The following is a 69,224-nucleotide window of genomic DNA, read 5'->3' as shown; positions in this document are numbered from 1 at the left end:
ATGAGGTGAGTTTTAGTGCTGTAGTACCCAAAGAAAGGCAAAAGATAAAAAAAATGAGGCAAATATACAAGTGCTTTTCCTTTTTCTGAGAGATTTTTTTGTCTTCCAGGAATAGAGATTGTATGACTGTGGGCTGTAAAATGAATCATTTTTCACAACTAGAGCTTAAAAATTGGTAATATTAACAGGGCTTTATAGATTAAGAACCATGCACTGAAATATATAGGGCCAAAATTATTCCTTGTGTTTTTTCAGTGAGTGCAACTGGTTGGCGTTGGCAGTGTTACTAAGAATTCTAGTAGCTGAAATTCTTTTTCTTTTTCCTAGTAATCCTTGGGGGTGTTACTTCAAAGTGGAATGACCACATACAATATTTAGGCTTTAGAAAAGGAAAGGGAAAGCAGAACTCCAGTGCTGACCATAGGATTATGACTTTCAGCCGTACATACTGCAAGGTTTAATGTCCTGTTCTCTATAAGAATTTACAATGAGAGAAGTTCAGCTATGGCCACAGCTACCAGATGTGTAAATTAGCAGTTTTCATACACATTTTCATTTTTCAGAAAAAAACTTTCAAGATTTTTTAATTTTTTATTTTTTTTTTAAATCTAATCTTGAGAACCAGACATAACTTTTTCAAATGACTGCTTCTGTATGACTGTAGTCTTAATGTCACAATAAATATGTAATTCTCTTGTTCTTAAGGAACATTTAAATAGTACTATTTTTTCAACAAAATGACATCAAAATGAGTCATATGTTTGTGTTTTATCTTTTCTTAAATGCAGCAGACCCTATGCTACCTAGTCTGTTACTTCAGTTGATTTCACTTTATACAGTTTCAAGGTTCTGTAGGCTTCTGTACCGAGAATACTTAACAGCTTTATTAAGCAGAGGCAGGATGAAGGTGACACAAGGTGAGAGACTATGATTTATGGGATGGGGAAAGAATGGTTTCCACTGAAATTCTGTGGGAATTGCCAACAGAACGTGTACAGGGCAGCTAACACAAGGGTAATTGTCACCCACTGCCTGACTGTGTAAGGAAAGGCTCACCTGACAAAGCTACTAATATTTCACTTACGGTCCTCATTAAGTCCTGGAAACTGTTTCTAGAGAACTCCTTTTCTGGTCTTTGCCTAACAAAGCAAAGCAGAGATTATCTTAACTAGGTCATGTGCTTCTGAAGAAAAACACTTGAACATTGTGTAGAGAAATTCAAGGAAAATACAGACCATAGGATCAACATTTTGGTTAGGGAGGGTTTATTTTAATTTCATGTTACAAGATAGCTGAACAAAGTGAGAGATCTTAGGCTACTGTTTTGACTGCATTTTGCTTTCTTATATGACACATTTCTCTAAAGAATTTTAATATAGCACAAGAGGGAACCAAAAGGTGTTTTAAAAAATCTGTACATCTGGAGAAAACTTATTACCTTAAGGTAGTTCAGAATGTACCTGGCAAAGGGCATAGGGATATTTATTGTAACAAAGATGTGTCAGTATAAAAATGTATTAAGACAATTGTGAGTCATACTTATTGTTGGTTTGAAAGTATGAATTTCCCAATAAAACCACTTTGTTAATGGCAGATTACAGGTATTTGGGTAGATGTAAGCTTCTCTTCACAAAAATTGGATTTGGATAGCAAAATGGAAATGGAGTCATATAGCTTATACTCCAAAAGAGGTTTTCCTCATCTTATTACAGAATATGGCTTTGTTAGAGCAGTGATGTATGACTGATTAGAGTGCTTTCACATACCATCAATAAATAATTTCCTCTCTTACCTTTAATTTTTAATTCTAGTGAAATGCTTGTATAGAGACTGAGCTGAATGCACATGGCCAACTCTTACTGACAATCTGTAGAATTATAAGCATTTGAAAAAAAAAAAAAAAGTTTGTTTGTTTTTTTGTAATTCCAGGAGAGTACTCAAATATCTCTGTGCCCCCAGCAAATCAGAATTATATTCCTAAGGGCTGCCAGGAGGATTTACTATATAATCCTCTTCTCACTGCTCCCCACTACTCAATTTAAGCAGTTCTTGCTCTTCAAGTTGAGTTTTATGTATCCTGTTCTCAGGCATATAGCTCTGCCTTTACTTTTATAAGGAGCTGTTACTCTGTGTAATAGCTATGAATTCTGCTAAGCATCCAAGCTCTTGAATTAGGCACTGGAACAACACCTGTTGCAACTTCGGTTCTTTCAGCCACTTAGCTTCAAGGATGAGCAATATTTGAATCAAGCATAATGGTTTCAAATGAAGCAAGAACTTAGATCTCTTACAGATATATCCATAAGATATATATATACAAAGATATATATATATATGGATATAGATATGCTTCTAAGTACATAAAAAGTTGGTAAATGCAGTTATAAGTAGAAGAGTTCCATGAAGTAGGACTTCAAAATGTGCTGCACCTTTGGAACTTAATCCAAACTTTTCCAAAATGATAGTCTCTTTGTATCCAAGATTTTGATTTGGATTATTACAGAGATAAGGATCCACTTATAAAAGCTTAGTGCAGTCCAAATTTTTATATCTAATGTTTTTATTATGGGCTTTTAAAAGTTTTTTTTCATAGACCGAGGACTTCGTCCTGCTTGCTTATGAAGTCTTACATAGCCAGGAGTAAGTGCTAGTCTCTATGAGAACATAGCAAGTGGTGGAAAAAATGTCTCGTTCTTCCTTGTCTATCACTCTCTGTGACTGACTTAATCACCTCCCATTCTTTACATTTCAGTGGTTAATTTGGAGTGTACCATGCTTACTTGCAACTGACAATTTCTTTGACAACTTTAAAAGTGAGAAAAGATATCAAAAATTTGCATAATAAAATGCAGCTAATGGGGATATTTAAGAGGTGTGTTTTTCAGTTATATAAATTGTGATCATTTAATTAGAACAATAATAGAATTATAATCTACAAATATTGAATTTAATTGCAATGTTAGTGACATGAAAAACTAACTACAGTTCCTGCTACTCCGTCTAAACCTAAGAGCGTGCTGTTTTTTAGAAGCTGACAGACATAAATACTTTTTAAGTTTAAAGCTCTGACATTTGAATCAATGACTTCATTAGCTTTTTATGCATCCACTGTATATAGCTGGTAGTTTTCCTTGACAAAAAAAGTTAAATGTCAGAATACAATTTTAATGTTCATACTTTTCATGTTAGTTTTCTTTCTGTGACTATTATGAACTTACTAAGAAGTCTTATCATTCAAATATCAATAAAATAGACATCTGAGAGGGCTCTTACTTACTAATGTAAATATTTGTGTGGGACATGTTGTTCTTACATACCTTTGGGACAAGAAGCAGGCAAAGTGAACTAATGCTCAGGCTTGTCTCTCCAGAGATCAGTAAAACTGAATGTACCAGCCTGAATCCTATTACATGGAAAGTACAGTTTGGCACAAATTAATCCCTCTTTACTGTTTGCTCATGAACTAAGACTGGTATAGCATATACGTTTCTGCCTGAGCTTGACAAACTGTGTCCAGGGGAGGGAGAGGTGGGGAGAAGGAGTCATATCCTGTCTGTAATTGTAACAGTGTTACACTCAATGGGGAAAATCTACTTTTTTCAACAATATTTTAGAAGCAAAGGTATGTCCTTCCGTATATTAAGTGCTGTAAAAGAATGAAAACTCAGTCTACACACAGCAGGCTGCACTGAATGAAAGAGCATAATTAGTCAGCATTCTTCATATTAGGATTCTAATCAAGGCATTCACTCCTCTCTTGCAAAATATACTTCAGATAGTTAAAGATGCTCAGAACTCAATTTGTTATAATGCTCTTTATTTTTTTTTATTTTTTTTTTTTTTTTTAAGCTATGTGGTTGAGTTCTAAACCCAGAGCCACCACAACTTAGCAGGCTTGGCCAGTCCTATTACTGGTAATGCACACTTGAAAGAACTATTAATTTCTTCAGCATATCAGTACCAGTTACTTGACGAAAAGGAAGCAAAACAAACAAACAAACAAACAAATATATATATATATATGTTTTTGGTTTTGTTTTTGTTTTTGCCAGCATAAGTGCCCTTCTTATGAGTAATAATTATGGAATAATAATAGTAAAATGTATATGGGACAGGGGACCTTATGTGAGAAAACATTTCCAATATAGGAATATCTAATAATGGGAACTGTGCAAACCTCACAGTGCTAGGAACAACTCCAGATGGAAGTAGGTCAGTGTATCTCCTGCTGCAAGGCAGCAATGAAGACTGCTTTGCTATATCCCTCTCTCCTTTAACCACACCACTAAAAGCAATTCTTGACTGCCAGATTTGAACCATATCTGATGCAGTGTTTGGAGATATTGAATGAAGACTATTTCAGTAGGAGATTTTCAGACTGTGGAGAAGTCGTGGATTTGTTTGTGATACAGGAATTTCATTCCCCCCTGGTAATGACCTAGTTTATTTTAAACTAGCATTGCTATCTACATAATATAATCTATCATTAAGGGTGTATATGATGTGTCAGGAGTCATGTCCCAAACACCAGGACATAATATGATGACTTTCTGATGTTACCCTTGTAGTGCAGTTAATTACCAGACTATGCTGTCAGTTATTGACAGCACTGCTAATTATATAAGATCTCACTAAATTTATTCCTAAAATTACTGCTGTTCATTTAGAACATTCTTTGGCTGTCTGCTGAATCTTTGCACCTAATTTTACATTAAATACTTTTTGAAGATAACAAATTTTAAACAGATGGAAATTACTCACTTAAAATGGGTTTTGACTTAATGAATAATTTCCATAGAAATTAGTATGTGTCATAATTTCTTCCATGAGTGAGAATGCAGTTCGGGTAACCAGTTTCATAGTTAACGGAAAAGAAATATTTATTTATTTATTTATTTAGAAGCAGAGGGTCTTTTGTTTTGTTTTGTTTTGTTTTGTTTTTTGTTTTTTTGTTTTTCCCTGCATATCCGTCTAGCATTTTCAGTTAAAAAAAAATGTAAGCAGTACTGCTTCTCTCTCTTCACCTCTTTTGTCTTACACACACACAAAACAAACAAACAAATAAATAAATAATCAAAACCAACAATAGAAGACATTTTCTTTGTCATCTACAGATAATTTGTAGAACAATTGAAATAATTTCTCTGTGGTGGCTGATACACACATGGGAATGCTGATGGGCATGTGAGGATGTACTGGATTCACCTGGCAAGATTTTGTCAGAGTGGGAGGGAGCTGCAAGGCCATCTTCTGTCAGGAGAGGCCACAACTCCTCCAAGTTTGGTGTTGTTGGCAAATTTGCTCAAAACACCTTCTAGTCCTACATCCAAATCATTTATAAAAACATTGAAGAGGACTGGTCCTAAAACGGAGCCTTGAGGGACCCCACTAGTGACCATCCGCCAGCCTGATATGGCCCCATTTACCACAACCCTTGGAGCCCCACCCGTCAGCCAATTGCTCACCCATCATACAATATTTTTGTTTAGTTGTATGCTGGACGTTTTGTCCAGTAGGATCCTATGGGAAACCGTGTCAAAAGCTTCGCTGAAGTCCAAAAATCAGCTGGTTTCCCTTAATCGACTAGATGGGTGATCTCATGATAAAAAGAAATCAAATTTGTTAGGCAGGACCTACCCCTCATGAACCCATGTTGGCTGGGACCAATGACTGCATTGTCCCCCAGGTGTGCTTCAATAACTTCAAGGATCATCTTCCCCATAATTTTACCAGGCACTGACATGAGACTGACAGGCCGGTAATTGCTAGGGTCTTCTTTCTTACCCTTCTTGAAAATTGGCACAGCATTTGCCCACTTCTGGGGGGGAAAACATTGCACAAGAGCAGGTGAGGGAGCGGAATGAGAAAATGTGAGAGAACCAGCCCTGCAGACCCCCAGGGCAGTGCAGCAGGAGGGCAGGAGGTGCTCCAGGCAGGCAGCAGCAGTTTCCCTGCAGCCTGTGGAGAGGCCCCTGCTGGAGCAGGCTGTCCCCCTGCAGCCCATGGGCCCCACATAGAGCAGATCCCCACGCTGCAGCCCATGGAGGAGCCCCCGGTGGAGCAGGTGGACGTGGCCTGGAGGAGGCTGTGGCCCATGGAGAGCCCCTGCCGGAGCAGGCCCCCGGCCGGAGCTGCAGCCCATGGAGAGGAGCCCACGCAGGAGCAGGGGGTCTGGGGGGAGCTGCCGCCCACCCGTGGGGGACCCGTGCTGGAGCAGTTTGCTCCTGGGGGATGGATGGACCCCGTGGTACGGAGCCGTGTGGGAGCAGTTCTTGAAGAGCTGCTGCCTGTGGGCAGTCCCTGCAGGCTCAGTTCGGGAAGGACAGCATCCCGTGGAAGGGACCCCACATGGAGCAGGGGAAGAGCACGAGGAGGAAGAAGCAGCAGAGACAAATCCTTATGAACTGACCACAACCCCCACTCCCCATCCTAGTGCACCGCTTGGTGTGGGGAGGAGGTTGAAGAATCATGAATAGGGGCAGTTTAGATGCTTCCTCATCTCTTGAAAAGCTTTATCCATCTGAGTTAGTGGAGGGAATAAAATTCAGGCTATGATCTCTGCCCTGGTCAGGCCTCACCTGGAGCACTGTGTCCAGTTCTGGGCTCCCCAGTACAAGAATGACGAGGATCTTCTGGAAAGAGTCCAGCGGAGGGCCACAAAGATGATACGGGGCCTGGAGCAACTTCCCTGTGAAGAAAGGCTGAGAGACCTGGGTCTGTTCAGCCTGGAGAAAAGAAGACTGAGAGGGGATCTCATCAATGTGTATAAATACCTGAGGTGTGGGAGACAGAGGGATTTGGCCAACCTCTTTTCAGTGGTTTGTGGGGACAGTACAAGGGGTAATGGCCACAAGATAGAGCACAGGAAGTTCTGCACCAACATGCGAAAAACTTCTTCACAGTGAGGGTGATGGAGCACTGGAACTGGCTGCCCAGGGAAGTTGTGGAGTCTCCTTCTCTGGAGATATTCAAGGCCTGTCTGGACGCCTACCTGGGCAGCCTGCTCTAGGGAACCTGCTTTGGCAGGGGGGTTGGACTTGATGATCTTTCGAGGTCCCTTCCAACCCCTTCAATTCTGTGATTCTGTGATTCTGTGATCTGCTTATAACTTTGTATTTTTTTTACCATTCTCTGAGGATTCTGAGAGAGACTTGTAAAACTAACCCAGACTGCAGCAGTATTAACGATACCAGGTCCTCTAGGACAAAGAGGGTGGGTAGTGTTGACCCTTAGCATTTTACAGTCCCTAAATAAGTATCCCAAATTCATCTTTAATTTTTTTAATAAATGCTTCTTTCACCACTGACCATCCCTACTTGCAAACAATACTCTAAAGCTCAAAAGTAATTACTTGTATTTATTTTAATCCCTCTTTTTTTTTTTTTTTCTTTCTTCTAATAAGTGACCTTAGCAGGGCAACTCTCCATCCACACCCCAGCCACCCTGCTGCTGCTTTACCCTCACCGCACAAAATGAAACTTCCCAGGCACAGTTTTGCAGCAACACTCAAGCCCCCAGCCCATTCCACATGTTGATCTGAGCATGAGGGCAGGAAATGAACAGGTTGGTCCAAATACCTCAGCTTTCTCATTCTGAAAGGAAGGGCTTTCCCAGTGTCTGACATAAACCTCATTATAATTCAGCCTAACATCAGTACCAGTTCAACAACTTACATTAACTGTGGGAAATATAACATTGTGCAGTAACATGCTTCAGTGCATGCTGGCACCTAACCTACTAGCTAAAAGAAAGCAAACAACAGCATGGCAAAAAATACACTGTTTTCCCCCTAGGAAATACAACACCTATGGTTATGTAGCTTTCCCTGTTTTTCATTCTTGATCTCATAACCATCACAGGGACAGAAGGGCTCTGTGGGAGTGTGGTCATGGGGTGTTTGCTGTTGCTGGGCAAAGTTGTTGACCAATGAATAGTTAGTGGAAAAGTACTGCTGTGGGGTGAATGATATAAGAAGGGAGCCTGTCCTCAACAAGGATGATGAAGTTATGCCCTCCGTAAGAGAGGGATGAAATTATGCCCTCAATAAGAGAGAGAGGAAGTTATGTCATCAATAAAGTAGTAACAGTTACTGATCCTGAAAGAACCCTGGTGTCCGTGTGGTCCATTATGCCACAGGGCTCTTTTGCAAGTCTTTGGAAACAATCAGATTGTCCAAGCTGGCATGATTACACAAATACAGGGGAGTTGCTGGAATTCTCTGTTCTCTAGTGGTCACAGCTGGGAAACCAATCTTTGTAAACTGTTCAAGCCAGCTGAGTTAGAAGAGTACTGCTACTGCTGTAAAGCACCTCAGAGCTCAGAGATACCATTGGCAGTACTGCTACATGAAAGTTAGACACCTGAATTTTCCCTTCTGTAATGCTGTTTCTGCCCTAACTTTCCCATGTAGAAACAGTTTCTACATTACAAAATAAGCCACCAAATGGTGACAGTCCCAAACTTTTTTTTTTTTTTTTTTTTTTTTTTGGTATGGAAAAGTATTTACTTGTCTGCCTGTATTTTCTTCATGTTTCTTTTTTTTCTCCTTTCTTTTGCTCTTAAGTGGTAGAACATTTCTTTTCACTAGTCATAAGCAGTATCAAACATTTTAAAGCAGAATAAATGAAAAGTGGTAAATCTAATAACAAAAATGAGTATTTGATTCCATTATATTAAGTTTTATTCTATTATAAGATTTAAGAAGTTACTGTAGATCTCAGGGTACAGGTTTTTTTTTTTTTTTTTTTTTTTTTTTTAATTATAAAAAATGTATTATTTGCCACGTTAGTGTTGCAATAAAAGAAAAGAGATCCTGAAGTGTAGTCAACACACACATATGGTGAGATGGACATAAGAGATAAAATAGTTTTGATTTCAACAACAACTTTGCTGAAAATTGTAACCTATTTTGCAAAGTTGGGTTTAACTCTATCGTAAATACTTGACTCTTAAATTTGCAGTCCATGATTAGAAAAGTGGAACTCTGTTCAGAACAGAACATTATTATTTGTATCTAACCAAAAAAGAAGCAAAAAAAAAAATCTCCCTGTTGTTGACAGCAATTTGGGGAACTACAAAAAGAAGCAGATATAAAAAGTGGGACTGCTCAGGAAGTGCTAGACCATAGCAACCCCTTCCACTCTTACCTAGCAGTTGTCTCCTTTCCCCTTTATGTGCTTAACCTTTTATAATAACATCTAACATGAAGCATGATGTTGGTGAAGTATTGTTTGGTTTTGCTTCCTTGTAAACTGCAAAACTACAAACTTGCTTATTTGTACTAGCAGTCCCATGAAGAATATAGCATTCAGAAACAAGCAAGTTAAGAGTCTTCATATAATTTTTATTGCATTCTTGTGTGCAGAATCAAAGGTCTGGGGTTCACAGTTGGCAAGAATCCACACAGTAGACAATAGATGCAATTCACTTTATTAATTCTCCAGACACAGACAGTACCGAACGCTGCAGTAGCCATAGGAGCCCTGCCAGGACAAGGAGATCACCAGGTGCTGAGGAACATCAACCCATGGTCGAGGCTTGCTCCTATTTAAGTGGGCAGCACTTTTCTAATACCGGTTCATGCTCATTAGTTGTCCTGGTTTCAGTTAGGACAGAGTTAATTTTCCTCCTAGTAGCTGGCAGGGTGCTATGTTTTGGATTAGGATGAGAAGAGCGCTGATAACATGCTGATGTTTTAATTGTTGTAGAGCAGTGCTTACACCAAGCCAAGGACTTTTCAGCCTCTCTCTGTCCTGCTAGCGAGCAGGCTAGGGATGCAGCAGAAGCTGGGAGGGGACAGACCCAGGACAGCTGACCCAAACTGGCCAAAGGGGTATTCCATACCATCTGACGTCATGCTGAACAATATATAGGGGTGGCTAGCCGGGGTGGAGGGGTGGCCGGCTGCTCGGGGATAGGCTGGGCATCGGTCAACGGGTGGTGAGCAATTGCATTGTGCATCACTTATTTCGTACACATTATTATTATTAATACTATTATTATTATTATTATTGTTGTTATTCTTTTCCCTGTCTAATAAACTGTCTTTATCTCAACTCACAGGCTTCACTTTCCCGTTTCTCTCCCCCATCCCGGAGAGGGAGGGGGGAGGGTGAGCGAACGGCTGTGTGGTGTTTGACTGCCAGCCGGGCTAAACCACAACATTAGTGTATTGGGTTCTGGTCACAGTGGAAGATCAAATGTGGTCAACCTTATGGCAGCCACCCCACATGATCAGGTTCCATGTCTGAGAAAGTTTGAAACATGAGGGGTGAGCTCCTATATAGAATATAGAATCAAGAGCATTGTGTGGGCTTGACCTTCAGCCAAGCAAGTTACAGCTGGCTACTTGAAATATGCATGAGATAGCAATAAGCAAGAACAGTCCTTAGCCAATCACCTAACTCCTTGCAGTATCTTATAAAATGGTTCATACACCTTGGTTTGGGATTTTAAGGAAAATCAATGAAAGTGATAATCAAAGAAACAGAAGTAGACACAATTTCTAATGCATTGTTTGATGAACAAAGTAGAAAGAAACAAAGAAAAACAGAACAGAATCACCCTTGCAGTGTTCCATGGTACTGGTATACTTCTGGCCGTTAAGGCCACTGATCGAAGCTGGCAAAACAATCCATTAGAGGAGGACATTGTCCCATTATTCGTACTGTGTAAGTAATGTATTGAAACAGGCTATTAAAAGTCTTTAAGCAACCAGACTTTAACTGAGACAGCACAAAATTTGTTTAAATAATCTTATATTTTATTTTAAAACTTTTGCAAAACAGTGCATCAGAATATATGATTAGGAATTTTTTAATTTCTGCTATTTTTATACCCATAAAATAACAATTTCTGGCAGCCATTAGTAAGAGTAAGGAGGCTATTTATTAGTCAGTATGTATGACATAAAGCCCTTTAAGAATTCTTTTTGTGTTATATGAGTGATTTGCTTCCTACTGTTGGTATGCTGCTAAACATTACACAAAAGTTTGGTCTGTCTCCATAACTTAATACTCCAAAGAGCCAGTTTAACAAATGAAAGAGCATGCATCATGACAAAAAGTCCCAGCAGTAATGTTAGTATTAACTTTCTAGTTTTGTGTTTGTTTGGAGTGTTTTCTTCTGTTTCATTCTCTTTCATCTTATGTTCCATCAGAAAAGTCCTCCACATAAAAGGTTTCTTCCAACCCCTTTCAAGTCTTATTTCCTAAAACATATATTTGTAAGTACATATGAAATGTAAATTACATTAAAAATATGTTACTGGCTTATTTTGTCTATCTAGAACTAATAACAGCTTCTGTCAGTACATTTTTACATGTTGGATCTTTTTTTACTATTTAGCATTCCCCATATCATTCATGTTAATATAGTACTAAGAAAAACTATCGCACTCTGCATCTATACTCCAAAATTAAGATAAAATAGATTTCAATGTTGTTTTACAGGTCATTTACTTGTAATTGATCTCAAGAGGTAGAAATGATTAATGAACAATTATCAAGTGAGGAAAGATACAAGACATATCTGAAAGTAAATATCAAGAACATAAAATACTATTCTGGTTAATAACATATAAATATTGGTAATTATTTTCACTGCTTCTAACACAGTAGTTCATGTAGAGACACAGACTGTCTCCTAATAGCCTATAAGCCTATATAGTTAATTAAAGTTTCATTTGCCCAGATAAGATCCTCTCATGTAGTTCTTTGGTTAACAAGACGTATGCTTGCTTAGAATTATCTAAAAAATAAAGAGGATCAGTAACTGTGGATGGATTAAAACCTTCATCCACTAATCGAAATTTTTGTTGTTTGAAAGTTCCGGTCACTTCCATTGTTTCCTGTAGAAGAGAGAAAAATATATTTATTATTCAGTAGAAGAGCTCCTTTTCTTTTGCTCACAACATTTGTTTTGAAAACAAATTTTTGTTTTTGAAAGTCTTACTTAATATAAGATCAATACTAGTTGGCCTTATTACTTTGTAAAACAATGTTGTTCCCAGAATTTTTGCGCTGGACCACCACTTGTTGACATGTGGATAAACACTGCAGCCTCTTGCTTTCTGAATTGTTGTGTAGTTATCAAATGTTATCAAAGTCTTTGGTGGAGCCCCATCATGCCTGAGACAATCTAGTATCTTCATTTGTACACATTACAGATCCACACATCGGAAAGAATCTCAACAAATAAAATATGTTATTAACAGGAACTACTTACTGAAAAAAATCAGGAAATTCTCTATGTCTGTGACTATTTTGGCATTAAGAATAGGCTGAAAGAATCACAAAATTATTGTGGTCCAAATAAAGCTGGATTTTTACTACACATTTTATAATGTTTTCAAGCTTCTCTTCAGTCACTGTGTCCCTTGGAAAAAGTAGTAGGAGACATGTAGAGACATGTAGTAGTGAGTTGTTTGGTTTTTTTTTGTATTTCTAATTTTTTTTTCTAAGCTTCATCTTGTTTTTCAGTCACTATGAACAATATAGAACTCTGCTCTTATTTCCGCTTTCCTTTATTGCAGCCATGCCTCATACACCTCCTTTTTCTTCTCTCACACCCAAAAGAAAATTTCCATCTGCCTTGTTTTTCAAGCACATCAATTTCTCCAGTAACTACACTCCATCTTCCTACTCTTTTGTTCTTAGTCCAGCACTAGCCATTTGCTTTCTACATTCAAAACAAGTAGGATTTTCTGTCTTCCATCTAAAACCCGTGTGACAGGCACCACTATCCTCTGCAGTGACTAACTTATTGAATTCTCATCTCCAGTAACCTCATGATTTACCACCAGTCTTGGATTCAACTCCTCCACTACCACTCTAGATCATTCCATTTAAATCTCTGGCTGTTGTGCTTCTTTATTGATTAAATAATTTTGACAAAGTTCCTAATGACCTTATACTTATGAAATTTTAGTGCAGTTATTGCTTATCCTCTTGATCTGTCAAAAACCCTTAATGCATTCATTAATTCTTCTATTCATACTTTCTCATACTCCATGGACTTGTGAGAGTATGTTTCTTCATTATGTCTATCCTACTTCTCTCTTCTGAGCTCCACTTATTGACCTCCTTTATCTTCTATTCTATCTTTACATTTATATACATGTATGCAAATCATATCTGATAGTAGAATTCTTTCTACACTTTCTTTTTTTTCTCATTTTCAAGGTTTTTCACAGTCTCTTCCTTTTTACCTCTTTATTCTAAGCAGTATTCAATCTCTGACTGACCCAGAGAACCAACTCCCATAACCTATGTTCTCTTTTCAATGATTTTTTTTTTTCAGCTTTCCTTTGGACATAAGAGACTTTCTTCATAACCATCTTCTGCTGTTTGCCTTTGTCATGATGTTCCCAAAACACTTACCACAAGTGAAGATGCTCACAAGCTTCACTAATCACAGCGATCCATACTGTGCATTTTCTATACTCTCCCTATCTTTTTTCCTAGCCATATGTAACCTATTGTAATTACTTTTAAATTTTTAACTCTTTGGCAAAGGGACGTTTTTTCTCCAAACTGGACAAGTTACCACAGCAAAGTACTAGTATACAATTAGGCATGATAGGCACTCTGATAGTTATGGTGGTGACAGTAATAATAAACATTTTTAATTTAGGCCCAGTAAATATGGCACATTTTCCAATGTTTTTGTCTTTTTCGTCATTATATTACACGGCAAATAACATCTCATTTGTCTGATTTGCACTATCAATGTGTCTCCTGCTCTACCTTTACTTTTCTACTCTTGTTTCCATCAAATAAAATGGATTTTAGATTATTTTCTCCAGATGCAACAGTTCACATTTTACTAATCTGAACCTTTTGTTTTCCCATGTTCTTGCTTCTAATCTCCCTAAATCCTTTTGTATGGTATCCATTCTCACTGGTTTATACAATTCCTCCCACTTTAAAATAATCTGCAAATTTTATTATCTTTTTTTGTAATTCCTCTCCCCAAAATACCATTAATGGAGACAACAAATAGGGCCATTTCTAAAATTAAATTAAGTGATATATTTGCAAGCACTTTCTGTTATTCATTCAGCTATCTCTGTGTTCAAATGACATAGATGTTTGCATGCACAGTACAGTAACGCAGCTTACCCGAACTCTTAAAAAAAGAGGACAGGCATAACTTGGTAGATAGGTCACCACTTGCTTATACATTTGCTCTAAGTCCAATGATTTATTCTGCTTTAAAATGAGAGAGGCCATTCCTGCTTTTCCTTCATGATCTGTGGGAAAGGAAGTAAAATGAGAATTTTCAAACATGAATAAAGTTAAAATTTTTGTGAAGAACCATACAAAAAAGAGCTACATGAATGAACTAACAATAATATATCATCTTCTGAGTTTCAGTAAAACAAAAAGATTACATGTAGATTTTATATAGTATGACTTACTTTTGGAGATTGTTCAAGTGATCAGTTAAACAATAATGCTGCAAATGAGTTGGGCAGGTAAGACTAAATGGAGTACTGTCATGGAGTACCATGCTCAATATTAATCAATATCTGAGGATAAATTACAAAAACCTCTCTCTCTCAAAAAGAGTGCTGAGGTGATTTCACGGATTAGCCAATTATATGTTCTCTTCACTTTCGGCCTTTCTCTCTTGCAAGTATGTTCCCTCAAAACTGTGGATATGAATGTTGACAACAGAGAGAGATTAAAAGTCCTAACTGGTTTGTGGGAAATGCAGGCATCACTGTTGGTCTATGGGAAAGAAAAACAAACGAACAAAAAACAACAACAACAACAAAAACCAGGTAGATAATAAAAACAATAAATTTCAGCAATCAAAAATAATCTCACATTTTAACCATCAGATATTAATAACAGCCAACCTTACTTTTTTCTCCTTTCTATCCTTTTTTTTTTTTTTTTTTGCTAATTGTCCTGGTTTCAGTTAGGACAGAGTTAATTTTCCTCCTAGTAGCTGGTAGGGTGCTATGTTTTGGATTAGGATGAGAAGAGCGCTGATAACATGCTGATGTTTTAAATGTTGTAGAGCAGTGCTTACACCAAGCCAAGGACTTTTCAGTTTCTCACTCTGTCCTGCTAGCGAGCAGGCTAGGGATGCAGCAGGAGCTGGGAGGGGACAGACTCAGGACAGCTGACCCAAACTGGCCAAAGGGGTATTCCATACCATCTGACGTCATGCTGAACAATATATAGGGGTGGCTAGCCGGGGTGGAGGGGGGGGCTGGCTGCTCGGGGATAGGCTGGGCATCGGTCAACGGGTGGTGAGCAATTGCATTGTGCATCACTTATTTCGTACACATTATTATTATTAATACTATTATTATTATTATTGTTATTATTATTTTCCTGTCTTAATAAACTGTCTTTATCTCAACTCACAGGCTTCACTTTCCCGTTTCTCTCCCCCATCCCAGAGAGGGAGGGGGGAGGGTGAGCGAATGGCTGTGTGGTGTTTGGCTGCCAGCCGGGCTAAAACACAACACTAATGCTATAGCTTCTGTGAGGAAATTGATTTGCATATGTTTTAAGTACAATTATCATGACAGTTCTATGAACTGGTTCAGCTATTTCTTCATACAGGTAAGAATTGGCAAGTAAATGTATACTGTCATATTTTTGATCCTGATTTTCAATAAGTCTTCTTCATTTTGATTTTTCTTGTTTTGTGGCTTTAAACTAGTGGCAAGTGACACCTTTTGCACATTTTAAACACTTATCATTATGTAGTGGGTTCACCCTGGCCAAGGGCTAAACATCCACCTAGCCTCTCACTCATTTCCTTCTCTCACAGAAGATGGAAAATAGAAAGAAGGTGAGAAGACTCATGGCAGTTTAAAAGGGAAAGCAAAAGGGGTACACTAGCAAAGCAAAAAGCAGAATTCATTCACTACTTTCCACTGGTAGGCAAATGTCCAGGCACTTACTGGAAAACAAGGGCTCAGCATGGGCAATGGTTGCTTGGGAAGGCAAGTGCCATAAACAGAAATGTACCCCCTCTTCTTCATTTCCCTAAACTTTTATTACTGAGCATGGCATCATATGGTATGGAATATCCTTTTGGTTAGTTTGGGTCAGCTGCCCTATCTACATCTCCTCCCAGCCTCTTGCCCAACACTGCATACACACAGTAGAGAGAAAATCTTGACACTGTGTAAGCTTTGTTCAGCAATAGCCAAGCATTGGTGTGTTATCAGCACTGTTTTAACCACAAATAAAAAGTACAGAACCTTAAAGGTTACTATGAAGGAAGTCATCTCCCTCCCATCCTCACCTAGAACACATTTTTAAAAGCCTTTAGCAATAACCAGAATCAGGCCCAAATAATCTCACGAAATTTAGCTAAAAATATTATTGAAAAAAATACATTATTTTCTTTATTAATCATTTATTTATTTTTCTATCCATTTGTTTCTTGCCCTGTCTTTAGTTTTATAATATTCCTGTTTTTAGATGGTTATGAGGCTAAGTTAAAAGTGAAATAAAATAGTAGCATTTATTCATATACTTTCAAGCAACTTTAATTCTTACCCCGTTGACGTGATTATTTTCTGACACATGAAAGTGTGGATTTTCCATGGCTGTTTATTTCATAAAGCTTGAAACTTTCATTTAGGTTTTGTAGCTATCACAAATTCATGAAAGATAGGTAATTTTTCAAAAGTACACATCATTGTGTGCACATAAAAATGCATGATTCACTGGCTCATTCATGAACAATTGGTATTTTCTTCATCTACGTACAGATTTTAGCTAGGTATTAAGCAGATGACTCAATCAGAAATGATTCATAGGCTTATAACATGAAATAAAAAACTTATGAGAGTTAACAAATAAACCTAGGGGAAGAAAAACATAAAACTGAAGCTTTCCTTACCTGGCACAGATACACCATACACATTTGCTTCTTGTATGAAATCCAACATTACAATGACATCAGAAACTTCTGTTGTTGCAACATTCTCCCCTTTCCATCTAAAACATGAAAAAAATAATTTAATCCCATGAAAACATATGGTCATCTACTCTTTAAAAAACATTAACTTTAGTAAGACTTCCATTCAGTTTAGACTATTAAAACCTCACATTTATTCCTGCTTGTCATCTCGGTATATTGGTCTGATAACCAGAAGACAGTGCTTGTAATTGAAATGTTACTGGATATTATCTATCACTATAAAGCACAATTAAAGTTTATCATAATCTGATTTAATGGTTTTCAAAATTTTGATGTATATCAAAATACATCAGATGTGGCCAGTCTTCAGTATTGATATATTTTTCTCTGTTTCAGTATCGAATTCTCCTTGCCTACAACAAAACGATCATTGGTTAGTATGATCACTGGAAGTATTGTTCAAAGACCTGGACTTCCTACAAAACCTTCTGGAAATGAGTTATCCAGCTCTGCAGGAGCACTTTTTACTAAATTAAGCTCCTATCATCCACTTCAAGATCATTATAGACTACTTCACAATGGTTATAAACTGAATACTTCCTGCTGAAAACAAATAGAACAAGTATTATTCTATCCTACATGTCTGTTTTTTAATGAAAAAAAAAAATGTAAAAGGAAACAATGATTATACCTGAAGGTATCTCCAATCCTGTCCCAAAAATACAGGAAGTTCTCATGGTCTTGAACCATTAGATCTCCAGTATTAAAATAAAGATCTCCCTTCTTAAATACTTCACTGAGTAATTTCTTTTCTGTGTGTCTCTTATTGCCAGCATAACCGAAGAAGGGGTTCTTCGCATTCACTTTGGAAATGAGAAGACCAGCCTCACCTACATGGAGAAGTTGAAATGAACGTATGATACACAGTTCCTGTACTGCACATTAGTGTTAGTTTGCTACATATGACTTTACAAGACCAGGAACCAAGTTTGGCAGGGTTCAGTACATAAGGCCAAATAATAAAAGCTTACCTGCTTTGCAATTCATATAGTTATCTCTATGTGCAAAGTGACCATAAAGACACAGTACAATATTCTCCACTCAAACTCCCAGTGTTTTGTACTTCTTCTTGATAACTAAACAGTTCTGATCCATCAACTGTGAGTTTAGTCACAGTAACTTTATCTTCTCAAAGCACTCACTCCAAGTGAATATTACGTCCCACTTCCCACACCTTACTGAATTTTTAGTGATGAGTCTCAACTTCAGCACTTTCCTACTGAATTAAAAAGCTAGTGTTTCTAAAGAAGCAGGTGTTCAACCAAGACAGTAAATCCTTATTTAATCTCAGAACTTCTGAAAACACTTCTGAGGAATTTTCATTAATGTGATAAAACATTGTTGCTTTCTTTGCAGAGTAAAATATCAATGTTTTAACATATTTTTTCCTATAAAAAAAAAAAAAAAAAACAGTGACATGGAAATAGGGTAATCCTGTCATGCATGTCCTACATCACAGTATTAGCTTCCTGAAAGTGTAATAGTATGAACTCCTAACAGTTTTGGAAGCACATTCTGAACAACAAAGCTTAAGAGTTGCATTACTTTATCAAAGTAAAGAATTACAGTGATGAAAATACATAAAATAAAAATATGTCTTAAGTTATGTCACTTACATCTTTTGGGAACCACATTTTCCTGGAACTGCCCGTGTTTGATTAAGATGTGCTACAGAGTCTCCAAACTCCTTTGAAAAATCCGCCTCAGCTCCCTGTTAAAGCAGTCTGTCTGACCTTTAAATATGAGTTTGTCTCACTTCAGCTTCCAGGCATTAATTACAGCTGTTATCTTCCCACAGTACAATAGGGGTGCTTTAGTATCTGATAAACACTTTGCAAATAGGTACAATAAAGAAAAACTAGATATCTAATAAGTATTTTGAAGACAGTTATAATCAAGCAACCTCTTATATATGTATATATTTGATAAACTAAGTACTGGAACACTATCAAGAGCAGTTAATCTCCAAAAAGCATTTGCTCTAATCCACCAGACTTTCTTGTAGATCTCTTAGGCAATCATCTCAGTATGTTAACTTCCCTTAAAAAATACGGATCACATTACTTACATATTCAGTGATAATACCACATTGTCGCTTTTATACATTGCTCTCTGTGAATATCCAAGGAACTCCTAAATTCTTTTGGTGTTCAGCACTGCTGTGCTTAATAATGTTCTGTCTTACATCAAAAATCATATTGCTTTTGTCAAAGCGAACAGTAATAGTTTATGTCGGCATAATACAGTAATACAATAGCAATTAAAAAAAAAATCTTTGAGGTATTTGTATTGCAATCAAAAGACAATTGTATCCTACTGTAATACGTACTTACCTTTCTTAACTTTTTCACACCAACCATGCTTATTTCTAACTGGTTCATCTTTTTGGAAATCATACTTGATTAAATCAAATGGAAAAAAAAAGCTAAAAAATGGAAAAAGTGTCATCAGTTATTCATCTACACAGTGACATCTGGTGGCAGTAAATATAAGTAAAGAAACCTTTAGTCTTGGTCATCTAAAAGTAGAGTGCATTTCATATAAACTTTCTATGTGTAAACTTCCAACATTTCCTGGAGGGAAGTGACATCAGAATATTTATGTAATCTTGTAACTTTCAAAAATACTTGGTGAAGACAGAATTGTGATATTGTTCATTTTCTTGTAAATTAGTTGTGGGATGCACATATCAGTGGAACAGCCTACATGAGTCAGGATAATAGAAGCATATCTGAAATTTGAACTGACATTTAACGGTAGCTGATATGAAAAGTCTTCTAGGGATATTCTGGTGCCTAAAACAAATGGGAAAGCACGGGACTACATATCCTTACAAACAGAAGCCTGCTTCCTACTGGGCTTTATTCTTGCATAACTAGCCTCAGTTCTTCCCTCTGAAAAGTCCTACCACGAGCATCAGCAGTAAGATATGTACTCCTATGTCGTTTTACAAAGTTATGTAGCCGTGGATGTGCCATAGTTATGTCAGGGTCAGTTCTGCATTTCTTGGAAATACTGTGAACCCTTGAGTCCTAACACTGCTGACCTAACTGATCTCCTAGTTTTATTTTACAACCAACCTTCCTCTCATATCAGTATCACAGAGAATATGACTCTGAGTAAGCTGAAGGAGAGGGCAAGATATTCTTATCAACACTACAAATCACAATATTTTTACTTGCTAGATATGCAGGGTCTGACTCTTACTTCATCTTATTTTTCTACTGTGATATAAATCTAAATTAGACCTAAAAGATAGCTATAGGCTTGATACCACATGGACCACTGTTGTTGTGATTATTATCCTAAGGCTTTGATTTGTTCAGCTTAGGAGTCTTCTAATTTCTGTTTTCCTAAAGAAGTATATCGGCAATTTATTTAACAATGTATTTAATCTATTTAATGTTAATCAAACCAAGGATATATAATATCTTTTCCCATAGAAATCCTGACAAGCAGAGAAAACAATTTTAAAAAACAGAACTTTTCACTATAAAGAAATGTAATGTAATGTAATGCAATAAATGTAATGTAAAGGATGTTATGAAAGTGACTGAAGTAATGGATAGGGTGCCAAAACATAAAACCCTTTGCTTTTCTGCACCTAGTTTGCATGAGTTGTACAACGACTTTATCCTAACCTGAAATGTCTTTGTAGTTATATAACATCATTTTGTTTTCAAGAAGTCCAAATAAATAGTGGCTTGAATCAAACATTAAGCACACAGTTTCCGCCTCCTTTGGAAAAAAATATTTCACTTTTCAAAACTGACCATTGTATTTTGCTTGTACCCAAAATCTGAAACAAAAGATATTTCAAAAAGTTGACGAACTGAACAAGGTTTAAGCGTACTGTGCAAAATCAATCCAAGAATTGGACACTTTTTCAATAAAGTCATAGGGAATTTTTCTTTATAACAATATTCTGTAGTGTTTATCAAAAACAAGAGTTTGAGAGCTAAAGGGTTTACCTTAATTAGAAAATAGCTGTTTTACTCTTGATAAGCCACATGACAGGTATTCATAATGAACAGTAAACAGAAGGGATTTTTGTTGTTGTTGTTTTTTGTTTGTTTTGTTTTGTTTTTCTTGGAGAAATTTCTTCGGATTTCTACATTTAATTGCTGTCCTTTTTTTTTTTTTTTTTTTTTTTTACAATGATATTTACTATTTTAATAGTATGACATGTTATTCTGATATTTTTGTATTTGATTAGAACAGCAGTTTTCCCTGCTCAGTTCCATTTTCATCCATTTACTCCTTCAGAGTTCAGTAGATATGCTTTGTCAACATATTAGTCTGCATGATGCATTATTTTAAGTTGTTTAAAATAGTCTAAAGCTTTAATTTAGTATTTGAGATCATCTAAAAGACTGATGAGACTTTTAGTATTTATGCCACTGCATACATCTTTTACTGTTTGCAGCTTTGACGTATTATCTATGCCTATTGCAGTTAAGTCTTTGAAATAAGTCATGCAAATGCTTAATTAAAAGGAGAAAACAACACATATTGCATTAGACATGCACAATGAAAGCATATGCCAATATACTTTCTGTTCAAACATATGCCTTTATGCAAACAGCTTTCTTTCCATATTAAATAATAGAAAATGAAAGCTCCAGAGCAAAGCATTTAGTCTGGGTACTGGTCTACATTTGTTTTATCCCATTTAAAATTTATTGGAAAAGAGAGCCTGAACTGCTGAAGCATTACCATATTATTTTCACACAGTAGTGCATGCAGCATTCATCATTTTAATGTGTATTTTACTCCCTAAAGCACTATGTAAACGCATAAAAACAAAAGCATCATTTACCTAGTTGAAGCTTAAAATGAGTTAAACTGCAATGTTATCGTCTATTACTGTGCAATTTGGATGTTATTTAACAACAGCATTGCAAAACGCTATATATTATTTAAAAAAAAAAAAAAAAAAAGGAAATTTGAGTTGTTAAATGTTATTTCAAAATTAGCTTTGATATTCCTAAAGTTTCAACTTATATGGAATGACAATATTAAAAAAAAAAAAAAAAAAAAAAAAAGTTAAAGCTAAGCTTGATATTAACAGAATCACCATATATTCCACCATAAGTAAGATAATTCGGAATACACTTAAAGTACCTTAGAGTATCTTAGATCAAAAATAGTCAAAAGAGCAGAATCAACACTAATTTTTAGTTAATCTGATATGCATTCCTGTCCATTGACCAATGAACTTGAGAGCGTCCATTGCTTGCACAAACACGTATCAATGTTTTGTCTGTGAGTACAGTTTCACAGGGTCTTAAGACTTGGTTAAACCTGACTGTTTGCTTTTAAGCTAAAAATTATCTCTTTTGCCATTTGCTTTTATGGCTATATGAAAAAAGTGCGTAGTACTAATTCTGTGTTGCTGTTTTACATAAGATGTTTTAAATGCTGAAATGACATATGGATATATTAGAACAAGTTCAGAGGAGGGCCACAAAGATGATCAAGGGGCTGGAGCACCTCTCCCATGAAGACAGATTGAGCAAGTTGGGGTTTTTCAGCCTGGAGTATAGAGGGCTCCAGGGAGACCTTATAGTGGTCTACCTGTACCTAAAGGGGGCCTACAGGAGAACTGGGGAGGGAGTCTTTGTCAGGGAGTGGAGTGATAGGACAAGGGGTAATGGCTTTAAACTAAAAAGAGAGAGATTTAAATTAGTTATAAGGAAGAAATTCTTCACTCAGAGGGTGGTGAGGCACTGGCACAGGTTGCCCAGAGAAGCTGTGGATGCCCCATCCCTGGAGATGTTCAAGGCCAGGCTGGATGGGGCTTCGGGCAACCTGGTCTCATGGGAGATGTCCCTGCCCATGACAGGGGGATTGGAAATAGGTGATCTTTAAGGTCCTTTCAAATCCAAGTCATTCTATTATTCTGTGGATGTTATCAACTTACATTTTCCATCAAATATGACTTAAATGTTTTTCAGCTCGCAGCTGATTTTGAGGCATATAATTTTGAGTAACAGAGGTTTAGATTCCTATAATTGTTGCAATACTTATGTTTAAAATAATGAAAAAATAAATTTATAAATAAAATTTTGAATACATTTTTTGTATGCTGTTCTTTCAGGTATTCTTCCCATGGATTATTTTTAGGCCTTATTATAAGCTTTCTTGTATCTCATCAGTTCAATTCCCCCATTGAATATTCTCTGTTGTCACACAGAATATATTTCAGTGCAAGACAGACATTTACATACATATTTGACAGATGTTACTGAGAGTCTTTTTCCAAAAAAAAAAAAACATATGTATGTACATAATTGATTTCATAATACATTTAATGTATTATGATAATGTCATGATAAAATTAAACATAAATGTTAGCATACAGATGTATGTCAGGTGTAAACTTCAGACAGCAATTTATTATATTACTATGCTAATTTACATAATCTTCTTTGTAAAATATTTCAACAGGTATCATCTAAAAAGCTAGCCAAATGATTCTACTATGCTGTTCACTGAGTCTATATGAACATTATGAATATCCATATTTAAGGGTTTATTCATATACCACAGTGATGCTTTCAAGCACATGAACCAATTCCTCTTATATAAAGAGTACTATGTGAAAATAAGTGCAAACAAGAGCAGTGCCTTGATTTAACATCTCACACACAGTCACTTCTTGGATGTCTGGCAACTGCTATACCATTCATCTGTTTCTTCCCATTAATTTGTGACTTCCAAATTATTTACAAAAATAAATGTGTAGAACCCTAATATTTATCAAAGCTATTTCTCCCCTGACCACTTGGCAGTTACTGACACAAAACATTCTTTCCTCATTCTGAGGGCTAAATTTATTTTTTTTTTACAGATGTAACCTCTGTCAGCGTTTCACCTTTAGAAACTGTGCCCTTATTGCCGTTAGGCACAACAGAAATGACATCATATTTCTATTAGTTTTTCCCCACTAAAAATATTATATCTTGAACCTACCTGCCATTATTCCAACTATACTTGTGATTTTTGTATGTATGGACTTTTATACCACATTTACTTCATTCTGACTGTGTAACTATGCCAATAGAAAGAGTATGTTTCTTCCTTTGCTGTTATCACATGTATGGTCACCCAAATCTCTTCTCCCCTTTTTCAATTTTCTTCCTTTCTGTTCCCAGATTAAGAAACAGGTGTGTAGGAAATTCCCAGGATATATGCCTAAGAATATCTTCTCATATCATCCTATTTGTCAAGAGAATAAGATTTCAAACATATGTATGATTTCTTTGCAGAAGCAAAATAATTTAGTAACCAGATAGATGTGCCTTGTTTGTGCCATTATCTGCTTTCCAGCATGAGAGTCTCCCTTTTCAACTTCAGGTCGTTCAAGGGTCAGAGAATCGGAAATAAAGCTGCTCTTGTTTATGTATTGCTAGATGTCCAGTGGATGTCATTCAGACTGAAGTAAAACAAACACAACAGCTACACTGCAGAATGCATTGTCTAATAACCTTAAACCTGTAAAACATATTTAAAAACAGCAAAAGCCTTAAATAAGTCAAAACTAACTTAGATATGGCATTAAAAAGCAGGGTGAGTTTGTGTCACAATACTCAATTGCAGAATAATCAAAAACACATATAAAAGGAGGTCCCCAAAATTTAGTATTAATTTTTTATATATATGAAAATCACAAAAAATGTCTCATGTTTCCACCACCCATTCTCTCTCTCTACCTCTTTTTGACTTTTCTTTTCTGCATCTCCTTACACAATCCATACAGATACATAAGGATTTGTTCATGTCAACACTACTTTGCTTCAGCATATGGGGGAGCTAGCTGCTCCTGCAAACTAGAAAGCGTCACAAAGCAGACTGGAGCTGTCATTCCAGAGTGACTGCACAGGTAAAAAGAGCAAAGTCCCATCAGTTTACAGACTGGAAAAAATTTAATTTGACACTTCTAAGTAGTGTAATACAAAAATATTAATGTCATTTTGTTCTGTTGACATAAATTATTTGAGAGAGAGATAAGGTACATCATGCAACCATAAATGTTCTGAATCAAAACAGAGTAATTATGAAAAAGTGCCTGATGTGGCCTTGGAAAAGTCTTTCAGAACACCTCAATTTGGAAGATATTTTTGCCAGATCTATTCCCACATAATGAGGGTCATATAATTCACCCAAAACCTAGCTAAGGATACCATGCCCACATAATCAAGGTGAGGTAATTTGTCTCCACACTGAAACTCATTTTCAGTGACAACCTTTATTCTTCTCTACAGACACAGAAGGCCAAATTCACATATGTTGGTGGAAGGGGTGTATACCTTAGGCCTGCATGGACAATGGTGGTAGCTAAATAGTGAGTCTGCTCACAAACAACGTGCTTTAGCTACGATTCTTATAACAGAAACTATAGAAATAACTGAAGACTTACTAACTGAAGACTTACTGTAGATGTATTTCTAAGGAAAACAGAGTATTAACAAAACGTAAATTGATTTCAAGCCAAGCCAAATGCTATGAATGGCTTTTTCCGGTTCATAAAATCCCTTATTGTCTTTCCATATTCATACTGAGTAAGCAAGGGGACAATCCATAATTATCTTAGCAGACTATACTGGTGTTTCCACAGAATACAGCAGTTTGAACTTGAAACAGCATTTAAATTATAGAAAAGATGTCTAGTGAAATCAAGTAGTTAGTTACAACTGCATTTATTGCAGTTTGCATGAGCTGTTTTTTCTCCTAATCTGCAGCAACTGTCTTAAATTGAAAATCCAGTCATTAAAGAGGAAAAAGTATCATGTTTCATGTGGAAAAAAAAAAAAAAAAAAGCCCCAAATACTAATCTGCCTTTTGGGAATGCATAAAGCAAATTTTATTGATATAGGACATGCCAACATTAATGCATGCAAAAAGCACAAACTACTACTTGACTAAAAGTAGAGAAAAGTAAGTCAATAATTAGGTAATTTCAAGTCTAATCCTTTTTCTGCTGTAACTTAGTCCAGAAGGTTAGTGATTTCTGACAAAAATCTGTCAAAAGTTCTAAAATTCTGAAAACATATTCAAGTTCTGAACAAATGTAAAATTTCCTGAGATAGAAGGAAAAAAATGGTTTACAAGTAGTTAGATCATTTGGCCCTCTAAAACAAAATGTAACATGAGCTCTAAGGCTCCTGATTCAGCTACTGCTCCCCTAAATTCCAGATTCCTTATTTCCTGTGGTGGATCTCTGTCTTTCTAGAGACAGCTACCGTCACCACATGTCCCTGCACATTACAAATTATCAATGACATAGAACACACAAAATCAGCAGAGTAAATCTGCTTTAATTCTTGAGCTCCCAACAGTTTCTGAAAAACATTGTAGCTCTTGTGGTCTCTCTCTGAATGTTTCCAAGTTGTTCCTTGCAAAGTCTGAAGGCAAAACATAGGCTGATTGGTTCCGATCCCTGCAGAGAAGATCTAGGAATTCCTCTGGGCCCTGAATTGTGAAGTAGTCTATGTGGTGATGATGTATTGAGATTGTGAACCCTGGGACATATGCTGTCTACAAACATATTTCCACTTCATCTGAAGTCACCTCACACAAATGTGCTTCAAAACAATATTTTTAGATCACGGTGAAAACAGATTGGTCTGGACATTTTACTGTTAGTTTTCCTTAGAAGCACAAATGCCACTTCAGTCAGGAGGATTTGTATACATAGATAGGTATCTGAGTTACTTTTGTAAATTCTAGGCAATGTGTGTAGTCCTATTTATTTCAAGTAGAGTAAAAATTGACATAAATAGCAACATAACATTAAATACCTAGTCTCCTTACTAGAAAGCATTGCTAAGTAATTTTACATGTTATTAGCTAAAGCTTGAGATTGAGACACACATTATTTACTGTTCTCTCTAGTCATTTAAGCGTGGTACTAATAGGACCCCACGGGCAAAATCTGTGAAGTTTTGGTGAAATACTTTTAGGTGGACATATCACTTGTAAGCTGACCCATCAAGCAATTCGTCTTCATTTAACCGGACAGGTGAAGGAGAAGAGAGCATGTATGATATAAATAACAAGTACTGCTCTTCCCCACAACATATAACTTCATCAAAGTTGCTGAAATACAAAATGAGACTTCAGCAGCTGAGGTTTCACAGGCAGTCAATTAAATTTCCAATAACTGAGTTAGAAAATTTACCTTATACTTATGACTGTAGTCCCACGTCCTATGGTCAAATTGAGAAACACATTGACTTTCAGCACTCCCTTTTACAAAGTAAAATATAAATAGTCACCTTATAAAAGAAATTGGTGCGTCCAACAGATCCAATTTTTCCTGTGTGGTTCATAAAACAAATGTTTCCTTCAGTAGCACCATAAAACTCACAGATCTTAACGGAACCAAATCTGTCTAAAAATTCTCTCCACACATCATTTCTTACTCCATTTCCAACTGCCAGTCGAACTTTATGATTTTTTTCTCCATCCTTCTGTTAAAAAAAAAAAAAAAAAAAAAAAAAAAGATAACTGCATTTGATGTTGCATATTTGGTGGGGAAAATGTACTTTCTTATATACATCAAGTATAAACAGGGGAGGGAAAGAAAAAGGGGAAGGGGAAAGGGAAGGGGAAAGGAAAATGAAAAGGAAAGGAGAAAAGGAAGAGGAAGGAAAAGGGGAAGAAAAAGGGGAAGGGCAAGGAAAAGGAAAAGGGCAAAGGCAAGGCAAAACAATAGGAAGTTAAAGAAAGCTGGCACAGCTAGCCTACAGCTACAAGGTAGCACACTGCAATCCAAAAGCTATCATCTTGTTGAATAAGCAAATTATTGCCTGAATAATGGCTACACTAATTTATAAAAGTATTTCTATATTTTAAAAGGTATATCATTTCAGCCTGTTTCCACTCAGAGCAATTAGAAAGCTGGGAAAAATGCAGAAAGGCAGGCATTGTTTCTGACAGGCAATTAAAGTCATCGGAGATTAATAATTACTTTCCCCGTGTCTTCAGATTGATTAAAAGAAACAGTAAGGTTACATGTGCTTGTAATTTGTGTTCCTTCCCACACATTGCATATGAGTCATATTGTGTATTGTTTTCAACATTAAGTCTTGCAAGGATTCGTTCATCGTTACTTAGAATACAGTATATCCCGGTGACCTTAAATCTTTTCTGTTGTCAACTCTCATGTTTTATTACAAGAAATACTATGTGTTCAGCCAGTTCAGTGAGACAGATTCTATGAATACTTTCCCAAACCCAGTGATTGCAAGGAGCACCTTAAAAATAAAATCAAATTTAAATTGAAGTGTCAGAAAGCAAAAGACCTAAAATGTATTTTTTTTATTTCACCTATTTTAAAACCAGAGTCAGTTCTTAATCATTGCAAATGGCAATACAGTACGCCATATGAATGATGTAGCACAAAATTAATACAGGTACCATTTATTACCGCATACCTTTAGAAGTGCACACCACTCTGGTACTCCAAGACTATCTGTATGTATCTCTATATACGTATACTTTTGCATATGTATGCAAATCTCTCTATACATACATACACATGCACATATACATGTATATGTACACATATATTACAGAAAGCTGAAGGTCCTTATTTTCTGATCCGTTTCAATCTTCTTTTCCTTTCAACTCTAGTCCAGTATAAATTAGAATCATAGAATCACAGAATCATATAGGTTGGAAATGACCTCTAAGATCATGAAGTTCAACCTTTAACCTAGCACTGCCAAGTTCACCATTAAATCATGTCACCAAGCTCTACACCTACACGTTTTTTGAATACCTCCTAGTTGACTCAACCACTTCCTTGGGCAGCTTGTTCCAATACTTCACAATTCTTTCAGTGAAGATTTTTTTTTCTAATATCCAATCTAACCCTCCCCTGGTGCAACTTGAGGCCATTTCCTCTAGTCTTATCACCTGTGAGAAGAGATGAATGCCCACCTCCCTATAGCCTCCTTTAGGGTAATTGTAGAGCACAATAAGGTCTCCCCTGAGCCTCCTTTTCTCTAGGCTAAATAAACGCACTTCCCTCAGCTGCTTCTCATCAGACTTGTTCTCTAGACCCTTCACCAACTTTGTTGCCCTTCTTTGGACATGCTCCAGCACCTCGATGTCCTTCTTGTAGTGAGGGACCCAAAATTGAATGCAGTACTCAAGGTGTGGCCTCACCAGCACCAAGTACGGGGTGGCAATCTTTTCCCTAGTCCTGCTGGCCACACTATTTCTGATAGAAGCCAGGATGCTTTTGGCATCTTGGCCACCTGAGCACACTGCTGGCTTATGTTCAGCCAGTTATCAACCAATACACCCAGGTCCCTTTCTGCCAGACATTATTCCATCTACTCTTCCCCAGCCTGTAGTGTTGCATGGAGCTGTTATGCCCCAAGTGCAGGACCTGACACTTAGCCTTGTAGAATCTCATACAGTTGGCCTTGGCCCATTGATCCATCCTATGCAGACCCCTCTGCAGAGCCCTGCTACCTTCAAGCAGATCAACAATCACACCTAACTTGGTGTTGTCTGCAAACTTACTGAGGCTGCCCTCAATCCCCTTATCCAGATCATTGATAAAGATTTTGAAGAGAACTATCTTCAATACTGAGTCCTGAGGATACAACTTGTGACTGGCCTCCAAGTGGATTTCACTCCATTCACCACAAATTTTTGGGCCCTGCCACCCAGCCGGCTTTCAACTCAATGAAGCATACGTTCATCCTTCCAGCCTTTCTTGAAGATGGGCGTCACATTTGCCAGCCAACAGTTAACTGAGACCTCCCCTGATAGTCAGGACTACTGATAAATGATGAAAAGCAGCTTGGTGAGATCTTCCACCAGCTCCCCCAGCACCCTTGGATGGATTCCATCTGGTCCCATAGACTTGTGTACATCTAAGTGCTTTAGCAGGTTGCTAACCATTTCCTCATGGATTATGAGGGCTTTGTTCTGCTCCCTGTCCTTACATACTGTCTCAGGCGACTGGGTACTCAGAGAACAACTAGTCTTGCTGCTAAAGACTGAGGCAGAGAAGGCATTAAGTACCTCAGCCTTTTCCTTATCTTTTGTCACTATGTTTTCCCCCATGTCCAATAAAGGATGGAGATTCTCCTTAGTCTTTTTCTTGTTTAGGTATTTATAAAAAGATTTTTTATTGTCTTTAACAGCAGTAGCCAGATTGAGCTCAATCTGGGCTTTGGCCCTTCTAATTTTCCCTCTCCACAGCCTCACAACATCTTTGTCCTCCTGGGCAGCTTGTCCCTTCTTCCAAAGGTCATAATTTTTTTATTTTTTATTTTTTACTTCCTGAGTCCTAGCCACAGATCTCTGCTCAGGCAGGCAGGTTTTCTTTTGGACCGGCTCATCTTTCAGCATGTGAGGACGGCTTGCTTCTGCACCTTTAAGATTTCCTTCTTGAAGAGTGCCCAGCCTTCCTGGACTCCTTTGCCCTTCAGCACTGCCTCCCAAGGGACTCCTCCAACCAGTGTCCTGAACAGGCCAAAATTCTACATCCAGTTTCAGAGTCTTTCTTCAGTGATTCAGCAAGGAATGCATACGTTTCACTAGATGCAGACAGCTCTTGGCAGATTACACACTGAAGCATTATCCTGATATATCATCCCAAAACTACATCACTCACAAGGCTCCCTCAGTTGCTAACCATTTGTTTTTTACATCAACTAAATTATTTTATTTTCCTTTCTCCTCTCCTACTTTACTGTAGATGCAAAAGTCATTTCTAAATACATAAGCACGTACTTCACTGACTTTCTGCTAAGTTGTTATTAACAATTGTATTGTGTCATATTACACAGTACAATGAAATCATCCATGGACATGACCTGTAATAAAGTGTCTAAAAATGACCTATGGATGTAATTTTTGGAGTGATTTGTTTTTTCCACTTAAGAAGCAGTATCACAAAGCAACTCTGTAGATTTTCATATATCTGAAATAATAAGGTCTGTTCCACATTCAAAGATCATTACACTGTCAAGGAAACAAAAATATATTCATTTTTTATAAGAAAGTGATTCAGTGCTACTTTGAAGTACAGCAGGAAAGCCTTTTTCTTCCAGGAAATTGTCTACCATCTTTGGAATGTTCTAGACAGCTCAACTTAAAACTTTTCAAAGTGGGATATTTTCTCTACAGTTTCGTTGATAAACTGAAATTAATGTACCAGTAACTGAACTGCAGTTACCCCTCACTGACACCACTGATTTATTCAAATGTTCTGCCTCTGCTAAGATATGAAATATAGCACAAGAGATCCTTTGTCCCAAAATGAACAAAAGAGACAAATATGTGTGTATATATACATACTAATTAAGCAGGTCATTCATCAGTCTGGGAACATTCTAATTCTCTAGAGTCCAAGTTAATAAACAGGTGAGTTTGCTTCTATATTTATACATCAGGTTAATAAAAATACTGATGACAGTTTGCTGAAAAGACACAGACTAGGATGAGCTAGAAAACAATTAACTGCTTATATTTTTTTTTTTTCAAATGGACGAATATAACATAGTATATAAGGTCGGTTAGTTCAAATCTTTCAGCTCCTCTTGTTGTTTTGGCTGTTTTAAGTTACTACAGCACAACTTTGTTTCTCCAGTGCAAGACACAAAATATAATCATAGAATACCCCGAGTTCTTGGAAGGGACCCACAAGGATCACTGAGTCCAACTCCTGGCTCCACAAAGAACTACCTAAAAATCAGACCATATATCTGAAAGCATTGTCTAAATGCTTCTTGAACTCTGGCAAACTTGGTGACATGACCACCTACCTGCAGAGTCTGCTCAAGTGCCCAACCACCCTCTCAGTGAAGAATCTTTTCCCAGCATCCAAGCTGAACCTCCCCCCATGCAGCTTCATGCTGTTCCCTCTGGTCCTGGTCAGCATTCTACTGCGCTTGCAACAACACAACATATGACTGCCTCACTTTAGGAAATATTCTCTTAAGGCACTGGGCCCTTTCACAAAAATACAGAGTAAGTATCTGAAGTCATCAAAAACTGATTGCAGAAGGAACGCTTTCTTAAAAGACATAGTAATAATACACTTGTCGTTCACAACTAAGGTAAATTTCCTATTAGACTGCATTGCTGCAACTGCAGTGTTTGTGATTGAGGCAGCTCCATCACAGTTGTACCCATCTGTTGATACTGTGATAAATTAGCGGGTGTTTGCTCATTGTCTCTAAAAGGAATGCAGAGAATATACCGAGAAGATAAGGTTTCACAATTTATGGCCTTGTTAAGGGGGAGGATTAAGAAAGTAGATAGTGGGGAAGGGGGTGCTGGGCAAACATCCTTGATGAAATAAAGACTCTGTGATCGCAAGGCATCGCTTCACTACCCCCTTTCCTGAGCACGAGCATAACGCATGAACACTGAGAGAGGAGCGATGACCCCCCAACAACGGACTGCGCAGCCTCAAGAGATTCAACAGGAACTTGGATGCTATAAAACAGCGATGCGAAAAAAGGAAAGTTGTGTGCCGTTGCGGAGCGGAGACTCCCTGGCCGCCCAGCGCTGTTTTGCTTGTGCCTGCTTACTTAATTAATAAAATATTTTTGATAGACCAGAAAATTGCGTGGTCTCACTTATGACAATTTTGGTGCCGTGACTCGGATGAAGGCGGATTGACTGGGGATCCTTTCGGGGGAGGCGCCCCGCTGGTTTCGGCGGCCCCTGGAATGGAAAGCCTCACTCGAGCCCTTCACTGACGAATCCTAAAATTAGGCACAAGCAAATAAAAACCGGTAACCCCAAGCAATCTTTGTGCACGAAGACCGAACGAAGACCCACGGGGTGGGTAAGTATAGGCCGGTGATCCATTCGGTTGGGGTTGGGAATCCCGGAGCACGACATATGAGACGTCCAATTGCGGACGAAGCGAGTGTGGACCCCTCGGTAGTGCGGTTCCCATATCCCGCGAGGGACTGGGCCACGAAAAGGGGGAAGTGTTTTGTGTGTGTGTGAGTGAAGGTGTTCCGGAAGATGGGGCAGAAGAAAAGTAAGCCTTCTGGCCTCATGGGAAGGGAATCTAGTGGTATAGGGATACCCTCTATTCCCTCTGATAGTCCGTTAGGAGTAATGATTAAACATTGGAGTGATTCCCCTTCTAGGCGGGGAAAGAGCAAAGTTAAAATGATTTATTATTGTATTGAAGTATGGGGCAATAAGTCCATAAAAGGGGACAGCGTTTTCTGGCCCCCATTTGGCTCTTTCGAGGATTGGATATGCCAAGCCTTAAATATTTACGTAAACTCCAAGGAGCCCTTTAGCCCAGAGGAAAGTGAGTATGCGCACCTCTGGATAAATTCAGATACAAGGACGCAATTATACCCTCTAAAAGAAAAAGGAGGGCGGGATAAAAAGAGGAAAGACTTAGAAGTTCCAGCACCACCCCCGCCCTATGTTCCACCGCCTGCACCGACGGTCCCCTTAATGGACCCTCTGAGTCAACAGTATCAGGAGAATCAGAATCAGATCATGAAGCACAAGGGCCAGTAACAAGAAGCAGGACAAGAAGTCAAAAATCTGACCTAAAGGAAGGATTATATCCCCTGCGGGAAATAGCAATGGGAGGACCCCAGCCAGGAATGGGGTACGTGGCTGTTCCCCTTAATTCAGGGGATGTCAGAGATTTTAAGAAAGGAGGATGAGAAGATGTTAAAGAGTGAATAGGGGTGTCAGGGGCTCTATTTGCTGGGGACCCGAGATAAAAGCGAGCCCTTGATAAAACTGAAAGTAGGTCCCCAGCGTGAGGAAGTAGAATTCCTCATAGATACAGGGGCTGAAAGATCAACAGTCCAAACCTTACCCACTGGATGTAGGGCCTCTGCAGAAAAAGTACAAGTGATTGGAGCAAAGGGGGAGCCTTTTGGGGTCCCTGTTATAAAAGAAGTAACCATCGAATCTGATTCTAAAGTGGGTAAGGGATCTCTGCTCCTAGTACCAGAGGCCGAATATAATTTGTTAGGTAGGGACTTAATAATAGAGTTAGGGATAGGGTTAGAAGTGATAGGTAGAAGGTTAGAAATTAAGCTGTGCCCGCTTCGAGTGGTAGATGAAGCAAATATTGATCCTGGGGTCTGGTATACCTCAGAGAGCGTGGGAAAATTAAATATTAGACCTTTCAAAGTGACCATAAACAAACCAGAAATACCAATTAGGGTGAAACAATACCCCCTTTCAGAAGAAGGTAGGAGAGGGTTAAAACCCGAAATCCAAAGGTTATTACAGCAAGGGCTATTGGAGCCCTGTATGTCCTCTTTCAACACTCCCATCTTACCAGTAAAGAACAAAGACGGTAAATATAGATTAGTACATGACTTAAGGGAAATTAATAAAAGAACCGTTACCAGGTTCCCAGTGGTGGCAAACCCACACACCCTGTTAAGCCAACTGCATCCAGACGACTGATGGTATAGCGTAATCGATCTGAAAGATGCATTTTGGGCATGCCCCCTGGACGAAAAATCTAGGGACTATTTTGCATTCGAATGGGAAGACCCAGATACACATAGAAAACAACAATTAAGGTGGACAGTTTTGCCTCAGGGTTTTACGGAATCTCCAAACCTGTTTGGGCAGGCCCTGGAGCAAATTTTACAAGAGTTTAACGGGACACCTGGCACAACAATGATTCAATATGTGGACGATCTGCTACTAGCAGGAAAAGATGAGGATGCTGTAAGACAAGCAAGTATCAGCTTGCTGAATTTTCTGGGGTCACAAGGATTAAAGGTTTCAAAGTCAAAGTTGCAGTTTGTAGAAGAGGAAGTAAAATACTTAGGTCATTCATTAAATAAAGGGACGAAGAAATTAGATCCTGAAAGGGTTAAAGGAATTCTAGGAATAAAAGCCCCAGCTACTAAAAGACAGGTACGACAATTGCTAAGGCTGACCGGATACTGTAGACAATGGATAGAAGATTATAGTGGGAAGGTTAAATTTTTGTACAATAAGCTGAATAAGGACGGATTACTCAAATGGACAAAAGATGATGAGGAGCAATTAGAGAAATTAAAGGAAGAACTTATGCATCCACCAGTTTTGAGTTTTCCAGAGTTAAAGAAACCATTTTTCCTGTTTGTGAATAGCACCGAAGGGACTGCCTACGGTGTGCTTGCCCAAGAGTGGGCAGACAGTAAAAAACCGGTAGCCTATTTATCCAAACTGCTAGACCCTGTTAGTAGAGGTTGGCCTAGCTGTTTGCAAGTTGTGGTGGCAGCTGCCCTATTAGTGGAGGAAGCTCAAAAGATTACGTTCGGGGAGAAATCAGGGTTATATCCCCCCACAATACACGTGGAGTGCTGCAACAAAAAGCTGAAAAGTGGATCACAGATGCAAGGCCGCTGAAATATGAAGGAATTTTGATATCTTCACCCAAATTAACACTAGAAACAACCTCAGTACAGAACCCTGCTCAATTTCTTTATGGTGAATCGAGAGAGAAGCTCGAACATGATTGTCTTAGAAATATAGAAGAACAGGTAAAATTAAGACCTGACTTAGAAAATGTGGAATTACCCTCAGGGGAGCAGATATACGTGGATGGATCCTCAAGGGTAATTGAAGGTAAAAGAAAATCGGGATACGCATTGGTTAATGGAAAAACATTCGAGGTAATAGAATCAGGCCCTTTGAGTCCGAGTTGGTCAGCACAGGCCTGCGAGTTGTATGCTATGTTAAGGGCTCTAAAGTTGTTAAAAAATAAAAGCGGAACAATATATACAGATTCAAAATATGCATATGGAATAATCCATACATTTGGAAAAATATGGGAAGAAAGGGGACTAATTAATTCTCAAGGAAAAGGACTGATTCACGAGGAACTAATTATCCAAGTTTTACAAGCTGTAAGGGAACCAAAAAACATTGCTGTGGTACATGTCAAGGGACATCACAAGGGAACAAACCCTCAAATTAGGGGAAATAATTTGGCAGACCAGGAGGCAAAACGAGCAGCACTCATGTGTGTATATGAAATAGCTAAGAGGGCGGACTGTCCGAGTTGCGGCAGGGGGAAGGATTTAAAGAAATTCCCCTGCTATGATTGCTGGAGTGAGTGGGGAGTCGAGGGAATAGAGTGCAACTGCTCTGAAAAAGAAACACCTCCTTATAAAAATTGTTACAAGTGTGGACCGGCTCAATCGCTGTGGTCGAATGGGCCTATTCCGCTCCCATTGCTCTGCTTTACTGCTGTAGAAAAGCAGAAAATGAAACAGATGGGAATAAGGGAAACTGAAAAAGGAGAATGGGTCCTTACCGATGGGCGTAAGGTAATACCGAAAGCAATGGCTCTGAGGGTGCTACGGAGACTACATGAGCGTACACACTGGGGTACTCAGGCGTTGGTAGATCAATTTGCTACAAATTACATGTGTATAGGGGTATATAACATAGCAAAAAGAATTGTGAATGACTGCGTAACTTGCCGGAGGGTAAATGCTCAGCACATGCGGAGAAGAGTTCCCGGTGGACGGGAATTGGCTCACCGACCTTTTGCAAAAATTCAATTGGACTTCACTGAACTTCCAAAAACAGGAAGATATAAATATTTATTGGTCATTATAGACCACTTCACTAATTTTGTTGAAGCATTTCCTGCGGTAAGAGCTACTGCGCAAACCGTGGTGAGAATATTGTTAGAAAATATAATTCCCCGATATGGGATTGTGGAAACAATTGACTCTGACAGGGGACCACATTTTGTATCTAAGATATCCCGTGATACTATGAAAGCTTTGGGAATCAATTGGGAATATCATACTCCCTGGCATCCTCAAAGTTCAGGAAAAGTAGAACGAATGAATGGGGAAATTAAAAGGCAACTGACTAAGCTGATGCTAGAAACAAAGGCTTCCTGGATAAAATGCTTGCCACTAGCTTTGCTAAATATACGCACCCAACCCAGGACCGATCTGGGAATCTCGCCCTTTGAAATGCTGCATGGCATGCCTTATGATTTGGAAGTATCCCCTGATCACCCCCATTTGCAAGATGCCCAATTAAAACCCTATCTAATACAATTAATGAATAGGCGCAAGGAACTGCAGAAAAAGGGCCTAGTTGCACAGCGTCCCCCGCTGGACATGACAATACATAAAATACGACCGGGAGATAAAGTCCTGGTAAAGACATGGAAAGAAGTTTCACTGACACCACAATGGGAAGGTCCCTATGTTGTTCTGCTCACTACAGAAACTGCTGTTCGAACTGCGGAAAAGAGATGGACACACGCCAGCCGCATTAAGGGACCCATCCGCGATGAAAAGTGGGAGGTTACTCCGGGAACTGATGATCTGAAGCTCACCTTGCGACGGACCCGATAAGTATTGTGGGTTAAGGCAAAGACCCTCCCCTGAAGAACACTACTGCTGCCGAGAAGAACTAAGACCTCGTAGTTGGTTGCAACCCAACTGACGAGCAAGGCAGAGGAGTGAATTAGTGGGGAAAAATGGGTCTCGGCCATTCCTATTGGTATTTAGGGGTCTTCGCAGTGATCACCTCCTGGATAGCGACTCAACACCACCCACACCAGCCTTTCCAGTGGAGTCTGATAAGAGGGGAAGACACCACTATGGTACAACAAATCATTACGGCTGGTGCCCCCAGTTTTAAGACAGACCTTTGCAAAATAACAACCGTAGAACCGTGCAATAATCGATCAGATTTCTATCTTTGTCCAGCCTCCCATCCAGGAAAAGGTTACTGTAATGCCCCAGCTCAGTATTTTTGCACTTCCTGGGGATGTGAGACTATTGCCTCAGCATGGAATCCAGGTGGGGAAAAAGACAAATATTTAGCTGTCCAATTTGGACCTAAGGGCTGTATAAACCGCAGAGTAGCAAGGGGGATTCGTGGGGCTCCCCTCGTTGGGGGAAATTGCACATTTTTATGGATAAATGTAACTAACCCTATGGATCAGGGATGGATTTTTGGAAGAACTTGGGGAATACGATATTATGAGCATGGGGGCGACAGAGGAGGATTTATTCTAATTAAGAAAAATAGGCTACCAGAGGCACCGCGACCCGTGGGGTCCAACCGAAGTTTGGGACCACTTTATACGGTGCCCCACCCCACACAATCTAGCAAAAGCATGAGTGTGACCGAAACAACATCCTGTCTGACCCAATTCCCTAGTGTTACAGAGGGAGATATGGTTGCCCCTATAAGTGGCATGTGGAAAGTCATAAATGCTAGTTTCCAAGTGCTTAATCAAACCAACCCGGACGTAACAAGAGGGTGTTGGCTATGTGTTATTATTAGGCCTCCGTACTACGAAGCAATAGGGGATATGGGGACCATTGAGTATTCGAATGAAACTAGTCCCTACAAATGTAGCTGGGGACAGGAGGTTGGGATAACGCTAACTCAGGTTACGGGAAAAGGTAGATGTGTAGGGACAATTCCAAAAGGGAAAAAGGATTTATGTAATATTACTGAAAATGGGTATCAGTCACATAACTGGTTAATTCCTGCAAAGAACACTAGATGGGTATGTTCGTCTTTAGGGGTAACACCATGTCTATCTTTACAATTGTTTAACTTTTCACATGATTTTTGTGTACAGGTAGTAATTATACCTAGGATTCTTTACCATTCTGAGGAGTATATGTACATCCAACATGCTATGGCAAAAAATCACTTAAGGAGGAGAGAGCCTATTACGGCTGTTACTTTAGCCACTCTGATGATTCTGGGGGCTGCAGGAGCCGGAACTGGAATTACCTCTCTGGTAAAACAAAGCCAAGAATTTACTTCTCTACGCATTGCTGTAGATGAGGATTTGGCCCGTATCGAGCAATCTATATCAGCTTTAGAGAAATCTGTGCGATCCTTATCTGAAGTAGTATTACAAAATCGTAGAGGATTAGATCTGATTTTCCTACAGCAAGGAGGATTGTGTGCAGCCCTACGAGAGGAGTGTTGTGTATATGCTGATCACACTGGAGTAGTGAGGGACACAATGACCAAATTGAGAGAAGGGTTGGAAAAACGAAAAAGGGAAAATGAAGCCCGCCAGAATTGGTACGAATCCTGGTTTAATTACTCACCTTGGCTTACCACACTACTATCGACTTTAACAGGACCTTTGCTGCTGCTTATATTAGCATTAACTTTTGGACCATGCATATTTAATCGAGTAATCGCGATTGTAAAAAGCCGATTAGAGGCAGCTCACCTTATGCTTATACGCATCAAATATGAATCTCTTGAACAAGAGGAAGATGACACAGAAACCTTAATGTTGAGCAAACTAGTGCTTCAGAAATTCAATGAACAAAATTTGTTAGAAAAAGAAAAAGGAGGGATTGTGATAAATTAGCGGGTGTTTGTTCATTGTCTCTAAAAGGAATGCAGAGAATATACCGAGAAGATAAGGTTTCACAATTTATGGCCTTGTTAAGGGGGAGGATTAAGAAAGTAGATAGTGGGGAAGGGGGTGCTGGGCAAACATCCTTGATGAAATAAAGACTCTGTGATCGCAAGGCATCGCTTCACTACCCCCTTTCCTGAGCACGAGCATAACGCATGAACACTGAGAGAGGAGCGATGACCCCCCAACAACGGACTGCGCAGCCTCAAGAGATTCAACAGGAACTTGGATGCTATAAAACAGCGATGCAAAAAAAGGAAAGTTGTGTGCCGTTGCGGAGCGGAGACTCCCTGGCCACCCAGCGCTGTTTTGCTTGTGCCTGCTTACTTAATTAATAAAATATTTTTGATAGACCAGAAAATTGCGTGGTCTCACTTATGACAGATACTACTTGAAGGGTATTGCAGGGCTTTCTGGGGAAAAATCATTAAAACTGGCATACCTTTTGATAGTCCTTCAACTGCAAGAATAAAAACTGTACGTAATTTATCTTCCCGTAGATGTTTAATAAGTATGAACATTATAAATGAGGGAAATTTTAAACAGTGTAATTCACTGTAGTTTTAAATGCAAGTAAATTCACAGAGTTAATTTTAACATTTTTACCTAGACTTTATGTATAACTACTATATGACATTAATCAGCTTTACATATAACTAACTTTCAACAGAAAGTGAGCCACAGTAAATGAAATGGATTTAGCTATATTGACACCATTTTCGTGATTCGATCTGTAAGTATTTATCATCTGTATTATTGTCCAGCTCATTGCCATGCTCCAAATCTGACAGGAACAGAGATACCCACTGGCACCATGGCAGATACCTATGCAGTAAATAAAATGTAATAAATAAGAGAAGGGAAGGAAAAGGGATGATAATTCCAACAAGTGTTAAAAGCACGGCTAAGCAATGCACAGTGTTCTATACATATGAAAATCTAAATAAACTAAATATGCAGGAACATATGCCAACAGCCTATAGCACCAAACAGTCATGTTTTGAATTTCTGCTGTATTCACATGGCATTTCATCAACTAGTTTCCCATCGCTACAGAACCTAGAGGTATAGGACTAGGAGGGATTTCAAAGAGTCACTTAGTACACATCTTTGCTGGAAGATAAACTGCTATCCCTGTCATCTGAAAAAGCTGCAGCAAGTCAGCTTGCTACTGTGCAGCTGCTGGTATGCTGTAGTTGTCTGCATCCATATTCATAGTCTACTGCAACAGTGGAGTACCTAGTTAACACCTCCTTCACTAAGACCTAAATTTCCTCACAATACCTGAGTTAGGAAGGGCTCAGCACCTTGCCCAGACTCGCAATCATAGATAGTTCAAACAATTTGTGTCCTCTGAAAATTTGTTCATGTTTTGTGTTTCTCAGTGTGATTAATAGTTCTGTCTGGATGATTCTGAAGACAGTATTTGTAAATGATTTTAGAATAACAATGTTAGAATACCTTTTCAAGTGTTTTAAAACTATTTATTTTCCTGCACTGTGATTTTCTTTCATTATTGAATGATTTTGAAACAAAATGGGGATTCAGTCTCTACCTACCTATTTATAACAGTAAAAGTGAATTTTTTTTTCAATGTCTTTCTAAAGCATTAATAAGAAAGCACTGTTCATACCTTATACCTGGACTTTTATTCAGTGCATTCAGCCAAAATCTTTGAACCATATAGGAAATACTTGCATACATTATGAATCAGTTTTTGACACACTATTCCTCCATTCTGTGTACTTGTTTCATTTGTACAGTAATTAATTGACAAGTCAAGATCTGCCTTATTATACTAAATACCACATAGCTGGGATTCTTAATCTGCCAGTCTTTCCTCTTTAAGTGTTCTTTGTAAACTATGTGGACTATTTGCGTGATTAAGTCACTGATAAAAAGAATAAAAGTCTTTTAAAGGGCCATCAACACTATATTAATCAGGTGTGGGATGAACTCATGACTGCAGCTATATAAAAACGTACTTAGCAGTTTCATTAAAGGAATCCAAGAAAAAAGGTTCATTGTCTTACTTTTACCATTTACACAGCAGGAAAAGCTAAGCGGAGAGAAGCAAAGGCAAATTCAAGTAAAGAAGGTGTGAAGTGTTCCTTTATTGTGGCATTGATGAACCTAAAAGCAGTATCAGGGCCTGAGACATGCAAAAATCTGTTAAATACAAAATATGGACAGGCCATACAGGATTTACATTCATGTATTTACAGGAATGTGGATGTCAGTACATTCAACGGTTATCTGTTGACCCATTAGCCCTGTAAAAAAGGGGGCATCAGGTAGATATTAGGAACACTATGAAATGAGAGATATCTTATTGCCATTAAATTGACAAATGCAATATTTTTTTTCAAGACATATGCTTCAATTCACCTTGCAGAAATACTTCATTACAAACTTCAGCTAGATTTTTTGAGTAACAAACATAGCCAAATTTAAAAACAAAAGTAAGTTTTACTTTTTTTACATCTGTCTTAAACAGATGCACTAAAAGAAGGGAACAGGAAAATTTAGCAACAGCGTACAACTTTCCAGCTCAGGAATCAGTTGTTTACTATTGCAGTATACCTCACTCTCACCACACTTTCATTAATAAATCTCCTGATGATCTAATAACATTAGATTCTAGTGGTATTGATTCTTTGTCTCTTCTAGTGGGGAATGTTTTCTTTAGCTGTACTTTTATTTCCTTAGAAAATATCTACCAATAAAAAAAGTCACTTTTGTCTGTGTTTCACCCAGTGATACAAAGTAGATCATTGTATTTTTAGTGATTGCCCTAGGAGCCCAAATGTCAAAACAAATTACACAAAACTTTCCAAAGGTCAGTTCAGAGAATTAAAGTATGCACAGAACTTTTTATTTATTTTTTTTTCACTCTGAAGTATTCTGTGAATATGAGCTTCCCTTTGCAAAACTATGAATGTGATTTCAAGGCTCTGCTATCAGGACATCAGAAATGGTGTGGCCAGCAGGACTAGCAAAGTCATTACTCCCTTGTACACTGCACTGATGAGACCCCACTTCACATACTGAACAATACTATTTCAATTTTGGGGCCCTCACCAGAAGAGGATACTGAGTTGCTGGAACACATTTAGAAAAGTGCAATGAAACTGGTGAAAGGACTAGAAAACAAGACATATGAGGAGCAGCTAAGGAAACTCCCTGTTCCCAGTGGAAACTCCTACTGGGGCTGTTTCCTCTGTAGAAAAAAATGGGGCTGAAACAAGACCTCATTGCCCTCTACAATTACCTGAGCAAAGGCTGTAAGAATGAGGGTGTACACTCCACATGTTAATGACAAGACAAAACACAATTTGTAGTACTGAACGTAAATTGAACAAAACTGTGCCTGCTGACTCATTTTTCATTCTCTACCTTACTCAATCAAATTTTCTTCCTTCAGAGAAACCTGTTTCCAGGTGGGACACACTGTTATCCAACATACCTGCCCTTATACCCCTTCCCACAGCACCTGAGTCAACAGCAGGGAAATGTGTTCACTCTGTTTGCTGATACCAGCAGTGTGAACTTCCTTGTTTTCTCCTTTTAAATTACTATTGTTCTAATACAGAAGAGTTTTAATAAAATAAATCCTTAAGCATCTTTGCTAAAGTCACTTCAGAGCTTAATCCTATCCAAAGAAAACCTTGGCCAAACTGGTTCTAGTAAAGAGATTGGCTCGCTTCAGCTTAACAAAATTAAGTCTGAAAGCTGATATACACAATCTTACATGTTTGAGGTAACTCCAAGGAAACAGGAAATGTTACTGGTGCCAAAGAATAATACCAGCTCCATACCAAATGGAGATAAAACAGGATTGATACTTAAGAAGATTTTGAAGCAATGGTTTATTGAACTGTGAAACAGACTTTGAATACAAGTAGAGGTGAACTCCACCTTTAATAGAGAGCTTACCAAGTTCATGCAAAGGATTGTATATCAAATAATTAATGTCATAATATCTGACAGGTTGTGACAGTTGGAAACAGGACATAATGATCAAGAAGACTGATTTCTAACCTATATTTGTAAACCATTGCAGGATTCCAGACACCCTTATAGAAAAGCATGAAAGAGATGCTACATTTCCACTCCTATCTTTCCAAAAGCTTCATGACCTGTTATATGTAACTCCTCACTTCAAATTAGAAACAAATTTTGTTGAAACCCCCTAGTGAAAATACATCCACGGATTAGTAGGATCCAAGGCCTTTGTCTAAAGAGGAAATAGGGAGCTACACTGAGCTGTACTTCTCATATTTTTAGAGCACTGTAACTAGAGACTTTGAGCAATGTCAGCCAGCAAGACTAAGTTATTAATTTGCTGAATACCTTTACTAGCCATTTTAGAGCAGGATCCATTTTCTAGCTACTGATAGCTAGTAATCATTGGTACTGGCTGTTGTACCTTCACTACGATCAAAAGAGAGCAGACATTTAGAGGTGGGCAGGCACAAGGATTACTCACTTATTTAGGAGCCCAGAAAAAACTAAAAGCATCGCACAGTGCATGACCTTGTGCTTGTACTTAGAGGAAAAAAAGGACTTACTTTTCTAATAAGTGGTCTTTCCAGTCAACAAGTTACTAAAACAAACTTGATGCAGAACAGGTTTCAGAAGAATTCCACTGCAAGAAGTTTTCAAGAGCTGTTGCAGATGTGAGTGAGAGGCAGAAAGATCAAACAAGACAGAACCCATAAGGAAAGCTAACCTAAAAGTCTTGATGCTACCACAAAGACTTGACAAATGTTCATTTCAAAATCTATGAAATAAGAAGCATCAGAGAACTGTGGCCTCCAACTGTAGAAACACACCATTTATTTCAAATTTAGTATTAAAGAAAAAAAAAGAAGCAGTTAGTAGAATTGTTATGGTTTTAATACATGCTTATTATAAGGGCTTTAGAGTATTTGAACCTTGAGAACACTGTCTACATAGTAACTTCACAGAAGTTTAGAACTTGTATTAGCCAGACCTTTTTCGTGCTGCCAGTATATATACCACTTTTAAGCTGATGAAACTTAATGAGAGAAAGTAACTTGGCAAATTATTTCACTAGCTTGAAAAATAATGACGGATTGCACAACATACTTAGAATCCTTCCACTTACATGTGTGAACACGTTTCTCTTCCGGTTCAAACATGAGAAATAGTTACTACTGTTCAAATACAATCTAACTAGATATCAAATTCATTCATTTTATATATATATATATATATATATTTTTTTTTTTTTTCTTGAGAAGGACTATTGGATTTCTCTTTAGTCAGAAAAGAAAAACAAAAAGTAGCCTCACAGAGAAAAGAGTTTAGATATGCCAGCTCTTGGAAAGTACTCACATAAATTAACAAATAGAATGACTATTTAATGATGGTATAACTGTCTTTATTTGCAAAACTCCTTTAACTTTTTGATGGCTTTGGAAGGATTTACAGAATCACAGAATCATCTAGGTTGGAAGAGACCTCCAAGATCACCGAGTCCAACCTCTGACCTAACACTAACAAGTCCTCCGCTAAACCATATCACTAAGCTCTACATCTAAATGTCTTTTAAAGACCTCCAGGGATGGTGACACAACCACTTCCCTGGGCAGCCCATTCCAATGCCGAACAACCCTTTAGGTAAAGAAGTTCTTCCTAATATCCAACCTAAACCTCCCCTGGCACAACTTTAGCCCATTCCCCCCCGTCCTGTCACCAGGCACGTGGGAGAATAGACCAACCCCCACCTTGCTACAGCCTCCTTTAAGGTACCTATAGAGAGCGATAAGGTCGCCCCTGAGCCTCCTCTTCTCCAGGCTGAACAATCCCAGCTCCCTCAGCCGCTCCTCATAAGACTTGTTCTCCAGACCCCTCACCAGCTTCGTTGCCCTTTCTCTGGACTCGCTCGAGCACTGACTTTGTTTAGAAATGAAGTACATTAATCTATCATTGTTGCTCTAAGACACTGAACCAGATAAAATTAATAACACAAAATTCCATGCTCAACTGTACGGAGAACAGTTTCTAAAGGACAGAAAAGAGGAACAATTAATATCTGAGTCTGCAAACACAGCAAAAGTTAGAAAGTATTAAAGAGAAGGGGGATGTCTTTGGGGAAATCACGTTGGCATACAACGAAGAAAGAAATCCTATTTAAAAAGCTGGGCCTTTCAAATGTTCTGATTTTCTTCGTAGTCTTTAACTTTTCTCTGTCCACGGCCACTGGTGATTACTGGGACCTCAGCCATGCCGTCTTTAATACAATTATATTTTCTTTGCTGAGGCATGCATGGATAGGGATGTAGGACATATGAGCCTAACTCTACATTAGTTAAATATACTCCTGAAAATTTTCAGGAGGAAAAAAAAATCCATCATCTTCTTTGCACTCTCCTAATCATTTTGTTAAATTAAAAGAAGATATTACTCTTTATGCTTAATACAATATAGGTACTCTCCAGCAGTTATTTATTTTTATGTATTATTCAAAATAAAAGCTGTTTATGATCATAATTAACTGTTTGAAAACATTTATTAACATGTTTTACTGGTAAGGTAATCTACAATGAAAGATTTAACATGTATTATTGAAACACAATAGGATAACCTGCAGCTTATAAATGGATGGAACAGTTACCAGCATTAGCAAGATGAATTTTAGTTTATACGGGACTATGAATGCTTGTTTCATATTCATTTTGACACATTGAGAACAAACACTTGAAGATAGAAAGTCAATTGGGCTTGCTATGCAACAGGTTATATGCTTGATCCATTCTGTCTATATTATTCTATATTACATTTTGAATTAATTCCAACAAATTTTAGGCATTTAATTTAGCCTAAATATTTTGGATTCTCTTAACCAACGGGTAGCTCTAGGAACATACCACAGAAAAAGCCAGACCAAGAGTTAATTCAATTAATCTGAGTCAGCTGTACGTGGTTTTTATAACAGGTTCAGCACGCTTAGTATTTGATACCCTGTAGATAGAACATCACACTGCTGACTGCCAAGGGAAAAGAAGTATGCTCAAGTTAGGGCTTACACAGTTTCAGGGAAGAATGTCATTTTAACAAAACTTGCTTTGTTGTCTGGAATAGCTTTCTAACTGGAACAAAGGCATCTTTCCTAACCAAATCACTTAAAAATTATAAAATATGGTCCATATGGTCTAAATATAAGCAAATCCCACAAGTCAAAGCAGTGTTAAAACATAACCTACAAGACTTTAGACTTCTCATACACTTATATTCCAAGAAACAAAGTTTTGAAAATTCTAAAAGGACATTTAACAGTAATAATGGTTTTCTGACATTAGTTAGTGAAACTTTAACAATATTTCTTCACCAAATGACTTTGATTCACTTGATATCTGAATCTTTTCTCTAACACTTTAATTTTTTACAATTTACTTTATTTTTTTTATAATTTATTTTTTTTTACAATTCAAATCTTTTTTAATTTTTTTTTATTTTTTTATTTTTTTACAGTCTACAGACCACCAAATACTTGAGGAACCTCACATAAGATGAAGGGCAGAGAAACAGGCTCGCTATAGTACAATACAGTACTTCTCTCTTAACATAACCACAGTAAGAACAACAAATGTACAGGTAACTTACAGATAGCCATCATCTTGGTTCTACTTACCACTGGTTGGCTGCAAAGGTAACGGCAAAGTTCTCCAATGTACTGGATGACAGTGACATTGTACTTTTTGCAGTCATTCCAGAACTGACTAGCTGAGAACTTCTTTCTTAAGACACAGGTTGCCCCTTTATGGAAACAGTAAAATGGGAAAAGAAGCATTTCTCTATGTGGCAGCTTAGCTAGCTGTATTTGTATTTAGCAGTCTTTTTAAGTTCACCAAAATACATTTAATTCTATACCAGAGTACGATACTTAGTCTGTACACACACTAACGTGCTATACACACTGTCAAAATATACATCCCTAAGTTCCTTTTTACCCAAATAAAAAAGTAAGAACACCTTTTACACAAGTAACTGTAATAATTCTTCTCCAATACAACAACAACAGTAAAAAAAAAGAAAGTAAAAGAGATCCTTTGCTATTACAACACTCTTCCACATCCCCCAAAATTCAGAAACATAAAGCTATTCAGAAAAGAATATTCGTTAATTTGCAGTTTCCCTAATGGCAGAGAGCCTAAATGTGTTTTAATACATTTTTATAATAATTAATATTCTGTTAAAAATACAATTAAATGAAATGAGTCCTACCTAATTCGATGCATCCACCGATGCCAAGGAGAGACGCTGCACTGTGATAAAGAGGCAGGGTGATATAAATGATGTCTTCTGCAGTAGCACCAAAAGCCCACAGTCCAGCAGCTCCTTTAAGAACCTGCATGTGACTGATGACTGCGGCCTTTGGAAGACCTGTAATAAAAACAAAAAATTTGCATAAAGCCCCCCTTCATGAGAAGCCTTTTTTTCTTTTCTTTTTTTTCCCACAGTCTCTATAATTGTAACATAATCAATACCAAATATAGATAATTTTTTCAGACAACTATTTAGTTAAATAGACAACTGAATGTTTAATACAGTATTGTATGTTTGTTTCTGTACACATAGACATGCAAGAGCCAGTTTGTAATCTCTTGTGTTATTATTCTGATGTAAATCTGTTCAAATAGGAAGAAACATGAAGAAACTCCACAGCTAACACACTATCAAATTACACAGAACCAAAAAAGGGTTAAAAACATTCATTATCCATATGTACTTCTTTTAACATATAGCAACATCATTCAAGCAGGAGCCAAAGTGACTGCAACATAGTTAAGAGCTAAGTACAGGATCTGTACCAGGCAGACCAAGCAGTGGATGCTTATCTAAAAACATGTTCATCTAAGTCTATCTAGTCTTTTAGAACACTATGAAGACTATGTAGAATTTAACATAATCCAGCAAAAGATGTTAAGAGTCCATTCAAGTTATATTCTTCTGTATGAGATTCTTCAGGTTCAGCACAGAATTTCTGTTCAGGAACACGAAGACTCACACAGGAGTTCATTGGGCTTCTACCCTGGTACTTACTATTTTGAGTGTGTATTTTAATGCGTTCTTGTTTGATATGTGTTCTTAAATTCATTCAAAAGCTTCAGATTTAGTCCTGCTGATGAACAGTAAGAACTATTAAAATTTCAAAAAGTGTAATGGAGCAGGAAGTTTTGTCACCTATTCTAATAAAGCTACTGTTACTCTGAAGATTAACTGAAGCTGTTAACTGGAAGTGTAATCTCTGGAGATTCTAGCTATACTTCAAACCAATTCCAAAACTCACGCTGAAGAGAAACACTGAAGAGAAAATGCATTAAGCCTATGTTGTCAAGGAACAACTTCAAGCAAGAAGGAATTCCACTGGAATAGGTTGCTCAGAGCGGCTCTGGTGTCTCCCTCCATGGAGATCTTCAAAAGCTGCCTGGACATGGTCCTGGACAACCTGCTCTGGGTGTCCCTGCTTGAGCAGGGGGGAGCAGGAGGTTCGAACCTCCAAAGATCTCTTCCAACCTCAGCTATTCCATGATTTTGTGATGCTGGAGAGTCTTCGGTTTTTTAATTCTGCCCTATATTTTCCCTAGCGGGTTTCAACACAAAGAGCTGACTACAGACCATGCAAGGTAATACTTTCTTTCAAATAAGTTTATCCATCATTAATTTTATACTAAACACTATGCTCTTGCATTATCAAAAATGTGAAAATGCTGAATTACTTTAGACCAGAACTAGTCTTCCCACACTTCTCAAGCTGAGTGAATCTTATTCTTCTAATTACATAGTATGAAAAAAAAAAAAAAAGAGATGTAAACAAATGCAATATATATAAGCATTCAGTTATATTAGTAGTATTTCAAACACACCTGACATCTGGACAATATTAATAGCTTTATATATATGTATATGTGTGTGTGTGTGTGTGTGTGTATATATATATATATATATTATTCTAGACTATAACTTTTAGTTTCTAAATTTTCCCCAAGAATTAGAAGCAAATAATTTTAATAATTATTTATATTGAGGAAACAAGCCATAACATGAATCTTCATTTTAATCCTTCCTGTGGCTGAACAAGAAAGCCAATCTGCTTATCTTACCAACATCATGCTGCTTTTCATGTCACTGATCAGTTGTATTTTTTTTTTTTTTTTTTTAAGTCTTAGCTCCTTAGCTGCTAGAGGACTGGTACCATCTGCTTCTAAACTTAAAGGCTAGTAACTTAATCCTATTTTCTGTCACTACAGTGACCTGCATAGAACTTAACTCAATGAAGAAAAAGTAAATGTCAATTCGCTAGTTTTAAGATTGTTTTTTAAAGTTATGGTTAAAATGTTAGCTATGTTAGCTGTACTTTGGCATGTTATCACAAAACAGCACTTATTACTGTTGTAAACCCATAGAATAAGCAAAACATTTTATAAACACCTCAACAGTTAAGTAGTAAGAGGTGGTAAAGCTCATCTCATAGTATTTGTACAACCTGACAAGAAAAAAAAAAAAAAAAAGCACATAAAATATTGAATATAAACAGTCAACTATAAGGTGTGCTTATTTCCTACCAAAATGATATGAAATATGATATTCAATTATGAAAAGATTAACAAACAGACTAGAGTGTCAGAAAATCAGGTTTCTAGATGAATGCTTTAGGAAAATATTGCCTCTTTAGCTGACCAGTACCTGTTGTTCCTGAAGTAAATATGTATAAAACAGAAGACTTGAGGTTATTGGCAGAACGTCGATTAACCGGAACAGGGTCTTCAGAAACAGCCTCCATTTTGTCTAAAAGTGTATACACACTTGGAAAAGTGGAGTCTTTGGTCATTATCCAAACACTAATGTCCTTTTGCAGATTAGGAAGAATTTCTTCTAATGTCCCAAGCAAATCTTAAAAATTAACACAAAATAATGTTACTTACATTATATCTTCACAAAACTAAACGCAAGTAAGGCATGTTTCTTCCAAAAATTTTAATTTCTGTAATAGAAAGAGGAATTGCATTTACCTCTATGAATGTAAATACATAATACAGTAAAATAATGATGAGCTGGAATGGATATTCACTGAAAACTGGATATAAGGTGGTAAAAGTACTGCTGACTCTCTGACTCCACAAGGTATAATTGTCACCTTGTCCTCAAGGCAAAACGCTGAGCCTTGTTTACTAGTTCCTGATTCCCACTGCATTTTGGGTAACCCTTTGTTATTGCTAAAATCAGAATGAAGTGTTGTTAAGCTTCAAATTAAAGATGAAGAAATCTGTTAAAGATGCAGGGTAAATATATACACATCTAGCAATATAATTCAGGTTTCCTTGGATGCCATCAACAGCAATTGTTCATCAAGCACTGTTTTTTCATTAGCACAGAAATGACTGACTTGAAAAAAAAAAAGTATCATATATCATGTGTACCAGTACATGATTCAGGTGTCCGTACACCTGTATCATGTGTATGGACACCTGAATTTCAGTGAATAGAAATATGAAACAGACCTGTGGCTTATTCATACACTTCTGAAAAATCATGTGGCTCTTTCTGTGATTGTTTCAGATATCAGCATTTTTATCTGAATGGGATTTTAGGTATATCAAATGATTTTTTTTTTCTTATAACCAAACATTCATTCACTAAAAGGAATTCATTCCATTAGCTTTTACCTGAATATAAATACAAACTCACTGTTATAAAAGAAGAACAGTAGTGTAAATAAGATCTATTTTGTTCATTTAAGCAGAATAGTAACAGAGAGAGAGACCTAGGTTAAACAAAAAGAAGAAAAAAATACATAAATATAGGCCGGTTCGTAAGTAATACATTTGGTATTTATCTTTTTAAGTATTTTTACAATCTGTCACTTTCACAGAACACTGGACAGGCATTAAAGTACTAATCCAGCAAAATTCTCAAGAATAGGAATAGTCATATTGCTTTCAATAGAATCATTCATATACTTAAAGAAACGTTTACACTTAAGTGCTTTGCTGGATCTCAGCCTAAGCAATTAATCTTGTAAATACCCCTGTGGGTATAAATGTATGTTATTATCTCATTTTTTATAAATGAGTAAACAAACAAAGTTGAAATGACTCACCCAGAACCTCATAATGAGGCTCTGCAAGAGCCAGCATTTGAACTCCTAATGTCAAACCCAAGCTCATTTTGAAAATACTAAATATGGGTATTGTTAATAGAACTCACTTGCATATACTGTGCACCATATTAATGCAAGATTTTTAATCCTTCAAAAAAATTTTTGCTAGTGACAGACTGCTGTATATGTTTTAGTGAATGACATACTAATCTCTGTTACCATAACAGAGACATAGTCTACTGTCCCTGACTGTGTGTATGTCTTACAAACCTGAAGCCAGAGGACAAGTTCTGTATATTTTGTGAATGTTTAGAAAACGTTCTGATGGAGTGTGACACAAAAATTTTGGTGTCCTAACTTGCTTACCCTGCAGAATGATTTCAGGAAGAAATGACCTATAATAATAATTATGAAAATCTAAAAGCCTCTTGTTTGAACCACCAGAGTATAGTCCCCTTTCACTTACTACACATAGCAATAGAACAAATAAAGTCATGTTAAGGACAATAATGTCAACTGCAGGAAACCTGATGCACTGAAAATCCAGGTTCACTCATCAGTAATTCTGCTTTGCTGTCACATTGTACAATTAGGGCACGTTTTTCTAGTCATAAGTATTACAATATAACAGTAATATTTCTCATGAAAAACAGCTGTTAATAAACCAAGTGTGCCAGAATAACTATATACTAAGTAGCTTCCAATTGTGATTTTTGTCTTCCTCTTAAATGTCTTGTAAATATACTAATAGTTTGTGTAGGTACAAGTTAGGCTGAGAATCTAGCAAGAGAAATGTGTGTTTGAAGTTGCTGGAGCTCAATTTCTCTTCTCAAAAATAGTAAAAGTATATCACGTCCTCTGCCCCTGTTTGTTAATGCATTGGCACTAACCACAGTGCCAGCAAAGATGTTAAGGATTGTTAAGGATTGTTAATTATTAATGCCAAGGATTTTGTGGTTTCTCTAACTTACAGCAATCCTGCATGCCAGACTCAGATGGCTGTCCTGTGTAGAGACCTTACTAAATAATCAGCATGATGTACAAATATCGAGAAAAAAGGTGCAATAAAAGTTATCAAGCAAAATTTTCCTGTGTAACTGAACTGTAATTGTAAATGAAAGTTTACATATTGTTGAATTACAAACTATCCTCTTGCAAAAGTCCTGAAAACAAACAAACAAAAAACAACCAACCAAACAAACAAAAAAACCCACAACAATATCACCTTTAAAGTACTGCAGATACCAAAGAAGCCATTACTGAATTTCCTTATTTTCCAGAGCTAGATTCTTTACTCCTTGCATTGCCTTAAATTGTTTTGCCTTCCATGTTTTTTAAAGTGATAAAGATGAAGGTGTAATACTGGCCAGCTGTTGTTTTCTCTACAGAAGACGTTTTTGTTCAGAACTGCACAACAGAAATATTTGTGAATTTCTTCATACTTCTTTAGTATTCATAAATGCTAGGTAAGATGTGCACCCACTTCTCTAAGTGTTTGAGTAACATGAACTGCAAGTTTATCAAAAAGAAGAAGATTTCTCTCTTCTATTTCATTTTTTCCTCTCTTCATTTGTTTCTTTGAAGGAAGGAAAATAGCAACTACTGATTTCAACTGTACAGGCATAATCAGTTAAGATTCAAGAATGACAGGAGGACATAACTCCCTTTTAGTAGATTGAAACATTTTTACGGTAAATAATTAAGATCAATCTTCAAATTAAGCATGCATACTGTTTACTGTTTCTCTAAACACACACTCATATAACCTAAGGCTTTTTTTGTTGTATAAGGCCTTACTATTTTTTTTTCTAACCACTATTGAACACTCGTTCTATGAGTAAAATATACAATACATTTTTCTTTTGTGCTAAGGAATCTAGTACTCGGAACAATATGTGAACAGTTTGTAATGATATGTTATCTTGAAAGAAGTTTCTAGCTAGATAGCAGAGAACAATAAGTCATTTCCCAAAGAAGAAAAAGTAATTTAAAACAGCTGTTCTCAAAGTGCCAGAAACTTAAAATTACTTCTGGAACAGGCATGAGCATGGAGCGTTTGCAGATAACTCTCAGTTGTACTAATATATTTCCAAAGAATAATTCTGATGATAGTCAACTAATGTTTTGTTCCGTGAACAAAAAACTTCTGTGCCAGATGTTGTGTAGAGCTCATTGGTCTTTACAAATAATCTTGTCCATGTGTCAGGAATAAATAGCCCTCTTGGAGGAACTACAGTTCAATTATTTTTAGAGGTACCTGGTATGTGTACTCAACCATATAGTAAAGCAATAATAGTAAATCATAAATAGTAAATAATAGCAAAAAATAGTAAATAGTAAAGCTATTTAAACTTGTGGTTTCTCTCAAGTACTTGTTGACTCTTTAAACTATGAAATTATACTCAGGTTTTGGTTTATTTGTTTTGGAGGACATGAATATTTATCTAACGTTTATCAATGTAGTCAGAAGTTCTGTGTGTGCTGTTTACATATTTTATACGTGAATATTCCCCATTTGCTAACTATTTGGCTTCCACTGAAAAAAAATCTATTATTTTGTCAAAATTAATATGCTTCTCCAAACATTTTTTTCTCTTGCTTCTATAGAAACTTATTGTTTAAAAGAAAGTTTTTGAATCTGTGTTACATTAAATTCACATGAATACACAAGTAAGTTACATCTTTTGAGAAAACAAGTAAAATAGGTTTTGGTTTTAACCTAGTGTCCTAGGCTTCAAGTTGCACAAAGGGTTTGTTATATTAATTTCTAGCATAGAAACAATGTGACCTATTGGCAAACAGACAAGTCCTACACTGATGAAAGGAATAAACCAGGTTATGAGATCTAGTTGGACTGAACAAAAAAGTTACTCAGAGAGCAAGCTGTATGAAATGGTTCTTACACAAATTTGATGTGCACCCTGGATGATATGCTCCATAAGCCATGGCAAGTCCAAACTGTTTCCCACACTGCCTGGCATCAGAAACATTAGTTACCTGTGCCTAATCCCTAAATGACTCCTTACACTCAGGGTCTATTCTCAGTAAGCAATAATAACAGAAATCTCATTTCAGCTGCGGATCAGCATCAGTGCTGGAATCTCAAACTGTCACCGAAGGCAGTAAAAGCAGTACAGCAGAAACCAGTTTGGGAATCACAGCGGGCACTGTTTTCTCATCAAACACTGTCTTAGAGACACAGACTGAAAGAAAACAAGTGATCAAACATACAGTGTCAAATGGAGTAGGTAAGAGTGTCTTCTGCAGGTCTATGATTTCCTTTATCTGGATGTTTAGGTTTTCCAAACTTAAGAAAAGATGAAGGTTTTGACAAAATCTATTCCTTTTTTACCCGACGACTAACATCCGAGAGATGACGCTGCTATTTGTATATACCACATGATCGTAATTCACAAATACCAAGAATATTTTCCTAAATCCCTTTCTCCAGGATGTAGACACACATCTGTCTGAACTTTACACCTGTCAGCAATAAACCCTGTTTCTGAGCTCAAACGACAAAAAGTTCAGATTACACTCACCAGCAGCAGAAAGCACTGCTGATGCCTAAAGAGTACAGAACCCTGGCCAAGAAAATGCTATACCTTGCACAGCTGTGAGAATGGCAGAATCACAGAATGGATGAGGTTGGAAAGGAACAACTGTTGGAGGTCATCTTGGTCCAAAACAGTCACGGTTTTGCCTCAGCACAGTCACCAAAAGCAGGCTGCCCATGCGTATCCACACAGCATGTACTCTGAATGTACTCTGAACAACTTTTGCTATCAGGACTGTTGTAAACCAATCTCCTGGAGCTTCCTAATGCAATCCTTTCACAGCTGAATCCTTGAATCAGAAGTCATGATGGCAATCAGGGATGTCCTACTAAGATCTGAACTCTTCTGTTTATAACACACTTTAAATGCACTAACAAATTCCATTTGTACCTTTATACTGAGTCACTAGATTATGAATGTATTACTTCTACACAGCTTTTGTCCTAAAGGTAAAATGTAGTTCCTTGGTCAACTACGCCTCTAATGAATAGAGATAGTCCCTAAAAAGGCCATAGGGCCTTAAAAGGTAACACAAAACAGTATCTTACTCCTCTGTTTATCCCAGCATTTTTTTAAAGGAATAACGGCAGCAGAATCTGGTAATAAATGTAGTACAGATAAGCACCTTATAAGCAGGTCAGATTCCTGCTAAACTAATACTAGCAGTTTTACAAAGAGAAGGCATACAGCTTCCTTTTTCTCCTTCACAAGTTCCTTATTTGCTTGCACATTAGAAAACTGTTTTATTAAAAAGGCAGTTTCAAACTCCAACTTTTGAATCTCTTACAAAAAACATTCCCCAGAATGGGAGTGGTGATAGAGAGTTTCTGGGGATGGAATACTGAGAGTGTTACACAAGAAATTAAAGTAAAAGCTAAAAATCCCAAAGCAACTGAAATGCTCTGAAATCACAGCGGACAAGTGAAAGTAGTTAAAGCAAAAACTCATTATTTACTACAAAGACAAATGGAAATTCTAGGAAGGAAAACAGGGTGTAAATATTGGCAAACCAGAGAATCTCTCTTTCTTTTACAGCCGGTGTTTGAATGAGAAGGAAGGAACCAAGATACTAGATTATGCTAAATGAACTACAAGAACATTGTTATCATATTAAAAATTCAGCCTTTTAGAGATAATCATTTCATACAAGAAACCAACAAAAGGAGAAATTCTGGAGCTTGTATAACATATCAGAGGCTGAAGAATCAAAGTTTCAGTTGCAGAGAGGTTGTAGAATACCTAAGTCAAAACCAAATCCCAAAATTTAAGTATTACTAGAATACTCCAATCTGCAGTTAGAAAAAGCATTCAAAATATCAGAGAATTGTCAGAACTGAACAAGACCTGACTGCAAGTGCTGAAGGAAAGACAATACTATACTAATTGAACTGTGTTACCAAATCACATCCTCTGAAAAATATGCAGACAAAAAAGACAGCTGAAGAGTACAAAGTCCACAAAATGGGATAGATTTTGCAAGCATGGAAGGTATGGAAGAAAATGTAACATAAACAGTATCCAGCCTGTTTGGATAGGGGTATCACATTCATAAAAATCTAAAACATTTTTGAAAAAAGTACACAATGCACTAAAAAAAAGAATTCAAATGCAATTGTTGCACACAGAGACACCAACATATTCTGAACAGAGAAGATTTAGCAATAAACAATTATCTGTGGGAACTGTTCCAGATATCAGCAGAAGGTGGAAGGTCCCCTTCAACACAAATTAAATCTTAAGTGGATTTAAATGCATGTTCCAGACTTAATGTGCCATTACAGACAAGAATTTCAAGAGCAAATTTGGTCTTGCTGAGCACAGACAGTTAATGACCAAATTGTAAGGGGACGATTTCTGCTGCGCTGCAGTATACAAACTAGATTAAAGGTCATCTGAAGTCTTGAAAAGATAGCTTTGTAACTGTTTCAATGGAGTTGCTGAGTCAAGCCTAGATTTGTTTGTGGAAGGTGCAAAGCATGCATACAGCTGAAAATCAGAATTTTCTCTATCCAGAAATAATACCTTTGTAAACTAATGCCTAATAATAAAATAAATAAAAAAAATCCTTATTTGCCAAACATGACCCTAACTATGACAATGATAGATATTGGACCACTGGTTAAATGTTTTTAGTGTATATTCTTTGCTAAAGAATGTCCAATTTAGTGGAAAAAAGTGCTACAACAGCAAAACACACAAGGAAAGCTCAGGTCATGCCTACAGTTAAGGCAGAAACCCTTGAAACACAAACACCAGGTGAAAAAATGTTAATACACCTCTGATAATGTATCTAATTGACTGTGTAACCTCAGTGTGAAATACTGCCCTGCAATTTTTATAAACATTGGGGGGAAATGTTATGTGCAATAAAGATGTATAATACCGTGCTTCTGTTTCAAGTGATGTGAGTTAGTCCTCACAGCCACTAAACAGCACATGAGCCTTCAACTGCAAAACTTAGACCCCTTTGGAGAGGCTCCTTTATTATATGACATGGCCAACGAACAAGGACAAAACAGAATTATCAGTTCTTTCACAGAGACGGACAAATAGAGCCTCCAAATCCTGAAGAATACTGTGATGCCTTGTAGGCTCGAGGAACTGAGGATCTTAATGCACAGACTGAAACCCATGAATAAAGTTCACCAACACGTAAAAGACCAACTCAGAGACTAGCGTGTTGGTACTACATGTTCACATGAAGCTTTTCCCCTGTGAGCTGAGATGGCCAGACTCTTAAAACAAGTTAGTTCAACATAGTCACTACAACTAGAAGCTGCTGATATTAGATTAAGAGTGGAGCAACACAGATCCTGTTCCTGATTTCCATATGCTTTTCTCATTCATTATTTAACCTCTCATTTTAATAAGATGACCTCTATATACAAGTTTTGATCCAAAGTTCTCTTCAACCACAGTTGATGATCAAGAAATGCCTTAACATTAATTTGATTCCTCAATTGCACTCAAAAGCACATATTCAAAGACGGTGTGTTAAATGATTTTTATTTTTTTTTTAATTAAGACGGCAAAATTAAAAACTGCCAGTTCAGAAACATTTTCATCATTTGCTCTGGGATTATATTTAAATTGGCTCATTTTAATTACCAAGCACTCTATTATTCTTAAACTACCACGGCATAAACAACTGGAATTAGACAATTTGAATTGAAAAATATGCAAGGGAAAAATATTAAACAAAATTGTTAAAGCATATTTTTTGCAGCAGCTGCACAGAGCAGACAGAAGGAAATCCCACCAGTTAGGTGTCACTGATGCAAAAATCCACAAACTTCGTGACAGGAAAAGAAGCTGTGAACTAGAAATAAGGCATACTACACTTGAAATAATAATTTTAGAGAGAGAGGACAACACTCACATTTTGAAATATCTTCCTCTAACCAAAAAGTCAAGGTACTGTGTGATTTTTTTTTAGCAATTGTAGGTTCACTTGCAGTTGATCACAAATGCTGAGGTGCTAAGCAGACCAAGTTTAGGTTTTATATCTCTGGCTTTGGATTATACATCTATATAACTGAAGCTCAATTGCAATATAAAATGCACAATATATCTACGTAAAGATTTTAAATTCTTTTGAAGCTGGTAATAAATAACGTAGTACATTGGAAACTTACATAAAACATTGTTATCACCTATTCAAACACGGCAGTTTCTTCTACAGTCTGATGCCAACACTAAGTTGGTTATTGCAAATCTATCTTCTGCATCTATAAAATAAAACTCCCAATTTTAATCCCTGGAAAACAATTACACCTCTGTGTATAGTGGTACAGCAGAATACGTATAGTGTGTAGCTTTGACCTTCTAGATCATAGTGGATTTGATCACTACAACTATGGAACAGAAAAAGAAAGTTCATGACTTGGATAAGATAAAAATTGACTATTTAAAAAGGAATTGAAAATTATTCTTAATAGCTCATTTTAACCTTTTCTGACACACATTTGGCAACTCTTGAAGTAATTAAACACTTGGACAGGCTACGCTTAGACGTTGCAAACTTCCCTGCAATGTATACTTTTAAGAGCAGGTTAAAACAATGTTCCCAAAGCATGGATATACTTGACTCTGTCTAACTGGCTTAAGCTTTATACTCTCTTGAAGTCCCTTCTAGTCCTAGATCTCTTTCTTTCTGTGAACATCTGAAAATTTGGTTTTCAGTGTAGGAGCTGAAGACACATACGCAGGGGAGATGTGACATTTAAAGCTTTGGATGTGCAAAGCAACTGTATACTCTACCTGCTCCCACAATCAGTATCTTGGGCTCACAGCTACTGAGACAGTGCAGGAGAGATCTGGAGCGGACATTGAAGTTGAGGAAAGCCACCACGCAGCCCAGCTTGGCCAGTCCAAACCACACATGGATGAAGTCGGGCTCGTTGCCCATCAGCAAGGCCACTGTGTCACCCTTTTTCAGAGCACCATGGTGAAGGAAGACCTGCGCTACCCTGTTACTCCGCCTGTCCACATCCCAGTAGGTGTGCACCTTCCCTTCATAGATGAGGAACGGCTTGTGGGGATGCTCCTCAGCCAGCTTCACAAACTTGTCCAGGACTGTGACAATCTTCCCTCGCAGCCTGTAAATCTCCACTTTCAGCCCATACATCAGTACTTTCAGCAAGTATCTCAGGTCAGCCCAGAAGTAGGGGAAGAGGAGTTTCTGGATGAGGTGCAAGGAGGCAATCCCAGCGGCAATGCCCGGAACCCAGGAGGGCAGCATTGGGAATGGAGAAAGGCTGTCCCAGACACGCATTTCCCCACAACGGCTCGACGCACGGAGTCGGCACGCAGGGAGCCGCCTGGCAGGGAGCGGAGCCTGACAGGAGACCCCGAAAGGGGTCGAGGCTTTCCCCTGACTCTCTTCCTACAGAGAGGGGCGCCTGCAGCCCGCAACAACACCCCCACCGGGCAACAGCAGCGCGGGGGGACCCGGCCAGCCGCCGGCTGCCACGAGCCGCCCGCCTCAGCCCCGGCTCGGCCGCGCTCTCCGCCACCCGCCCGCCGCGACCAGCCCCGCACCTGCGGAACGGCACGCCCCTCTGGGTGACGTGAGGGCAAGCAGGGCTGGGCAGGGGAGAGAACGGCCCCCTCCGGCCCTCCCGCCCCCAGCTCGGGGCTGCCGGGGCCGCGCTGCGCTGCCGGCGAGGCGGGGGCGGCCGCTCCCTGAGCAGCTTGCATAAGGCGGGAAGCTGCTGGCTCTGACGCCTCTCTCCACCCCCGGCGGCGGCAGCCCGTGGGGACGGTGCCTGCGCAAGGCGGTGGTGGCCGAGCGAGGGCCGGGGGTGTGGGGAGGGTGGCGGGCGCCGTGAGCTGCGCAGGTGGCCGTCGCGGGGCCGTTCTGCCCCAAGATGTCGGTTACCGCCGTTGGTCCCTCGGGCTCGGCTCCCTGACGGGGAGTCCGGCGAGATCATGGGGGTTGACAGCAGGGAGGGCCAGGCCTGCCCTGTCTCATGCCCTGACTGGGCTCTGGGAGCAATTTTAGGCTGAAGAGACCAGCACAGCTAGCCGTGGTCCAGAAAGAATGTGCATGACTCCCACCAAGTTCAGTCCACCTGGAAACGCGGGGTTGGTCCAGGGTCAGCGTACCACAGAAAGGTCTTAATTCATGCTGAAGGAATGACACTGGCAAGAAGCTGTGGGCACCTGGACACAATGTTGATACTGCTGCTGTTGAAGTCTGTCATCCCAAGCATGTCAACATGTTGATGGAGCCAGGCTTCCACTGTGGTCGCTCTTGGATTGAGACACGTAACCATAGAATCATTAAGGCTGGAAAAGACCTCCAAGGTCATCTGGTCAACACATCCCCCTACCACCAATATCACCCACTAAACCATATCCCTAAGCACCATGTCTAACCTTCCCTTAAACATCCCCAGGGATGATGACTCCATCATCTCCCTGAGCAACCCATTCCAATGCCTAAAATGTGATGTTCATGTGTTTTATTGCAGCTGAGCCTGTGGTCACACAAACTATGAAAAACTGAGGTTGTTTTCTCAATGACACATTTTCTGCACTTGTGCTTGATACAAACAATTTGAACACAACTGTAGTGCATCCTGACAACAATTCAGCGGTACTTACTGTAGACTAAGTGCATGCATTTTTTTTTTTTTTTTACAGGGTATACAGGCACTTGTGAGTAATTCTGAATTTGCTAAAGTCATAAGACCAAAAGTAGTGGTTCACAGTATGAACTCTCCTGCAGTATGAGTTCCTTTCCCACACCACATCCAACATCATAGGTCTGCCTGTTGCCAGTATCACGCCAGAATCACGCCTCTTGTCATTTTCCACACCCCCAACCTATTTACCTCATGTACCAGGATACTGTCCTGGTTCTTTACTAGGGCTGCAGAGTATTACTGCAACATCTGCAAGAATGTACTTCACATCTGTCCAACTGGCACTTGATATTCAAATCTTGTTACTCCCCAAAATGGTATGTCTTACCTAAAAGCAGACAATGTAGCCCTTTTTTCCATTGTCTTCTTCAGATACCAAGCCAGCCAGCTATGTCACTTTCGAGTCTGTGAGGAATGTCTTCCTTCTCTTGACAAAGAAGATCTTTTAATATGTCAGAGGATACCGGAGTGTGCAGTGGAACTGAAAAAAGTAAGGCTATTATTTAACATAGTTCGTTCTATACAATGACCTAACAAAAATGACTACACACTGACCTAAAACAGTGATGCCCCAGAACTATGGAGCTTTTCCTGCAATGTTTGCTTTGTCTAACTTCTGTGGGCTACTCAGATCAAAGAATTATAGAATCATTTTGGTTGGAAAAGACCTCTAAGACCTCTAAAGTCAAACCTTTAACCTAGCACTGCAAACTCTAGCACTAAACCATGTCCCTAAGCAACACATATATACATCTTTTGAATACGTCCAGGGATGGTGAATCAACTGCTTCCTAGGGCAGCTTGTTCCAATACTTCACAACCCTTTCAGTGAAGAATTTTTTTCCTAATATCCAACCTAAACCTCCCCTGGTGCAACTTGAGGCCATTTCCTCTTGCCATATCTCTTGTTGCTTGGGAGAAGAAAGTCAGCTCTCTGTAGCCTCCTATAAGGTAACTGTAGAGCACGATAAGGTTTCCCTGAGCCTCCTTTTCTCTAGGCTAAATAAACGCACTTCCCTCAGCTGCCCCTCATCAGACTCATTTTCTAGACCCCTCACCAGCTTTGTTGCCCTTCTTTGGACATGCTCCAGCACCTCGATGTCCTTCTTGTAGTGAGGGACCCAAAATTGAATGCAGTACTCAAGGTGTGGCCTCACCAGCACCAAGTACGGGGTGGCAATCTTTTCCCTAGTCCTGCTGGCCACACTATTTCTGATAGAAGCCAGGATGCTTTTGGCATCTTGGCCACCTGAGCACACTGCTGGCTTATGTTCAGCCAGTTATCAACCAATACACCCAGGTCCCTTTCTGCCAGACATTATTCCATCTACTCTTCCCCAGCCTGTAGTGTTGCATGGAGCTGTTATGCCCCAAGTGCAGGACCTGACACTTAGCCTTGTAGAATCTCATACAGTTGGCCTTGGCCCATTGATCCATCCTATGCAGACCCCTCTGCAGAGCCCTGCTACCTTCAAGCAGATCAACAATCACACCTAACTTGGTGTTGTCTGCAAACTTACTGAGGCTGCCCTCAATCCCCTTATCCAGATCATTGATAAAGATTTTGAAGAGAACTATCTTCAATACTGAGTCCTGAGGATACAACCTGTGACTGGCCTCCAAGTGAATTTCACTCCATTCACCACAACTCTTTGGCCCAGCTTCCCAGCCAGTTTTTTATCCAGTGAAGCATACACCCATCCAAGACATAAGCAGCCAGTTTCTCTGGAGAAATGCTGTAGGCAACAGGGTCGAAAGCTTTATTAATGTCTAGTAGACCACCTCCACAGCCTTTCCCTCATCTATTAAACAGGTCACCTTGTCACAGAAGGAGATCAAGCAGAACCTGCCTTACCTAAATTCATGCTGACTGGGCCTGATCACCTGGTTGTCTTGTATGTGCTACTTGATGGCACACAAGATGATATGCTATATGACCTTCCAAGGCCAGACTGAAAGGTATGTTTTTCCCCAGGTCCTCCTTCCAGCCCTTCTTGTAGATGAGCATCATATTTACTAGATATCCCAGCTTACCTCGGCCAGGAACTTCTGTCAACTTTTTACTTTCTTCAGAGAAGACCCAAGTCTTTCTCTTTTTGTCTAAGGACTCCTCAGCCTCTGACAAAAGCAAGGTTGTTGATATCAATGACATATGAATGGAAATGTTTATTTGCAAGAAAGCAATAGCTGAAAAAGGGCTAAAAAGATTTGTGCTGATGATGAAAAATGCAGTTGTCAGGCAATCAAATTGCTGATTTGCACTGTTTCTGGCAAGCCAGTAGGCCTGCACACAGATTAAACCACAGCACAATTGTTTCATTAAGGGACAAACCCGCCCTCTCACAAGAGGAAGATATCAACAACATAGAAGCATGTAACATTCTGCAATTGCTCTCCTGGTAGTCCAGTAAGTAGTAAGAAAACACAGAACTAATAAAGAACCCTAGAGACATAATTTTAATACCTCAATCAATTCTTCAGATTATTGTGTTACTACAATAAGATTTTCTCCTCCATAGTAGTTGTGATACAGATTTCTGTTCCATAAACTCAAAAACTCATAAATCCCTCTAAATCACAGTGCACATTGTGTTCCTCAATGCTTGAAAAAAAAAAAAAAAAAAAAAAGGCCATAGAAGAATAATAACTGAAATAGTGGATCATCAATTTATTTTTGAGGCTTCCTGGCATATGTACCACATCATTCAATCTGAGAATTTCTACTTTATTTGCTGAGGGGAAAGACTCGATTCAATCTGAGCTTTTGAAGGTAGATTTTTGTACCATTCCCCCACCAATCTTAACAGGAAAAGATCAGTTCATTTCGTTTTTTATGTCTTTGAAATTGAAGAACACAAGGAATAATGGAAATTTAATTCTGGCCATTTGGTTCAAACCCAAAGCTCAGCTTCATACTCATTTCTTAAAGTGATTTGAAAAAACATTTTAGTACTTGCTTTAAAACATGGGAATCATAGAATCATAGAATGGTTTGGTTTGGAAGGGACCTTAAAGATAACCTAATTCCAACTCCCCAGCCGTAGGCATAGACACCTTCCACTAGACCAGGTTGTTCAAAGCCCCATCCATCTTGGCCTTAAACACTTTGAGGGTTGGGGCATGCACCAATTTTTTCTCTGGGAAACCTGTTCCAGTGCCTCACCACCCTCTGAGTGAAGAATATCTTCCTTAAAACTAATATAAATCTCTCCTTTTTTAGTTTAAAACCATTAATCCATGTCCTATCGGTACACTCTCTGACAAAGGGTCCTTCCCCAGCTTTCACAGCTTTTCCGAAGGCCACTGTAAGGTCTGCCCAGAGCCTTCTCTTGTCCAGGCTGAACAACCCCAACTCCTTTAGCCTGTCTTCACAGGAGGGGTGCTCCAGCCCTCTGATCATCTTCATGGCCCTCCTTTGGACTCATTTTAATCCTTCAGTGTCCTTGTGCTGGGTGCCTCAGAGCTGTAAGCAGTGCTCCAGGTGGGGTCTCACAAGAGAAGAGTAGAGGGAGAGAATCACCTCCCTCACCCTACTGGCCACACTGCTTTTGATACAGACAAGGATATGGGTGGCTTTCTGGGCTGCAAGTGTATGTTGCTGGCTCATGTTGAGCTTTTCATCAATCAACACCCCCAGGTCTTCCTCCTCAGGGCTGCTCTCAATCCATTCTCTGACCATGCTGTATTTGTGCTTGGGATTGCTCCAACCCAGGTACAGGATTTTGCACTTGGCCTTGTTGAACCTCAATGAGATTCTCACAGGCCCACCTCTCAAGCCTGTCCAGGTCCCTCTGGATGATATCCCTTCTCTTCAGAGTGTCGGCCACACCACACAGTTTGGTGTCATCAGTAAACTTGCTGAGGGTGCACTCGATCCCACTGCCCATGCCACCAACAGAGATGTTAAACAGTGCTGGTCCCAGTACTGACCCCTGAGGAACACCACTCGTTACTGATCTCCACCTGGACATTGAGCCATTGACTGCAACTCTTTGAGTATGACCATCCAGGCAATTCCTTACCCACTGAGTGGTCCATCTGTCAAATCCATGTCTCTCCAATTTAGAGACAAGAATATCCTGGGGGTAGTGTCAAATGGTTTGCAGAGTTCTAGGTAGATGATGTCAGTTGCTCTTCTCCTATCCACCAGTGCTGTAACCCCATTCTAGTCGGCCACCAGATTTGTCAGGCACAAGTTGCCCTTAGTGAAGCCATGCTGGCTGTCACCAATCATCTCTTTATTTTCCATGTCTTAGCATAGTTTCCAGGAGGATCTGCTCCATGATCTTGCCAGGTAAGAGGTGAGATGGGCTGGCCTATAATTCCCCAGATCTCTTCCTTTTTTTTTCCTTTTTAAAAATAGGGGTTATGTTTCCCCTCTTCCAGTCATCAAGAACCTCACCAGACTGCCACAGCTTCTCAAATATGATGGGCAGTGGCTTAGCAAGTTCATCCACTGGGTCCCTCAAGTCCTGAGGATGTATATCATCAGGTCCCATGAGGCACTGGAAGAGGTTGCCCAGAGAAGTTGTCGATGCCCCATCACTGGAGGCGTTCAAGGCCAGGTTGGATGGGGACTTGGCCAACCTGATTTAGTGGGTGGTATCCCTGCCTGCGGCAGGGAGATTGGAACTAGATGATCTTTAAGGTCCCTTCTAAACCAAGCCATTCTATGATTCTATGACTTGTGCACCTTCAGGTTCCTTAGCTGGTCTCAAACCTGATCTTCTACACTGGGCAGTCCATCCTTCTCCTAGTCCTTGCCTTTGCCTTCTGGGGCCTGGGCAATGTGGCTAGAGCTCTCACTGGTGAATACTTAGGCAAAAATGTCATTTAATACCTCAGCCTTCTCTTTATCCTGGTCTCCCATTTCCTTCTGGAGAGGGCACACAATTTCCGTAGTCTTTCTATTATCATCAGTGCACCTATAGAAGCCTTTCTTGTGGCCCTTTATGTACCTGGCCAAATTTAATTCTAAAAGGGCTTTGGCTTTCCTAACCTGATCCCTGGCTACTCAGACAATGTCTCTGCACTGAATAATGCAATAGTACTCTTAGGAAAAAAAAAAAAGTATGTTAATATAAAATCAAAACGATTAGCTTAGCACATACTTGCAAGTAGTTTATTCATATTTTGAAGAATCCTTAATTAAGACTATTCAAAAAATTAAGTTAAAAAAAAAAAAAAAAAAAAAAAAAAAAAAATCTTAAATACTCCTATATTTTACATATAGTGATATATAATTTTTGGTAAATAATACCCAATATCCAGCAAGTAAATTACCCGTTATTCGGCTTCTTGTTATATTTCATGAGCTGCAGTCTACTTTGCTATTGATGTTATATAGAACTCATACTACAGACAAACCACTGGGCCCTGAATGACTTAGTACACTATAATTATTTTGCTCAGTTTCCCTTCAACAGAAAACATTTTGATGCCCAAGAGTTAGGTATGACCCTATAATGAAGTAGAAAGATTTTAATTTACTTCTGCTGGAACACAGGAAAAAAATGTTTTTGAAAAATGATTAGATAAAACTAAAACATTTCCTGGTAACATCTCTAGGCAGTAAGAAAATATACACAAATTGCCACATGTAAAAAACATAATGTTTCAATGTCATCATTTTGGCATGTTATATCTTATAACATCCAGGTAATACAATATAGTGCTGCTTCTAGATTTGCATTAGCTCTGAACCTGGCTAATATAACTAAGGGGATTATCTTGTTCTATTTCAATAGTACAAATGTCAAGAAAGTTAAATATTTCATTAAAAAAATAAATTAATAAATTAATTATTTAAATTGTTTTAAATAAGGTATTTTATGTATATGATTCTTCCCCCTCACCCCCACCCCCACCCCCCAATAGTGTAACAATAGCATAAATTTGAAGTCAGCTGTGTATTTAAATTTTTGATTAAAGTAATTTTAAAATTCTGACAGTTCTTGTGGAATAGAAATTTCAAATTTTACAACAGAGAAAGCAGTAGAAGTTTCTAGAAGAAAAGAGTGTCTATGACTTAAAAGCAGCTGGCTTTTCAACTTTTCAGAGAATGCTGAAAATTCAGAAAATATTGAGATGGAAGGAAACAGCTTTACAGTCTGGAGATTGTCTTTCACATTGTCCCCCACTTAGTACCTGTTGAAGCTTTTTCTGTTTTAAATTACAGAAACATATAATATAGAAAATATATATTTATAAATTAATGTACCTTGAAAATCTAATTTCTCACTCTTCATATGTCACTATTCAGCTGCATCCCTATTAAAGTAAAATAGCTTTATTTAAATGAGTATGTCTATTAATTTCCACAGCCTGTCTGTGAAAATTATTTCTAGCAAAGTCTAAAATCTTAAATCTAAAACAAAACCAGTAATAAGCAAATCTGGAATGGATGGCTGAGTCAGCAAGTCATAGGACTGAAACAGCCAAACAGAACTAACTCCTGACGAATAATGTCATGTGAGCAACTCGGGAATGAGTGGTATAATCATTCTAGAGGTAGTGCAGGAGGTCAAGACAAGGGCTGTTGCGGTGACTGGGACAGGACATTATGGAAGGTTTTAATCATTGCAGAGCATTTAGGACTCAAATCAAGTCCGTTAGGACTCAAATCCAGGAAATGATGTCATTTTTATAATATTCTAGAAGCTTCCTTATACTGTATTTCTGTGAGAACATTAATTTAAAGTACTTATATTGCATGAAGTTTTTTGTCTCAAGTCATGCATTATAGGATCTCAACACCACAGACTTGTGTCAGCCTTTCAAGGATATAGTGAAATATCATCTCTGATAGGTGTACTATATTAACAGAAAGCCTTACTGTTAATGTACTATAGCATAAAAAATAGTGCACTTTATTGCATTCTGCTCATTTGTGTTGAGTAATTTCCATGGGTAAATCTGTACCTTTGCCAGAATGTATTAAATTGTGTTTGTACTATGACCCATTTTCCTGTATATTACGCAAATTTTTTAGTGTTCCAGTAAAATTTAGCTATAGCCTTCTATAGAAGCAAATTGAAATATTCAGATTTTCTTGCTCCTGAAACAATTTTATTGTCTGCTGGTTGAATAAGCTCACAACAGTGATTTTTTTTTTTTTTTTTTTTTTTTTTTTTTGTATCCTGCAAAGATAGAGTTGTGATTCAGTCTCACTGTCATCCAGAAGTGATCTGCATTAAGAATGGGTAGCGATTTGCAAACCCCCCCCTTTTTTTTTTTTTTTTTTTTTTAATTTTGATGCCAGTTTATGCATTTGAGATGAAATCTATTATTGATATGGAAGAGTTTCATATTTTACTGTGATAGCCTCAGGCAAATATGCTTTTGATCTTACTCCTTACAAAGCTACTGCTTTGCTAGTCAAGTACAGGAAATGGCAGCTGACCTGTCGAAGGGTCACTTACCTAACTTGAGGATAGCTAATAATTTGTAGAAAAAAGATCAAAAGCACATCTTAAATAAAAGGCAGATGAATATTTGAATACGAGTATAAATCCTTTAGGAAGAATATGGTGGTGAATATGGACAGTCAGGTGTGAGATACGCAAGAAAATTTAAAAAAAATTGGAGAAAGCCAGAAAAGAAGTGAACTGAGAAGTGAAAGAGCTCATCTCAGTATAAAGTGCCATCTGTTTTAAATCCTTTATAGAGGTATTTTACTGACCGTTAGTTTAACTTGGCTGAAGTTATGAATGATTTGAAAGTACCTGACTAGCCTATGGGCATTCCATTCCTTCATTTTTGGCTACCCTTATAATTGCTGTTCTAGACTACTCATGCAGCATGTAGCATCCCAATACATTTTTTAAAGAGTTGTTGAATAATAAAAACATACTTCTATGTAATCTTATCTGTGTTGGAATAGGATAACATAAAAATCTAGCAGAAAGTCTTCTAGTGATCATCAGGGAAATTTTCTGGCATGTTGACCTGTCTCAAAACACCAAGGAGCACATCTGAGATATGAAGGCCTTGAGCAAAACTGCAGCAATGTGGATTGACAAACTATC

At 38.2% G+C, this 69,224-nt stretch overlaps 1 protein-coding gene across 1 annotated transcript; it reads right to left on the bottom strand.

Annotated features, from left to right (window-relative positions):
• Positions 1-10,167: 10,167 nt before the first annotated feature.
• On the bottom strand, positions 10,168-60,394 carry LOC121062878 (long-chain fatty acid transport protein 6-like). Its single transcript, XM_040543164.1, has 10 exons — positions 59,309-60,394; positions 50,078-50,284; positions 47,615-47,773; positions 47,022-47,146; positions 27,236-27,431; positions 19,290-19,379; positions 17,588-17,786; positions 16,876-16,973; positions 14,121-14,251; positions 10,168-11,848 (listed from the first exon to the last, which is right to left on the bottom strand). The coding sequence occupies exons 1-10, from the start codon at positions 59,820-59,822 to the stop codon at positions 11,672-11,674; spliced, it is 1,896 nt and encodes a 631-aa protein (XP_040399098.1). The 5' UTR covers positions 59,823-60,394; the 3' UTR covers positions 10,168-11,671.
• Between the last annotated feature and the right edge of the window lie 8,830 nt (positions 60,395-69,224).

Source organism: Cygnus olor (assembly GCF_009769625.2).
Source record: "Cygnus olor isolate bCygOlo1 chromosome Z unlocalized genomic scaffold, bCygOlo1.pri.v2 SUPER_ZK, whole genome shotgun sequence".
NCBI lineage: Eukaryota > Metazoa > Chordata > Aves > Anseriformes > Anatidae > Cygnus > Cygnus olor.
This window is presented reverse-complemented; position numbering and strand designations above follow the sequence as displayed.

Excerpts from the sequence above, each read along its gene's own strand:
- LOC121062878 (XM_040543164.1), bottom strand. The coding sequence starts at position 59,822 with ATGCGTGTCTGGGACAGCCTTTCTCCATTCCCAATGCTGCCCTCCTGG. Across the intron at positions 47,774-50,077 it reads ATTTACTTCAGGAACAACAG|GTCTTCCAAAGGCCGCAGTC; the intron begins GTACTGGTCAGC and ends TTTTTATTACAG. Across the intron at positions 14,252-16,875 it reads GTATGGTGTATCTGTGCCAG|ATCATGAAGGAAAAGCAGGA; the intron begins GTAAGGAAAGCT and ends CCTTTCCCACAG.